Source organism: Apaloderma vittatum, unplaced genomic scaffold (assembly GCF_000703405.1).
Source record: "Apaloderma vittatum isolate BGI_N311 unplaced genomic scaffold, ASM70340v1 scaffold40981, whole genome shotgun sequence".
NCBI lineage: Eukaryota > Metazoa > Chordata > Aves > Trogoniformes > Trogonidae > Apaloderma > Apaloderma vittatum.
Window position 1 is genome coordinate 4512 of NW_009700527.1, and position 61127 is coordinate 65638.

At 39.1% G+C, this 61127-nt stretch overlaps 1 protein-coding gene across 1 annotated transcript; it reads left to right on the forward strand.

The window, feature by feature from the left end:
* The first annotated feature begins 36322 nt into the window (after positions 1-36322).
* Positions 36323-60138, forward strand: RGS17 (regulator of G-protein signaling 17). The gene is made up of 3 exons (XM_009878766.1): positions 36323-36464; positions 57998-58087; positions 59892-60138. The coding sequence occupies exons 1-3, from the start codon at positions 36346-36348 to the stop codon at positions 60136-60138; spliced, it is 456 nt and encodes a 151-aa protein (XP_009877068.1). The 5' UTR covers positions 36323-36345.
* Positions 60139-61127: the final 989 nt, after the last annotated feature.

A 61127-nucleotide genomic window follows, 5' to 3' on the forward strand; every position in this document is an offset into this window, starting at 1 on the left:
GTACTACTGCCTGGCTAGGATCACTACAGACACTGATCTCCTGAAAGCCTAAATTACAGGGAAGTGTATAATAAATTTTTAATACCATGGTTTATCATTTATGTAATGAGAGCAGCCTTCTGAAGTAAGGAATTTCTTAGCCATTCCACTTGTTATGACAGCACTGCAGGCAGCACATGCTCTCCAGTATTCCCATTGCACCAGACCATTGGGTGGTGTAGATGCTGCTTTCTCAGTGATTTGCATTGTAGGAATCTCAAGAACAGTGAGTAATAACTTCCTGTACAATGGCTTCACAAGTAGCCTTGTTTTAATGAATGTAAGTGGGAAGTGTCATCCTAATTACTTAGTGTCCAAAAAGTAATTTTATTTCCAAGTCTTGTTATCTTCAGAAATTACAAAGTCCTAAAATATTAATTAGATACTTCATAGCTTTCAAGATGGGTGTGGGAAAAGAGGAGTGAGGTGTTTAAGTTCTTTTTTATCATTCAGATAGAATGATTTAAAATATATATCCAAAAAATATTTTGATGCTTAAGTCTAAACAAGTTTGTTGGAGTGCAGTTGTCATATAATGGTCTGATAACCTAACCAATTCGTCTTTGATATATCTGATAATCTGGTAACCAAAGTTTAATTTGTAGGATTTTTTCACTGCCGTATGTATTATATGTGTTCAAAGATTTTTTATAAACACTGACTACCCTCACAATGTAAAACCCTACAATGCTGATAATAAAAATAAACAGTCTCAGCTGTATGATGAGGATCATGCTCACCAGAATAGATAAGGATGTTTTCAAATGCTGTGTCTGATTATTTGATGTGTAAAATCAAGTTGTATAGCTACCACAGAAAAATTAAGGAAGTACTCATCTAGCAAGGATCTTGAAAAGAGTAGAAGGAATATCTCTACCCAGTGAAAGCAGCAACTTCTTAAATTATAAAAGTGGCAACTGTGAGCTGATGGCTCACTTAGGACTGGACATTGGTCAATGATTCAATATACAATGATTCACTGTACAGAAATCTGACTATTTCTGATTTGTCCTGAGTTCTCTCTGCAGAAGAACCATCCTGTATCAAGTATCTGTCTTAAAGTCTATTCAAATTGCGGTGTAAAATAGAGGTATCTGGCAAAGGCTGGACACCCAAAAAATCAAGTTAAAGCAACACTGATGATCCCTGTGCAAGAAAATTACCTGATGACACCTCTGCTATCTGTATCTTGCACCCTGTAGTATAGACTGCTGAGAAACCAAGAATCCACTTCTGACATCTTCCTACTTTTAAGCTAAACGGGTCCTGAGGGCATCTGCCATGAAATATGTTTCATACTCCATCAACCTTTGTCTTATGTCCTCTTAAACCATCTTCAATTGATCGATAACCCTCTTCGTCTACAGACATCACAAGTGTTGTTTCAATGTCAGCCAGTGAAAACTACAGAAGTAACGTGGCTTTCACATGGCTGTCTAAGATTTCAGTTTTATGTAGCCAAAGCAGTACAGCTCTTTTGGGCGCAGAATTGCACTGGGCACTTCATTTACTTGGCATGATTCTCAGTTCTTGTTAAGAGTCCCAGGTTATGTCTCTGTAAAATAACAAAAGCCTCAGCTTGTGCACCAGAACTTGATTGTCTACACATTAAGTCATTAGACTGGTCCCAGGCCTGGCTGGAAAGTTACCACCATTCTCAATAAAATGCTTGTATGAGGCTGCCCTGTTATCCAGAGCAGGTCATTCTAATTATACAAACATAACTAGATTGGCCATTTGGCCTGAGAGCCAGAGAACAAGCTCTGGAATTGGTTAGCTTTCCAATACAGACACATCACATCTCTTCAGGATATAGTCTTGTGGCCTGCATCCTTTCTTTTTAGGTGTATGACATTAGATTCTGGATCCACGTTTGCTGTGATTTACTTACCAATGGATCCAGATCAACTTAAGCCATCGATTTGTCCCTCTTAGCTTATATTGTTCCCTTGGTATTTACCTGCTACAAACAATAGCATTATTGATTTTTATGGTTCCTTTTCTTTCATTCACAACAGAGGGGAGGATTGTCAAGTTTTATAGAAGAATGTGTTCCTGAAGGATCCAGTTAGAAACACACTTGCTTAATAATTGTTCCCCATATTTTATTTCAGATCAATATATATCAAGTTTTAATACATTTAATGTTTATTGTGTCTATCACATTTATTCTACAGTCACTATGTTGTGTGTACTAACAGAAGTCTATATATATTAATAGTATAGCCATCAACTTTAGCCATCAAATTGGTAATCTTATATAAAATATTAATATAACTATCTCATATCGATCTCATATATAGTTTTAATTTTTTATTTAGCATAACTCATAGTGAATGGCTTTAATTATACTGAGTTCATTCATGTTTATTACTGTTAATATTCTGTCAAATCTGTGGTTTGAAGTGAGTGTGATTTGTGTTCAAGATTCATTTCTTCTATACATAACAGGAGAGAGAATTATTGGAGCATATTCAGCAAGAAAGTAAAACGTTTAGGAAAAAGGAGTGGCTCATATCTCTGTGTGCATGATATAATATGAAAATTATGTACCTCATGTGACTTCTACTGAGCATTTTTCTTGGACAGCCATATATCACTGTGGCAAATACCATGACGTGGTTTCATACAATGTGTAAAAGCAGGTGACATTTCGGGAAGTTAGAAGAAAACAGAAAATCAAGAAAGTTCAAAACAGTTAAAGGGGAGGGACTGTCCTTTAAATTATTATTGTCTTGAAATCTAGACAATTTTGTAAGCACAGAACAAATATAGAACACATTATGAAAATGCTGTTACTACCTTTCCAGATTTCTGATTGAGACCTAGTAAGTGTTTTAAGATAATTGTCTTACCATGCCATCTTTTCTACAAGCTGACTGCTCAACCAACCACATCACCTTTGCAGGCTGGGACAACAGCACTATTTCACAGAAAAGAAATACAGATAGATATCAATTAAGCGATTACAGGATCACACAGTAAAATAGTGGCAGATACAGAAATTAAATAAAAGGAGCAAAATTCAAAATTCTTACTGTTCTCAAGGGCCAAAATTTAACATTAAAAATCTTGTTCCTGTGGCTTCCCTTTTAACAAATAGTCATATACAAAACATTAGAGAGAGCTTAAGATCCAGAAAATCTCCAGATATAGAAAATATCTAGGACAAAAATAGGAATTCGCAGTTGAATCAGAAGTCAGTGTTTCTGATCAGATATGCTTAAACATTCTGAAGATGACCAGAGCAAAACCTGTCCAATATAATTACACTGTTCCTTGAATATGTAACACTGATAGCAATATGAAAAGTATTAGTTGTAGCCATTTAGAAAAAAAATCTTCCGTAAGCAAAAGACTTCAAAACCATGAAAACTTGGGATGGTTTAACAATGTAGCCCTACATTTTAAAAAGCAGAAGAAAATGGAAGCATATAGCATAGATACATACATTCTGCATGTATCTCCTAACACCAGTTCTTTAAAACAATCTGGGATTGACAGGCATTTTCCCATTAACTTGAATGGACTTCTGTGGCAGAAACTATTCTTACATGCAATGCTAGCCATGAGTCGTATTTCAGATGTGTGATTGCAAGGCTCTGTGTAGGCTCTGTTAGGTAGAAATTGTTCTTCTGGACAGCGAGATCATACGCGACAAGGGGACTGAGACACCCTGACTTTGCACCCTATACTGTGAGGTACTAGCTGGAATCACCTCAAGCAAGTATTTTATATTTTAAACCCAAGTTGAGTATTCTTCATGCAACAGACTGTTTTTCTTTTTTCTTCCCCTTTTTTTTTTTTCCCTCTGCGTTAAACCCCTGACTATGTAGGTGAGAGACTGTTTTAAATTGTGCCACAGTCCTTTCACCTAGGGTACAGGGTGTATCCAGCAGAGTGCCAAGCAAATCAACTGCTGCTGAATCAGGCTGGCAGTGTGTGCTCAGCAGCTCCCTGGATCAGACATTAGTACGGCCAATACCAGAGGTGGATTATTATTAGTTTTAGGAAGATCAAAAAATAAGAACATAGCCTGGAGGGAAGACCCTGGCTAACTGCATCCCAGTCTCTGACTATTTCCAGCAACCAGTTCTTACCTTGCCTTCTTTTTTTTTTGGATCAAGGTAATACTAGAAGCAGGAAGGGGTTCTTTGGTTGCTGGTTTTTGTCGTTTTTTTAACAACTCTTCTAACTCAAGGGCTTTTCTAGAGCTCCTGTTGAAAACCTTTCTCTCATTTCCAGCCACATTTATTGAAAGACAGCTTATTCCCCATTTGCTCTTGTGCAGTCATCCATACTAAATTGGTCTCCCTTCCTTCCATTTGTCCACTGGACACATTCATCTCTCTGCCCTTTAAGTATTTGTCCCAGCAATGCTCTTTAGATCAAAGCAGACATCAGAAGATGGGGGGACCTCTCAGAATGCAAAATCTTTGTATCTTGTGAAGAAAGGGGGCTCAAATGCTATTGCAGCAGCACTCCTTCGAATCACAGAACCCTTCCTCCAGCCCTCTCCCTTCATAACTTCAACTGTGGAGCTCTCTGCAGTAGGAATGCAGTGGGCTGTATCACCATTCCATGTGTATCCTCTCACCCACGTTTGTGTAAAGGGGAGTCCTTGCTAAAGAGTATTCAAGGTGCAGCCAACACCTGAAGAAGTCTTCGAAGTGTGCTTCTTGAGTTTCAGTGCTGTGATGCAGTGTGGTTCTTGCTGCGATTAGTGGTGGCAAAACACGACATTATATGTGTAACAAAGTTCACCCATGTGACCTTGAAGGAGGGGGGCTAAAAGTGCTTTTTTTGCTCTCTATCACCAAAATACATTTTCATGCTGATTGGGATAAATGAAAACTTCAGTATCAGTATAATTGCTCTTCTCAGACAAAATGGCTTTTTCAGGAAACTCTAAGTTACTTATAAGTGCTTCTCTATCTTGCCATCTTTTAGGACTAGATAAATAAGCAAAATATTAGTGTAGACCCTTAGATAGTCTAGAAAAGCGGGGTTCCAGCAATAACAACTGTGTGATGCAAATGCTTTGGTTCACCTACATGGGATTGCACAGGACAAACAAAAATGTCATAGCTTTGAATTGGCTTCAGAAGAAAAGTCAAATCACAAGAGAAAATTAGACATTTGTCAAGGAAATGAAGAATCAGGGCCACTGGGAGGAACTGGCTGATGACTGTTCTCAGAGTTCAGTTCTATTACAAACTAGGTATTGTTGACCCACTTGCAGACTTGAACGGGAACGGATCCTGCTGTTTTATGAGGGTTTCGCACTCACATCTAGAAAGTTGTCTTTAGACCCAGGAAGGGATTTGAACTAACAACAAGCATACCATATCCTTAATTCCACTTGCTACTGTCCTACCTGTTACTGTGCTCTGAGAAAAATACTCAGCCCTATCTCAGGACAGGAACCTCATTAGGAAATCAAATTTGGCTGCACCCAAACTTATGGTGGCTGAACAATGATCAAACTTCTGATGTGATCAGCAGACAGCTATGATGCCCCCAAAATGCAATTACATGACATCAGATTATTTTTTATATATTTTTAAAAGTGGATTGTTCAAACAAACATAAAACCATTCAGAAGCCATTTGAATTTGGCTTCCAGACTGTTTCAGATTTTGAACGCCTTGTCACTGCTTCTGAATGATGTATAATGGAAAATATAAAGGTCAGTGATATAGTACATTGAAAACGTTTCCATCCACATCTCCTTCCTAAGATGTTGGATGAGTGACATACAGATAGGCAATGTGTGTCACGAGTATTAATGGCATGTGTCAGAAAATAGTTCACTGATTAGAAAAAGCAGCTACCCTGAGGTTGTAGGTATGCATACACCATTTGTTAAAGGCCAGTCCAGAGCTCAGACACTTCCGACGAATGTCTGGGGACAACAGAGCTGGTCTGGGTGCCTGAGTGACAAGCACTTACCTTCTGAGTCTCCAGTGGATGGTTACTCCATCAGGCACTCCACAGCCTCCCTGGCCCTGATGCTACCATGATGCCCCATGCAGGCACAAGACATCTTGACATCTTGTTCACAAGACAGAGAAGTGGCTGGACCATGGGAATTTGCCATGCTTCCATGCTTAGCAGCTGGTGAGGACCTGTGGTTTTTTTTTGTTCCGTTGTACACCAAGGTTCTCAAAAGCTGACAGGAAGTTTCCACAGCACGTGTTTATTCTTGCTAGGACTCTAAACTAGTCTGCATCTTCCCAGAATCAAAATTTTCAGATGTGGATTTAGATGGAATATTGTTGGCAAGAATATCTAACCTTTGTCAGTCTTCCTCCAGAAGTCATCGGTCGTAGCATGATTACAGTAATTAATGCTGTAAGTTAGGGTGAAGCCAGAGGTAGAAAATCAATAATTGCAAGGCAAAACTCCTTCCTGTGTTTCCATATAATGGAACGATGAACATTAACCCTAGCAGAAAAATCTGCAAAATCTTACTTTGCGACCAAACATGCAAGCAGTTCAATTTAATTCCGACTAGTTCTTTCCACAGAACTGCAAAAAATTGCCTTGCAGGAGGAAGTGCTTGAGTCAGCTCCACAGAGAACAGAAGTTTATCCTATTCACTAACTGGGAAGGATCTTCTATTGAGATGCTAAATATTGTTTCATTGCCTTCCATAAGGTCTAAAGAACTTTTTATGACACATTTGTATTCATTGTGAGCCTTTTGCCCCTGGCTCTCCAGCTGTTTCCTTGTTTACATCCTGAGGCAAGAACTACTGAACTTTGGGAGCAGGAAGACTGAATTAGTGGCAGGGATGGTCTACAGAAAATTTTAAAGAGTGTGTATATCTCAGAATTGGTTATTCAGATCTCCTGTGAAAAGGAACAAATCCGAAGAGGTGAAGTATTAACAAGCACCTTTGAAGTGCGAAAGGGCAAGAAATGGGCGTAATAGACATCAAGATTGTAATGGTGGATAGCAATGAAGGGTACTGAAGTGAGAACATAACTCTGGGTGCTAGTTAGTGAAGAAAAAAGGAAGTTAGTGAAAAAAGTTGATACAGTGATACAGTCTTGGAAGTATGGAATAGAAGAGTAGTGCACTGGAAAGTAAAGGTCAGGAGGCTTTTGCTATGGAAGAGGGATTTTAGAGAAAAATTAACAATAGGGCTTTTCAACAGCTGAGATGATAAATGAAGAAGAGAGGAGTCAACGGTGACTGAAGTTTAAAAGGCTTGGAACAAAGCAATTTGAAAGATTATGGTATAGAACAGAAGACATTTTCTGTATATCAAATACATTTCAGTTTTCAATGCATTATCAAGGAGAAAAAAGACACTGACTGGTGCGTGAGAGGCTGAGAAGAGGAAGATCTCAGCAACAATAAACTGACTACATGAGTGCCAGTGTAGACATAAGCCAGTAAGGACATGCGTTGTGGTAAAAAGAAATCCAGCATTAAAGAGTTAGAAAAAAAAGCAGGAGATGCTGGAGAATTTTATAGTAAGGTCTGAGAGGAATGGAAGAAATGTATTACAACCAATTACTCAAGCTAGGATGACAGTAGCTGCTGCATGCACCTCGGCCCCAATCTGCTACAGAGATTAGGCATCCAAGCTAGAACTTAGTTGGCTTTCAGTTCTCTGTGTCTAAGATCCCGCAATATCCCATTCCCCTCACACTTCTAGGTACCCAAATTTCCCCAGTCAAGTGGCTTGAGTGCCTATTACTCATGTTTGGAACTGCTTCCAGCTAGCTAAGTCAAAACTAGCTTTCATGAGGACATGTTTTCTGCCTGAGATCCCAGAAGAGCTCAGTCCAGGAGACATGCTGAGAGTGTGCTTCTTATTTCCTAAAAGAGCTGAGCTCATCACAAAACACAAGGCACTAGCGAACTGTCATTTCAAAACACAGCCGGAGAAGGAGGCTGGTCAAAAGTGAGTTTTGGGGTTGTTTCATCCCTCCTGCCCCCACCAAAACTGTTGCCATTTTCTCCATGTTTCATTTATGAAAAAAAAGCAGAAGGGACAACTCTGGCCAGGATATGAGACACCTGGGTTCATCCCTGAGGGATTTGAGACCTTCCCTTCCACATCACAGCAAGCCTACACTAATTACCAGTTTTGTGTCCTGAAGATATTCAAAGGGAGAAATAGTCTCTACTATTGCCAGTGACACCATGCTGCTTCACAAAAAAACCTACCCAAAACCCTGTCAAACAAAGAGCAATTAGCCAGAGAGGCAGCAAAGTACACACCACTACACTGTTCACCTGGGAGTAGGAACACCTTGATTTCTGCCCTGTTCTAAGAACTAATGAGTGTGAGAGCCACATTATTTAATCTTTGCAATATTGAATAAAAGCAAGAAAGCACATCCACTGTTTCATTTTTCAAAACATATCCTAATCCTTAATGTGTTTTTAAAAGGGATGACTCAGGGTCCTAAATCTAGGAGAAGATGATTACTGCAAATCGCAGTCATTCAGCAGTTCAGACTAGGTTTCTCAGTCCCACGAAGGGACAGGGCAAGACACTCCCAGGAGTCCTCCACTCCTGATTGTGCAGCAGCTTAAGCTGCCAGAACTAGAGCCAAGAACTGCTGCTCCTCCTCTGTCCCTGCTATATGTAAGTGACCACAGGGAATCAATGCAGAGCATTAATCCATCAGATAACTAATCATTTGTTTCTACAGAGGGAGCTTTCTGCCACAACACCTACTTGGGTTACAACATGGTAGAAACACATCACCAAGAAGCAGGAGTCAAAGGACCAGTGGCTTGGACTTAAGTTGACCAAAGAGGCCAAGAAGCTTCATACTTGGGGTGTTGCCATTGGGAATTAATTCTGAGGTGTCCCATCCTGTCCAGGCTTTACAGGTGCTCAGGTACTTTCCACAGGGCTATTCCTTTCCAGGAGGCAAAAAACCCCCACCCCACCAAACCCTTTAAAAGCAAATGGGTCATTATCTCTTTGCAGCCAGAGTTGTCTGGTCTGACTCCTGCAAGCCAGCTGGGTGGGGCCAGCCCCACAGTACAGTAGAAGCAGAAGAGCATCAGGCTGGCTTTCTCATTTCCTCATCTTGCTAACAGTGCCCATATGAATTGTGCGATTTTTTTTCTTCTGTTGTTCTACTTTTAACTTTTGGTCTCCAGTTTTAACTTTTGGGGCTACGCTTGTGTTTAATGGTTTTTGTTACTTTACAAAAATGCGATTATATGCAGTAGGACTAAGATATAATAAATAACTGAATCAAATCAAAAAAGGTGGTTCAACTTATGAACTGTTGTTCAAACAAAAGGAAAAATATGATTAGGGAGCACACTAAAACCAACAAAGTCGGGGTGCCTACCTGGGACAAAGAATAAACCTACAGTAAATATTGCATGCAAAGAATAGCCTAAGAAGTTGTCTTCAAAGAACTGCAATTATTATTAAGTTAATGTTCAACCTGACGAGACATCCTAATAGGTATTTAGCTTTGCATAGAAGTTCTGCAGTTTTATGGTTCTCCTAAACCCATAAGTATTAAAGCCATTTCTCCTCTACCCCACAGTTTTTCTCTCTTTTCTTTTTTTTCTATTTATACTAAAATCCAGTCTCCTAAAACTTCATCTGGGTGAAGATACTCAGCAAACATGGATGAAGAGTATAATGAAGCAGACTTTTTCTAAATATTTCTTCTGATACAGCATTTGATCTGAGCACAGATGAACACTTCTGGGAGTTGTGTCAGACAATTTTAAATTGTTGCTTTTGGAAAAGAGACCATTTGGGTTTACTCTTTTAAATGCCATGGGGACATCAAATAAGACTGTAAGGAAATTAATTCCAGGGCTCAGGACCCATGCTAATGGAGGCAGAACGTGCATAGATTTAGGAAACCCCATTTAATGTTTCTGAATTATCTGTCAGGCCCTGCTCCAGACACCTGTGGAAAAGACAAGAGACTGTATGTTCCCCTAGTCCATGGAATTATTAGTATGACATGAGTCTCATATGGGAGATGAAACCCATTGTTTAAAACTGATTGTAGGGCTGAAACAAGTAATGCACACTGCCTTTGGTAATTCCAGACAGGGCTCCCTTAATGCAGACAGGTCCATTACTGTGGCCCCGCACAGCATTTTGAAGGAATGCAAATAGCAACTTTTTACAAGCTAGATTTTTTCTCTCCTTATCTACATTTCTTTTGTATCTCTCATTATCATCTTGTCCAAGTGCCTTAGAATCATAAAAATCTATGTCTTAAGCCCAAGCTCGACTGTTTGACTGCCTAGTCAAACAGAAGAGACTTCTTTCTGCTCATCCAGTAGCCAATCACTTATTCTTCCACCTGGAGTTAGAAACCAAGGTTGAAATTTATGATGAGCAGAAGAGGAATTTACTCGCATCTCTTGCATCCCCTAGCTTTGTATCTGCTCAGTTACATCCCCTTTGATGTGACCTCCACACAAGTGAGCAGTCTGGAGGCACTCAATTCAAAACTGGAAAGATCTTAAATTGTAGATATGTTCATAAGCAACAGTTTAGTCAGGCTTCTTAAATTTTAGGATCCATCTCAGCTACTGGATCATCTTTCCAGTTTGATGACTATCTCTGATCAGTTGGGTATGGTGTCTGACTTGGACACAAGCGGAACTTCCTGTATTAACTATTTATTAAATTGGTGAATGACTGTTGTAGTAGTAAGTTTAAAGCTCATGTTCTTCAGTGGACTCTGAACACTTAGTCTTAAAATGCCTCTGGCTCGTCTACTGACACACTGCCAGACGTGAATCATAGCAAGATTGTCTGCTGCCTTCTATATAGAGTTGGGCACACTGAGAAAGTGTCAGCTCCATCCCCAGGTTTTCTAATTAGTTAAGGTAAACATTAACTCTTTACTGCTAGTTTGTTTTTTTGTTTTATTCCTGAAAGCAATGTCTTGCTTATACACTGTCAGACTTTAGGATATGAGGGAACAGTGAAGATGAACCCCAAAAAGACAAATCAAATAAAGAATCAGTGTGGTGTGTTAGAGGAATACAGTGGCTTACTGTAGAGTAACACTGTTGAAACCAAAGTGCAATGAGAGAGAGGATTTTATGTTAAATTAAACTTTAATTATTAAGATTGCACCTGGAGCACAGAACTAATTTCTGCACTTAAAAAGCATGCAGATCTCTTTCTGTGAGACTTACAGACTGACCAGCACTTTTAAGCCTCCCATGAAAGTGACAGAAATATACGGAAACAGGAATAAATGAGTAAATGGGGAAGCAACACTTCTATCCATTGCTGCAATAACTTAGATGGAAAAGGACACACCATTAAAAGAGAAAGGGTGATAAAAGCATATCACTAGACCGCTAAGTTTGTCTTGTACTTTGCTGTAAAAGCTAGGGGTCATCAGGCTGAGTGTTCTGAAAGCTTCTCCATTCAGCAGGACTCAAAAAAACAATTCCTACATTTTGTTATGAGTCAAGCTAGCAAGATGTTTTTAATGGGCTTTCAGGCTTGATTTTGGAAATATCATAGTGTCACTTATGGTAAAACTAGAACAAATAATAGCATCTGTCTTGAACATAGCCATCTGAGCCCCATTACACCATAGCAATGCCATTAGAAGCAAACTGGTTTTCCTGTCCTGTCTATTAAGTTATTTTCCAAAGCGATAGCATTCTTACCAGGAAAATTTGCCAAGCATGTCTAAGGAATGATTAACTGTTTATGTATTACTTCAGTTTCTCTGTCTAGTGCAGTTTCTGATTTTTTTTAGTTTTTTCTGAGTATCACATCAAAAAAGTAATTTATTGCCCCCATTTGATAAAAATAGTCTCTGTGTCTGAAGGAGGCTAATGTTTAGTTTGCATCTAGGTTAGTATAATGGTAATTGAGAGATTATAGATTAGTTACTACAGATTTAGAGAAATTCATCTTTTCAAGATGCTGTGTTCTTGACAGATTTGGAGTTGGGTTTTGGTGTGGTTTTTTTTAACGCATTGTCCTGTTACCTTTCCCAAAGCAAGCGTACCAAAATAAACCATGTAAACTGCAAGTGTCCTCAGAGGGTGATTAGTATCAGCTGTCACTGAAGAAAATGTTTGAGCGAGCAACGGTGCATGCAATTTAGCATGGGATGAAAAAGTTTGAATCACTTTCATACTGTTTTGGTGACAGAATCTGACTTGGTGCTGGAGACCAAAGTATTATTCTTTTAACTGTAGCTTAACCTCTGTAAATTCCCTTGAACTTACGGACTTGCAGAGCTAAGCTAGTAGAAAGGCATAGCTACGGCATGAAACCAGGCTGAGATTATCCCTGAAATCTGAGGTCAGTCTGTTAAAATGACATGGCTTCTGAGGCTCACTGACTCAAATTGCAGTTTCCTGACATGATAGAGCATAAACCATCTTTCTTTTTGCTATCTGGCTATGAACCACCTCTAGAGCCCTATGATAGATACCTTTGTGGCTGAAGCATAAGCACTCGCTAAATAACAGTGAAGCAGCGTGAGGGAGGATGGAGCACAGTGAAAGGGAGCAGAAAAAATGAGACAGCTGACAGAACTGCCTTTGTAAAGGAAAACAAGGTGAGCACCTGCAGAATGCTGCATCATGGCATATGTCATCCACCTGAGCAAGGAGTAAAGAGTAAACTGTACTCTGCATTTGCCCAGGAGTAATCCTGACTCATTTAGGAAACATAGTGTATCCAGGCTATTGCTTGGCTTTTGATAGAAATAGTCACTTTGCTTCTGCTTGTTCTATAGCAATTTGACAGCCCAGTTCTCCACATCAAGCCTCTTGACTATCAAGCAAATAAGGCAAGAATATGAGTCCTGTTCCATTCCCGTGTTTTTTATAGGAGTAAAAAGTGCAAGGGCTATCCATTCTGTGTTAAGAGCTTTGTCCTTCATTCCTTTTGTCATGAAAAGCGGAGAGGAGAGGAGAGGAGAGGAGAGGAGAGGAGAGGAGAGGCCAAACAAATAGTAGCGATTTAACTGTATATAATATGAAATATATACAATTTAAGTGGGATCATCTGAGGGATTCAGGAAAATCTTGTGCTCTGAATCCTCACTCAGTAGTTTCCTGTATAACTCTGAAAAAAAGAGGAGAGGAGAGGAGAGGAGAGGAGAGGAGAGGCCAAACAAATAGTAGCGCTTTAACTGTATATAATATGAAATATATACAATTTAAGTGGGATCATCTGAGGGATTCAGGAAAATCTTGTGCTCTGAATCCTCACTCAGTAGTTTCCTGTATAACTCTGAAAAAAACCCCACCAAGCCCTCTTGCACTTGCTTTTATGTTTATATGACCAGTTATAGGAAACCAAAACTCATCTTCCTTTCAGGGCTATTTGGGAATCCAGTTCATACCTCAGGCACTTGGAGGCTGATGGAAATTCTATTCAAGTGCATAAAGATGCTTTCTTACCAAACAAAATGTGGCTTTACATTAGCTGAGAGAGAATTAAACCAGAAATACATCTAGGCAGCCTTATTGGGTCACTGGTTAAAATTATTACTCTTTGGTGTACTCTACAGCTGCTCTTTAAATTATGTCCCTTCTTCAACAGCTCATGTAAAGCTTATTGCTCACTATTCACTTGCTCATTTTAAAATGCCATTTTATATAGCTTTTCCAGTATAAGAGTAAAGGGATGGTAAATGGTGACTAATAATTCCTAGATGTATTTATGATTCAACATCCCTAGAAAGCAGCTATGCAAATAACAGATACCTGTCTTGTGAAAGAGGTACCACGGAAATTTCTGAGTCTTCGAAGCAGAACTTTTGAGGCATCAGTCACTGTGTGTCACTCAGTTTTGTATCTCTGACACATACAGTTGTGGAAATCTTCCAGACAGTTCATGTGCTGAGGTGCAATCAGGACTCAATACCGTATTATAATATTCAATAAACCTAATTGTGGCCACTTAATCACTGTAGGCATGGACAGGAGTAATTATATGACAGCTTATTGTTCTCACATACAGAATTTATTTTTGCACAGGTTTACCTTAAACTTCAGATATTGTAATTATCATTATGATAATATGATAATCACCATATTATCATATTATCATATTATCATATTATATGTCTCTGCATACTCCTTGACTATATGACACTACTTGACTGAGCAAAGCTCTAGCTTTTCTTCTGCATTATGCCCAGAGGATCCCATTCCTTCAGTTCAATCATCTACTTGTCTACTACTGTACTCAAAAAGGGATGAGCTAATTCGGAGAGGTACCCTAGATGTTTGTAAAAGAAGAGATGAAATTATCAAAATTTAGAAATGTTAGATTTTTCTTCCCATTATGAGATACTTAAAATAACCAACTTGCTCCTAGCTATTGTGTGTTTGCTTTAGAGGAAAAGGTACAACCCACTGCCTTTGTACAAACTATTGCCATTCAAATGTAATTGTTTTAAGTGGAAAAGCTTTGTCAACCTGAAAGGCTTTTGTTAGTATTTATTTTAAGTTAAATACATAATGTGTTATGAAGGAGCACTCTTTTCTGCTGTAAAATAACCAGGTATGCCATACTTAATCAGTAGCAATCAGTCAAATACAACCAAATTTAAACTATTTGTTCACATCATAAAAAGCAAGCAAACATGGTCTGGGTGCAAGAAGAACTCACAATGTATTCTCTAAATATTAGTTTGTTTTTTTCTCAACTAACTATTTACAAATTCTATAACTTGAGCTCTGATTTCTCCTCTGAATTGTTTTCCCATTTTTAGTCATACCACAGCATTTTTCTCTATTCATGTAGAAACACTCAAGGTTCTTTCAACATAACTGCTTGAAAACAGGACAATTGGATTCCAGAGGAGAATACAACTTTTAAGTCTAGAAGATTAGTGGTTTATAGGCAAGTGGAAAATTGATATTATCATAAAAGGATTGTATTCTACTTTTAACTTGCTGGGGTCTCTAGGAATGAGTTGACATGGAGTCCTAAAGAGTTGCAGTCTAGAGGTAGAGACAGAAAGATGTGCCCTCTCCCATGAGCATCTCTAACATTTTCCAAAAAGTTCCTTCCCTGAACAGTGAAAAAAAAGAAAAGTCTCTCAAATATAATAACCTTTCCTAAACAGAAAATATAGGAATTTGGTTGGATTAGTTAAAACACTGAGGTTTTGGAATTATTTTATTTCAATTCCCAATATAAATTGACTCATTTCAAACCAAGGGTTTCTTTAAATGAAAAATTGGCCTCCATCAACACAAAGCAAAGCAAAACAAAGCAAAAAAACCAAACAAATCAAATCAAAACAAAAACCAAACCCACAACCACTTCAGCAAGATACTTTGGCAACTTCCAAACTGTCTCTAAAAGAAGGTTTTTTTAAGAGGACATCTGTCCAGAAAAAGTTACTTCAGCAGTCAATTTTGGTTTTGACAAACATAGACTTTTTTAATTAATGTTTAATTGAAAAATTTCTGACTAAGCCTATTCTAGATTGACATGGGAATTGGCAGTTGGGCACTGCGCAGAAGAAATACCATATTTGTACAGCCCAAAAAAGAATAACAAGCTGGGGAGTAAGGGCATAAAATTAAGGTGATGTTATATAAGGCAGCTTCTTTCCCAGAAGAATCTCATAGTGAGCAGAAAGCGTTACTGATTTTGTTTGCTGTGACAGCAAGGGAAACTAGCGTGGCCAAATTGGGATTGCTTCACGCCCTGGCTCTGGAAAGCATCTGTACTTATTAATATGTCCTCTGCAGGACGTAGCAGTAGTGTGTCAACATGCACAGTGCCAGTAGTTAAAAAGTTGAAATTTCACAGGAAATGTGCATAATCGGTATCACATTTTGATGAAAAAATGATTAAAATCTAGATTTCCCTTTACTCCATGAAACAGCCTTTGTGGAAGTGATGACCACTGAACAGCTTATGCTCTGCTAATTACTATGTATGGGCACACAGTTGCAGAGCTTGATGTTCCTTTTGAAAAACCTTAACAGACTTATTACTTTGCCAATTACATATTAGCCCTGTTTATAAAGCATCTCCACACTTTTAGGCTAAATTTTGAAGGAAAAGAAAAGAGGTGGTCTTTGCTGCTGCTGCACATCCCACCACCCTTGTTACTGCTGCTCCTACTACAGCTGCTTCACTAGCAGAAGAGGTGGTAAGGTGCCCTGAGACAGCAGGTGGTACTTCCAGCAGGAGCTGTACCCATGGAGGTGGAAAAAGTGCAATGCTAAGAGCAGTATCAAAAGAGTTGGGTACATGTAGGATGAGTGGGAATTTCTGCACTCCTAGGAAGGGGAAATGAGATGATAGAGGTATTTCAAAACCTTTTTATTCCTCTGAATCAAATCCCTTTCTTAACGTTTTTAAAAATTATTATTATTATTATTGTTTTCTGCTAGAGCACCACGGGACAATAGACATTACAGTCTCCCTGTGCAATTCTAGCTTTCTAGTCACAGCCATTTTTGGTGCAGATATAATTAATCTTTTCTTCATGTACTTGAGGATGCATTGGGATACTCTCCAAGTCTCATCTTCAGCAGACACCTTTGTTCGCTTTGGAGGGATTTATTCGCTGCTACAAATCGCTCACTTTGAACATCCTAATTGATATGTTTCAAGAGAGTTTGCATAAGTGATGTTTGGAAGCTGTGGCAAATAATTTTTCGTTTAGAAGGAAACAAACTCTCCTCGAGAAGGAATGCACCATATATAATTCTGGACCAGAACTGACAAAATTGACAGAGAACCCCTTAGATACCTAATTCATTAAAGGAGCCAGTCTTCAGTGGGAATTTTAAGGAATGATAAAAAAAAAGAAGATACTCGGGTTTTTAGCGTAGTGGCAAAAGTTCTTTTTTCAACCATAACAATAAAAATAGTCTCCCTTGCACAGGCCTTGCTGACATTAAAGCCCTAGACATTCCGATAGGACAACATATCATGGTCTTAGCCTCAACAGGTAAACACAGTAACAGTACAATACAGTAACACTGTGTGTTACTCCTCCTTTCCTGAGGACAGAAAGAAGACATGAGTGTCACTGTTACATAAATCCTTTTAACACCCATACATTGATTAAAAATCTTCTTTACCTCATCCTGTTTGCACATGTGCCAGTAGAAATGAGGAAGGAAAGGGGAAGAAAGGACACGGAGAGTGTAGTGGCCACAGATTACTTGACCCAGCTCCAGTTTGATTAACTTCAGCCTACCAAAAGTCTCTCCGAAATGGAGACTGTGATCTTGAACTGCTGAATGAGAAGTAGGTAGGCACAGAGAAGGAGTCTTTAGAAATGCCAGAGTGGCTCACATTCTGGGTTTGTGCAAGAAAACCCAGGCTCAGAGACACCTCTGCAAAGGAAGAACACCTGCCATAGAGTCAACACAGTAGTTGCATTTAGCACTGAACAGGGCGATCCGGATTTAGCCTTTTGTTACTCTAAGTGGCAATTCATGAATACAAATAATAGTTGCAATATAGGCAATTAAAATAATAAGTGATGTGAGTGGGAAAGGATTCTTCTGGATTAATTGGAATTTGAAAAGACCACAAAGCCGATAGAAGTGCCAATGGATTTTTTCAGCCCCACTTCTGTCTCAAAAATGGAAATTAACTTGGGCAAAAATGAGAATATTAATCCAATGGAAATTTGTATTATTTAAATACTTGTGTTTAGCTCAAATGATCAAAATAACCCTGCAAAACTTCTAAATTTTGATTTAGAAATACCAAAGTGTCATTTGAACAACTCCAGTTAAGGTATTTCAGGCATTAATTGCAGAATAGCACCTCTCCATTGCATTGAAATCTTCTCTTTCCACCATTTCCCTTGATACACTTCCATTAATGGGACTTCAGTGATACATTATGGGATTTAGACAATGAGGGGAAAACATAGCATCATAGGAGATAAATCTAGCGAACATTCCCAGCGTGTGGGAAGCTGATGAATCAGTGGAAGAAACAGCCTAATGCTGAACTGAACAAATCTGAAAGAGGTCGGGGGGATTCCCCCAACCAGAAACATAGAACATAAACAGCAAAATATTTCTACCACTACCACACCCCTAGAAATCTGTAAAGTTGTTTTCTGGCAGTCGCAGGGAAACTCTGATTAGTCCTTGCTAGAAGTAGGTTAAATGTTGTTTGATAATTTGCAGCAAGGCACAGTGCAGAATCTTTTGCATTTTTATAGCTATGTAACTTGAAAATATCTCTGAAAAGGTTTTTTTACTCTCTGCTATTATCAGCATTTAATTTGAGTCTGTTTTTCCGGGAAAAAAAGTGCAATCATAGCTGTGAATATTGTTGAGTAATTCACAAATGTTTCAAGATAGGGAAGGTTATTTGGAAGTTTTATTTATGGATACCTGGTGACTTCTCAAGAGCCTGAACAAGAGTGGCCAGCTACATCACCTGCATAATTTTTCATAAGTCATTTCTTGGTTCAGCTGAAGTGTGTTAGAGGATATGGTATCAATGGAGTACATGTCTTCTAGATTCTCATCACTTTCATTGACTACATTCAGTCTATCTGTAGTGACTAATCAACTTTTTATTTGAAAAAAATTACCTGGCAACATGCCTTTAACCACTTCCTGTTTGTGTGTCATTAAAACACACAAGCCTTTACATGGGAGGGAAGGGTGGCAGATGTATTTACATACAAACAGAAAAGACAAATCTCCCTCATGTTGCCACGTTCCTTCTGCAGTAATAATTGCTTATGGAGATACCTCAGCCTGTATTGGGGGACCTGATGCTTGCAGTTCCCTCTGCAGAACAGCATCCGTAGGCAGGCTGGGGCCAGGGCTGGAGCAATGCATGGCTTGGGGGAGAGATGTCATGTAATGGCCTGTCAAGGGACACTGACCGCAGCCAAGCACAGGTTTTTAGGAGTCAAAGTAGTAATGGAAACTGCTGCCTCAGCTTTAACGGGAGAAAGGAGCAGATCATCCTCTACTGAGAGCTAAAGCTCTGGAAATGGGGAAGTTACGGGGCTAATGGAGAAGTTTCAGACACCTCTTCATTTTGGCAGATGTTGGTACTATCTGAAAAACAAGCATTCATGTTTCTGAAAGTAGATGGTACTGAAGAATCTGTTCATTTTTGTTATTTTTGCTAACTCAAGTAGAGGTGGTAACAACCAGGCTAGGTTCAAAGTATGAGCAATGCACAAAAATGAGGCCCAGAAACAATGTGGTTTTAAACAAGTTATTACATGGAAGTAAAAATGAAGTTAATGACTGGTCTAGCTTTCAAAGGTAATTTTGGGAAGGTGAGTTCAGATCCAAACTAGATTGCAACTGCAATTTCAAGCAAAGACCTTGGCCTACTGAAAGATCTGGAATTAACTCCTAGCAGTAAGTTTATTGATGGACAAAGGAAGTGCCCTGCCTGAAGTGAATGATAAATGGGACTTTGATACTGTGGAAAATAAGGACAAACTTAAAACACATTTAAAATTAGACCTGAAGTAGGACGGCATACAGAACTCCAAGTCTACCACAGGCATCACCCTGCAGATAACACAAGTATGGCTGCCCTGTGTGAAAAAATTGAAGGAACTGTGTTGGAATATGCCCATAGAAGGATTCTGCAAACCTGAGGAAAGTCGATGAACAGAAGAATGCTTCCTAACAGTCCAAGACAGCCCTGGAATAAAAGATGACTGGATTATTAACTGCAAATATATGCAATGCTCAGTTATCCAATATTGAATGCTGATGCACAGGTTTGTATAGTGCTGGAAGTGCTGACAGTATTCCAGAAAGATAGTAAGAGGTAACCACGAATGACTTTTCCCCCGCTAGAGGACAGCTAAATAACAACTGGAAAAGATAACACTTCAATGCTGATGAGGAAAAGCATTCCTCTTAGGGCTAATATCTGTTACGTCTTTTCTTCTTCTCCGCAAGCTGTCCTCCTTTCAGAAGAGACTTCAGGTGGCCTCCAGTGGAATTGTAGTCCAGAGACCTCTGCCCCTGTGTGCTCTGCGGGTGCCACGGGTACCTGCCACGTCAGCCTCATGTTCCACATCTGCGAGCACTTCTCTGTAGCACAAGGCAATTCTTCTCCATCAGCTGTCTCCAAGTATTACTCAGTAACTGTGCTGGGATTTTTTTATTCTTCTTGTCTGTAATGTGGAATGAAGGCACTTTGAGAGAAGTTTACTAGAACTAGCAAGGACTGGCAGACTGGCATTAGGCACGCCAACTTGTGTCAAGTGTGCTGGCAAGATCTGCTGAGTTTTGCTTTCTCAGTTGTGCATTCACTGCATGTGCCAGAATTTTGCAAGAGGCACAAGCCAAATATAAAACATAACATGAAAGCATCGTTTAGTTTGAGAGCTCTTGAAACAAAACAGTGGTCTCTTTCATGGACGAATATTGTGTTTAATGTCCCCGTGTGAAGACTCTGTTCTTAGTTTCACTGCACTTAGTTGCAATGTGAATATTGAGTGGTGATTCAAGTACCAACAAAGAAACATACAGGAGATCTCTGAGGCTGCATACTTGTGTTATATATTGATCTTTGGCCTCAAAGGATAAGGATTTGTTTAGCCGTAGCAAGTATAATTTGTGCTTCATGAAAGAGCTAGAATGTTAGAGGAATCTCTGATCTACATCATGCTGCCTTAGAAACCACCTGCATGAAATAAACTTCCATCTAATACTTTAAACACATATAGGTTTGCAGTAAATAAAATTAATTCCGAGCAGTTTTCCATGATTTATTAATTTTTTTAAGATTCTGTCTCCAAAGAAGAGATTCTGTCTACTTAAGAAGGTTTTAAGAGTACAAATGTGCAGAGATGTTCAACTTCTTCAGGGTGAGCGCTTGATCTGCACTGTCCTTCAAATTAGAGAGGTTTTTGAGAGTTGGTTCAGTGGACAAAGCACAGTACAACCACTGGATGTTTTTGAAAGTCCTGTCATACAGAACATGTGTTTGTTGTGAGAAGAAAGATATCTTGGTCTATGACAACCTCTGCTTGCAACTAGTACTATGCCCTAATTTCCAGTTTACTCACTCAAAAATGCTGCATTATTCTTTTATTGTAATGGGTTTTGGAAGAAAAGATACTGTAAATAACTAGTGTAGAGGTTTTAAAGCAACTGTTTCAATATTTATTTCTAATAACATATAAGTATTATAGAAGGGTATAGTACTATTATACTCTATAGAATAGTATACCTTTTGCCTCAATAGAAGCATTAAGGCAAATAAAAACAGGACATAAATATTTTGACCTGAAATGGGAGATCAGTAAGGCCCTTTATCTGGAAAATTTTGAATTTTTGTGTCTTATGGGACTAAACAGAAAAGTCTAAAGAAACCTTCTTTCTATTTGTTGCCATTTTAAAAGAGAAACTGAATTCATTTCAGTCATATTTTCCAGTTTTATTGCATAACTTTTTTCCTCTTCCCAAAGCATATGATGAAGCTGCACAACTGGCAGGAGTGGATCTAGTACACAATACTCCTAGTACACAAAATAAAACTGGTCTGGCTTTGTTTTGCTGAATATAGCTGGGCTAGACAGCGAGTGCTACTCTTCTCCTTCCACACCATTCCTCAAGATCACCCTTCACCCTTTGCCTCAATGACTGGTGACAGTTCCTGGATCACAGGTGTGGCTGGATGAATGGGAATTTATTATTCACTGGTGCGCTATTCCAGGCCATACTGCTCAAACTTCTTCATATTCATCTGGTTTCTGACTTTTCATTTCGGTTTCCTAAGTTGATGATGTCTGTGAGACCTTGCTGTATCTGCCTGTCTGTCCTTCTCCACTACCTCCGTGTATGTCATCCAGTTTCAACCAAATGATGGGTTAAAGACAATCTCAAAGACAAAAAATTACCCCAAGTGCATAGAAAAAAACCCAGCAGCCAAGTGAAGGAAAGAGGTCCTACTAAATCTCGTGTGGAGAGATTTGATCTGTAAGCTTGACCTTTTCTGACCAACACAGACTTCATATAAATCCCTGCTGCTGGAAGAGTTGCTGTGACAGCTCGCTGAGACGGTCCTCAGAGAGAAGGACATGTGTGAGAACTCAGTACAATTTGGCCGTGTACCCAAGCTCGTTCCCAAGCTTCCTTTGTTACCCATCCTCTTAACAGATCTCACGGCAAATTCCTACTTTCAAAGATAATTTGGGACAGAAGTCAATGCCCAAGTCACAGTACAGCTGAATGGCTGGAAGAGGGCAAATTGTGGGGAAGATGGAGCTTTGAAGAGCTGGCTGGGCCAGCTGTGCTGTGCCCAAAGTTCAGTTTAATCCTGTAACATACAGTCAACAGGCTTCCCAGAGCTCTTGTACAGTTCTTTCAAATTAAAACATCACCTTGGCCTTTTATCATTATAGACATAATTTTGTAGAATTCAGCAAAACTACCTATTTCACTGGCTAGAGGAAATATAGCTCTTTATGCAAAGCTCTCACTTATTTTTTAACATTATGAAATACTGGCTAAAGGGATGCTGATGAACTTCCCCTGTGGATCCTATAGCTTGTCTGGCAGTAAACAAGGAGATGAAGACAGGCTGCACTGCCAGTGAGCAGAGCTTTTGTAGGAAGAAGGGTGATAGACCAGACATTCACATCAAGCTTCACTCAGCAATCTGTGAAGACAGTGTTCCATGAAGCCTGTCTCATCTGCTGTGGATTTATTTATCTAAATTTAATCGGTTCACTCTATCCCATTGCATACTCAAGTGGAAGAGCTGCTTTGATGCCTTGCTACACTACAGTAGCATAGTTGGTGGCTGTAAATCTGTGGTAATGCTCAGTGTAAGTGTAGGGAGCTCATAAATGTGCAGATTTGACTAGAAGCAACACTTTCATGCAAAAATTTGCATGTTTCCAGAGATTTTAAAGGTTGAGTTTTCACGGGATGTTTTCAGTTCCTTAAGTCTCAGCCATAGATATTTTGATATTGGTACAATAAATAGACTTGGATTATGAAAAATCATGAAATTTATATTATGGGAGAGTAGTTTCAAGTACCATTCTTTAAACTTTATAAAAATAAACCTTTTATGTAAGATTCTTTGTAATTCACTCATAAGTGTTCTTCAAAAGATTTTTTTTGCATTTGGACGCCTTTCATTCTTTTCTGGGCAGCAAATAATTTTTCCCCCTTTTTTCTTTGTATGATCGTATACTTGAAGCAGTATGAGCTTAGGGAAGGCTTTTTTCAAAGCTTAAGAGGAGAAAAAGAATTGCAAATTAAATTCTGGAATATTACTTACTATTGGTGCTTGCCTTCCAAAGTAAAATAACCTATCCCAGGAGGAAAAGTGGTGTATTCTTTCTGCACAATTTTGTATTTAGAGTTTGTAGAAATGCTAGAAGATTTAACTCACATGCTTGGTGGGGCTAAAGAGGAAAAACAAAACAACAGAGAAAACCTGATATATTGTTTTTAATATATGTTTTTCATAGTGCAATAACTGTGAGATAGTGCAAGAAGACATAATTTATTCTTATCTGTTAGTGAATATGAAAGAATACATGCATAGTTTGCTATAAAAATTTGCTTACTGGGATGGTTTGTGATCTGTATTTTTAAAACTGACACAGCAGAAAAAGACCATAGCAGGAGAAAGGAGAGGAGAAGAAATCATAATTAGTTTTGTTTTCTTTCTCTGAACCTGCATGCATCCTTTCCAACACATGACCTGCTCACTAGCTTTAGGGACACCTCACACTAGTTTCAAAACCTCTCAAGCCCTTTGCTTCAGTGCGGTCTTTGGGATTGCCTGTGAACTTGGAGATACCACTTTGACTGTTGGGTTTTTTTCTGTATAATTTAGACAGTTATGGCTTTCTTTTGCTGCACGCTTGCATCACAGCTCTGTGTTTAAGGGAGAGAGACTGTGCTACAGGTGTCCATATCTGACATTATAAAGTACCACCAACCACGTAAGTTTGTTGTAGTTGGAAAGTTACCTGTGAGTAGGTCTGGAGAAACTTGTTCTTCCAGGCAAGCTAATAAATAAGGCAAGATACTACTGAGGATTCGGCAGCTGAGGTAGATGCTTGGGTGGTGAGGAACACAAAGGGAGCTGCAGCTTTCTACATGGGAATCTTTCCAGCAATGGAAGGGATAAAACAAGGACAAGGGAAAGGAAAGAAAACCTGTTTTCTCTCGCTAAAAAGAGCAAGTTGTAGAAAGTTCTTGTAATAGCAAGGGGATTTAACTTGAAAGTCTGGAGTTTTTTATTTTTTTCCAAAATCCTTTTTTATTTCCTGTGCTGCCTACTGGCTTTGACAGATGAGTTGTAACGCAGCAGCATTAAACACACATTTGCCTGCCACGTTGCTCTGTGGGTTGCCCGTTTCACTGACAGACGTCTTGGCCTGGGAGAGGCGATGACCTCGGGAGTGGAAAGGAAAGGAGGCCATGGAAAGGGAGCTGAACTAAACACCGGTTTAGATCACGGGGAGGCAGATGGTCAAATCAAAGTCTGCCACTGTGCCGTCGGCTGAGTGCGTCCTGTACCGCTGCACTGGCTTGTTGCAGGTGAATGCAAAACAAAGCTTGAAGAGCACAGTGGTGTCATTTTTAAAACTCTGTGATGCTTTCTCTGCTACCAGGGAATCTTAGAAGAAAACGGCTCCAGGGTCTAGACCGTGGCTTCCATTGCCCAGAGATGTGTTAGGCATGGGGCACACCTCGATTTTTACATGAGATCTAGGTAGAATGTTTGTATTTTTAGTCAAAATATGTGTTGCTGAATTGTTTCCTTTGCTAAAATATATATGTAGTTCAATGTACCCAGAAACTGAAAGCTCTGCACCTATTCTTCTGTAATTCAAAAAAGCCTCCCATTAAATTTTGAAGCTTTTCAAGCCATATAGCTTGTCACCTCTCTGAAACCCTAAGGTAAATCCTTGTCTTCTTTTCTCCCTATTTGTTTGTTTTCTTCCCATATTACCATTGTTGTCAGTTGCCTCTTTAATTTAATGAGAATTTTTCCTGGTAACTTGCTGAATAGCAGGAAGGGATAAAAGAGCCCTTGATAGCCCCTCCCAATGACTCTCCTGTGCTTGTGGCTGTGATCAGCAGCTCCCAACTTTCTTCACACTGGTGAAGCCTCAGTCAGGTCTCAAAAGCAGCAGTGAGGGACGCAGAACCTAGGGAGGGGAGAGCACCAGTTGGAGGGATGTGATGAAGCCTTGAGGAAGCCTGTGGCCACGGTTCTCATCACAGCCCCTCCATAAACCATTCTCCTGCTAAAGAAAAGGGCCACGCTCATATTAGAAGTGGGGACCTCTGATGAGACACAGCATGAAGGACATGAAGCTCAGTAGTAGCAGATGGAAAACTAAGAGTTGCTGCATGGGATGTGTGACTAACAGGTATACAAACCAGCATGTAATGCAGAATAAGCAAGTTCGGTGAAAGAGTCGGACCAGCAGAAATGCGGGATCTCAGACAACAAACCTCCAAGCATGGGAACAATAGCTGCTTGTGGAAAAGAGATGAGAAAATGAAGGTAAAGCTTTGTTGTGATGTGGGGAAGAGAAACAGGAGATGGAAAGAGACTAAGACATTGATGTGTGCCCGAAACACAGAAACAGCAGATGCTGAGTAACAGGAAAGAAAAAAAAAAAAAAGAGGTTTACTTCATCTTAACTTTTTTTGAACTTAATATCTGTGAGCACAAAAGGAACAGACTTACACAAAAAGAAGACTGAAAGAGAACTTACGAGAATCTTGGTAATTTCGGAAGTTTCTCAAGATTCTTTAAAATCGCCCAACTTCGGGAACATTTGATTACAATTTGTAGCAAAGATCTGTGTGGGGGTAGTAGATTTCATCCTAAAGCTACAGTCTAAAATGTTCACAGCAGCAGAAGCATACAGGGAATAATTACTATATCTGCCTAAAGTGAAAATTAATGATCTAGATAGCCTTGATAAGAACACAGCAATTAAATAGAAAGACTTATTAAGGAAATTGCAGACAAACCTAGAAGTAGTCAACCACAAGACTGTTTGCTTTTTATTATATGAATGTTAGACTACATCTCAAAACTGAGTTGACAGATACTGGAAGATACCTAGGTGAAAACTATGATTACAAGTCTGTTCTTTTCAAATACTTGATGCACTATGCTTTTACCATATGCAACAATATTACTGCACCCATGGTGTAACACCAGTCCTGGTGCGAATGAGCACAAATTAACTTTACTTGGAAAACAATGGAAAGATCTTGTCAGCAGTAAAGATAATCAAGAGATTGGCAGAGGATAAAGAAGGAATGAAAAGAGATCCCTCCTATGTCATGCTGAATCATCCCTTGTACCTCTTCAGGTGCTAGTCATAACCCTGCACAAACTCTTAGGTAAAGACCTGCCTGTTAGGGTCAAACACAGAGAGAATGCTTAACATGACACAGATATCATTATAGGAACGCTAAGAAATAAAAGTGCCATAAATCTGAACCTGTTCTGCTGGTAAGCAGATGGCAACCCACAGCATAGGCAACAAACCAAAATCCCAAGCTGCCAAGGGCTGCAGGTCACTTAAAGCAGCCACAGACTCCGTGTGAGGGCGGAGGGGAGGAAACCAAAGACAGCTGTGGAGTAGTAGCAGAAAGTGTTATACACTGACATACAAATCCCAGGAAAAGCACTGAAAACCCTCAGTTAACAGCCAAGGAAGAAGCCAGGAGTGATAAGATAAATGTGTTCTCTGGAGATACCAGCAAGGTGAATGAGCAGAGAAATAGCAAGGTGGAAATGAGAACCTTGCCAAGAGCACAGTGCACTAGAGAGAGTTAGGGATTTAAACTAACTGCTGTCAGTCCAAATGCCAGCATGGTGGGAAAGAGCACATCGTTTGCACTGAATAGACACTGGTCTCATCTCCCTTCCTCAGACCAGCAAGCTTTAACACTAACTAGAAGAGCAGAAACATGCGAAGCTTGCTCTGATTTTAACAGAAATACCATAGCTTGTGGGAAGGAAGTGGAGAATTATTCCCAGTGGGTATGTGCCCAGCCTGACCATCTGTCAAAGGTAAATATTCCTTTAGTTCTTCGGACATGAAGTTCTTTGACATTGTAATGTGAACAGAGCGTGGCTCCTGGACAGTCCCTGTTCCTGCCTTTCTTACTGGAAGCAGCTTGGGTTTAGATCAAGCCTATCCACCTGTGGTGCTTGGATTAACCCCCTCCTGCTATTCCAAGCCATCCAAAAAGACCCTAAGACTGTTTCTACCTCATGTCACCTTCCACTCCTTGCCCTCTCAGTTTTACCATGTTAACCAGTTACCTTCTCCCTGCCACACTAATATCTTGGGTTTGTTTATTATATTTCCTTTTATTCTCTTTTTACTTTTGAGAGTGGCTAAGGAACAGAGGACTGGAACAGACAGAGATTCTGTCAGAGGATACCTCAGAAGTCAGCTAGTGAAACCAAAATCAGCATGATGACCAAATATCTGGTTACTTCAGAAAGCCTATATTAAGGAAGCATTCTGAGGATACTTCTGTTCAGATTTACAGCTTCTGTTTCCAGAAGGAATTTGAAAAAAATAAAGTGCCTTTGACGTAGAGGATGCAAGTCTTCATTTTACAATGAAGAATGTAGATTCTGTCACTTTAAAGACAAGAACCATGTCCAAATTGGTTACAGAGAAGCTGTTCTTACACTGAAAAAATTTTCCTAATGCTTCCCTTTTTCAGCCTATAGTAGAGGGTGCACCGTGAACAAAAGTTGTGCGCATTTGATGAAAATTTGCAGGACGGTCTTACATGTAGAAAAAGTAGTTCACCAACATTAAAGCTTGTTTGATACTTGAATTGAACTTGTAAATCTTTTTAGCCTATGTTACCTACAAATTTTTGTGCTAGCCCTATGGTTTTTTTTTTAATTTCTGCAGAAATTTGTATAGAATCCGTGCAGTTCACATAACCCACAAATGACAGCTGGCTTTTTACAAAGAGAAATGCTTTTGAGCACAGGGAACCGTATTTAGAAATTACAGCACTAATGCATTCAGTAAAGCTCTCTGAGTTCTCAAGAGTCTTCTTAGTGTCCTCTTTATGGGGAATGCTGTGGACTTGAACAAACACTTCTTTGCAGCAATATGTCAAGATCTGTATTTCCCCCCGTGAGGAAAGTATCTTTTCAGCTGCATGTGTCAAAGTCAGCTGCAGCCGTGCTAGACAATGAAGAGGTGGATGATGTAGTGTAAAATGGGATTCGCAGATGTTTTTCAAACATATAAAAATAAAAACAATATGCTTTAAAAAGATAAAAGGTTTCCTGATGAGATTTACATTTTGCTTTTTATAAAATGTTCCTGAAGACTGTAGAGTGCTCTTAATCATAATTTTAGTACAGCTCCTTAAAAACCACATGCAGGCATCTCGAACTTTTCAATAATGCATTACTGTCAGGCTTAATGTTTTGTTACTGAGCTGTAATGTCTGATTTAGAAGTACAAATGCATATCTACTTGATGATGCACAGATTTAAGTAGGGCTTCCCCTGGATACTAAGTTCACCATGAAATAATAAAAAGAGATCTCGGACATCCTTTATGAGCACAGAAGCTGTCTGGCACAGTCATAAAAAGAATATTGCTGTACACAAGTCAAAGATTTTATAATATTCAGCCAGATCTCACAGTTTCCATATAAATGAACATTCACGGTGCAGTGTTCTATCCTAATAAAACATTTAATGTCTGAACACTTTCTGCAAATATCCACGCAATTTCTTTTTCTTCCTACTCCATCAATGGACGGAACATCCACCTTGTGACCTGCTCAGGACTTGTTCTGAAAGACTTTAGAAACAGTCAAAACAACTCCAGAGCAGAAAACCTGTCAGGAGAAAGATGTCTGTCTGGTAGAGGTCTACATGTCTTGAAACTCTTTGCTGAATTGTAGGAACTGATAGAAGAGCAAGATGTTTTGCTGTAGAGACTTAAGTCCAGTTCCACATCAAAAAAAAATCAAAAAAAAATCAGCAGATGCAATAACCTGAGGCAAAAAGTATTAAAAAGCTACATTTTAAAAGTTACTACCAAAAGTTGGTTTGCCATTTATACAAGAATGGCAGAATGGAGGCTGTGATGTGTCTTGCGTACTTCAAGCTGTGTAAGAGAAATAAATTCCCTCCATGGTTCTGCCACCTTGATAATCAATATGGGACCATCAAAGTTAAAAGCAATGGTTCATACAGCTTGATGTAGGCAGACCAGGGTTTTAAAATTAACAGCTATAATACGTGCATGCCCTTTATTGGCTCAACTCAGCACATAGAACACAGAATATGTGCGCTGGCCTGTATATACAAACACATGGGTCAACTCCTGTTTTGATTTAGACCTTCTTATTCTTCACAGATTTTTAGAACTTAGATGTGGTGCAAAATAGCGGTTTTGAAGAACCCAGAAAAGCAATTCTGTTAAAATTTGGAGTTATAATTCAAATTCTGAGAAGTCTACTCTTAACCAGAATAATTTTTAGAAATTGCCTTTTGCATGGATCTTTCCTTCCAAAACTCAAATTCTTAAAAATGCAATCATTTCAAACTTTCCATACTGCTGCAAGTAATCAATGTGTTCCATGTAGGCTGTATTTAAATCAATTAAGGTTCCATTGTTGCCAGTATCTTCTAATTGTTCTGTAATAGACTACATATTCATTGAAATAACTAAATGGAGCCCAAGGTAACTCAATTACACTCTTCTTCTGGTAGACTTATTCTTCTTTATTACTTTACGTGAATTTATTTGTGAAATACTATATGGCTTTCAGGACTCAGTGGCAAAAGAGAGAATGTACCCATGTCAAAGTTTCTCTTGGGCAGAGCGACTAGTATGAATGCCATTGCTCTATGAAGAATGGTCAGTAGCACTTAAGAGGGTGGCTCTGTTGTCTTGATTTCACTACTCACTCAGCATTTCGAGGGGTGTATGGAAATCTTTATAGCTTGGAGACATCTGATAAAATCTCTTGGTCTCTCTTCATTTAGACACTCCTCTGGATGAATGAAGACAGCACAAATTAAAGATCAGTATTCTCTTAGGGCTGTCTTCACAATGCAAGAGCAGCACATGCATCGGTGAGATTATTTATCTGGCAGGTGCAACCAGGGTGTTCTGGTACACTAGTAAGTTTGTCCTTAAAACAACTATGGCTTTAAAACAGCTAGCATATCACAGATAATTAGAAGTAACATAGTATGGCATTCTCAGAGGGTTTTTACTTAGTGTTTGGAGTTAAAAAGATGTCTTAAAAATTCCGTAAGGCACTCCTCTGAAAAAAAATAGTTGCCTGTCACTCTGCCATTGCCAGTTATAGGAAACTAAAACGCAAGCAACCAGTCAAAATTCTGTAAAGATCACTCAAATAACGCTCAAACAACTCGTAAAATAATCAAGGAAGTGTTAATGGAACTCTGATGTTGAGACTTTCTAAATATGTGGAAGAACTAAAATAATGATAGAAGTCTTGAATCCACGGTATACAAATCCTTCCTCAGTGTATGTTTATTTCTTAAAATGAAGCCTAAATAGTGTCTTGAATGGATAGTGTTGAATGGATACCCTAATGCTCAGACCCTGAAGGCTTTCAACATCCCTGAACTTAAAAACTATTCTTGTTAGGAATCCGTGTTCCAAATGAGTGCTGCTTAAGGCAGTGAAAGCATAAAGTGTGGTTAAGAGATCAACAGACTCACATCTGTGGCTGGTATAAGCTGGTATGAGATTTGAATTTATGTGAGCTACACAGTTAAGGTTTTGGTCCTTTATTGTCAAAGATGAAGGAAGCAAAGCAATGCAGAAGAGCTGATGTGATAGATCACCCCTCAAAAAAAGTATTTTAAGGGCTAAGTTTCTTGCCTGCAAAGTAAATCACCCTCGATACCCTATTGACTGCTCCTTTCTGATGTAAGGTGATCCTTCTTGCGTATTGCAGAATTTGAAAAAGACAGATTGCCCTAGCTGATTCTGCTCCAATTCTGTCCTGAAAGCTACACTATTATGTGTCCTACCTGCAACAAAAGACAAAATGCTATTTCCCTGCTAAATAAAAACCATGGTGTGTGTTTATCTGCACCCTTTTATGATATCTCTCTTCAAAACAGCCATTAGGGAATGGCTCCAGAAGACACAATAAAAAAAATCTCAATCCCTAATAGAGTTTCAAGATGTTTCTATGACTTCCTAGCACATGAGCTTCTCTGGGGAATGCCCTCTCAATTCTGAGAGGAGGACGGAAATGCTTACAGGAGGGTCATGTGTAATGTGAAGCTCCAAAATGAGCAGAGAGGACTGGATCTGGATGTCCCAAAAGTTCAGATAATTTGTGGCCATAAAACAGAGGCCACAGGGGAAGGGGAAAAAAAAAAGAAAAAGGCAAGCTTGCTCTTGCTTCATCAGAGGATAGGCATCAATAGAACCACTTAAGTGCCAAGTCCAACACCTTGTGAGTTTCTGAGAAAAACACTCTTAAAACCTTGACACAAGTACTGCAGGATGTGGAGAGTCAGGGAGGTGTAACTATTCATAAATTACCTTATTTTCATCTTCTAGATGCACTCTGTGGAATTTGAAATTACTGTAGTCAGTATTCAATAGGGCTTCCCAGGTATAAATGTAATAAACCAAATGATTCTTCCATCAGTTATTCCTTTTTGAGCTCTTCTCCCAAGATACTGCTCTGTGCACAAAGGGGATTTCTGTAGTAATTACCCCAGAGTACCCAGTGGAATAAGTGTTAATTAACACTGTCTAAATGTAGAAATAGATCCCTGTGCCCTCAGTTCCAAAACTGACAGGAAGCCTTGCTCCAGATTTTGAAGAGTTTTTTAGTCTTCATATTCTTCTAACACTGCAAGATTGAAGATAACACACAGGGTTGCACAGACTTTCTTGCTCTGTGGGTTATATGAACTACCTGTCTCACAACTTGTATAATAACCAGTGGCTGTACCCTTGGGTTCCTTTCCTCAGCTGCAGAGTAGGGGCAGCAGATGTTCTGCAAAATGAAATGCTCCATGATTATGGGATTGATTAGAGGGCCAGAACACCTACCCACCTCCAAGAGAATGAGTCAGCCAGGCAAACTAGTATCCTATTCCTATCAGCACAAATGGAAATCAAAACACTGTTAGTAAACTGTGCCACCAAACGGAGGCAAAGAACCAGAAGTAAAACTGGCAGAAGAAACATACCTGTGTTGTGATGGTCTGAGGGTTCATATAGAGTACCAAGGAGAAAAACTCTTTCATTGGACAAAGGTCCGCCTTCGCCACCTGGTATTCTTGCCATGCTAGAGGATCTACGGAAGAATGAGAATGCTGAAAAATCTAAAAGGCAAACTGAGATCTTAGAGACAGTATGTGTAATTTGTACCACTGTCCTAGAAGGTCTGCTCAGTATCAGTTCACAATATTCCACTCTTTCACAGTTATGTACTAACTGTCACACTTAATTACAGAAAAATAATTCATCTCATCAGGCTGACTTGCTGAATTACAGACTCTAAATTTCTTTTTCGGGCCTTGGACCAAGACATCAAATATAAACCCTCTGTCTACAGTTCAGTCTCTAAATATAGCCAAGAATTAAGATATTACTGCTTCTGCATCCTAAATAATCTAATGGAATCAATTACGGTTTTGCGTAGATGACATCTGGTATTTGCAAATACAACATGAAATATGAAATCCAACCAAAATAAGAATGAAAGTGAAGTTTCCACCCATCCTACTTCACCCTCAGTAAACATATTATTGTTTTGCATCATGGGGTGGATTTTTCATATTTCTTATAGGCTTCAGCTTAGACGTTCTCTGAGAGAATGCCACAGAAGCGGAAGAAAAGGGCTGATAATTTTGATTTCAGCCAGTGGTTAAGCCAGATGAGTGAACATCGTTCATGCACTCACTGAGAACACTGTCACACTGCTTGGATTTTCAGCCTTGTCGTTTTATTGATCAGCGTGCCAGTCATGCCACGCTAAATTACAGTTTGCATTGTCAGATACAGCAAGGTTCAGAGTGAACACCAACATCAGCTGTGGAAAGGATGGAGTCTGAAATGGATTAAATACAGCCCTGTCCCACTGTGCCAGTAAGATCTTTGCCCATTATATTTGGAAGCTAAAGATAGTTCCACTACACAGTATTAATGTTATCAACCCCTTTCAAAATTTACCCTCTTGCAGCACTTTCCTGGCAATATAATTAATGTTTTTTCCTCAAGTAGCCAAACATACCATATTAGGGCTAGAATGCAAACTATCCTTGGATAGTTATATATACTGGATTTTGGGGAGGTTGCTTTTTTTTTTTTACTTTTTTTGGTTTTTTTCAAATACAGCCTAAATGGATAAATATAACTCTATCTGCAGTCAAGTACTGTCCTCTTCCTCCTCCAGACTGCGTGGTCAGGAAGGGGATAGGTGACGTCCCTCCCCATACTCCAGTGCAGAGTCAGAGCACAGCAAAACAAACAGTCCCACTCTAAAGATTCACCAGCATGTGGGCTCTGAACAGGCTTGGAGGAATCCGTGCCTCCTGAAATGCTCTACAGTGAAGACCCATGTTTCCTCACAGCTCCTGTTGGTACCATGTACTGCCACAATTTCAGACCTCCAAAACAGTTGCCGTGGCAGTCCGTATCAAAAGGTGAACACTGGAGAATTTTCAGTGGTAGAAGTTGCTGGGCAGGGTTGAGGATGTGAACCATTCCTGTGAAACCATGCTTCTGACTCTGCCCACCAGACATGATGCGTGTTCTCTTTTGGGAATTACAGTCACAGATTTTACCTGTCTGCAGCTGCACAACTCCCACCCATTTCACCATCACTTCCTGACAGCACAAGTAGGGACAGAAGGGAGTGGTTCCCACGCTTCCCTTGCCTGCCTTGTGTTCCGTTTCCTCCCTTGATCTGGCCCAAGTGCTCACATCTTCACAAGGTGAGCAAGACTGGGACTCGAATCAAGTTAAAACTAATTGATTTTATTTTTCCTTGGATTAATTTTGAATCATGCCTTGGATTAATTTTAAATCATGCCTACTCTTTTATCCAATTCACAAGTAGCTGCACAAATGCTGCTGCCAGCACAGAGAAGGGGACAGCTCAGGTGAGGGACTGGTTGTGAACTGTGCAGGTGAAAAAGGAGAGACGCATTTATTTCAGTGGCAGCAGCAGCTTGTGCTGTGTTAAAAGCTATTGTGAAACTACAGCAAAGTCACCAGGTGTCATCATCATGTCTGAATGGATATATTTAGCTAAAAATGTGTGAGAAATTCATGACTTCAGGTACACAGGTGGAATGCATGGGATGGTTTCATTCCAAGATTACAGCCCTGCAAATACCTAAAACTGGGTAATTTCACTGGTTTCTGAAATGAATAAATTTTGTGGTTTTACACAAATGTTTCTACAATCTCTATCTTCAAATACCTAAATATGGGTAATTTCACTGGTTTCTGAAATTAATAAGTTTTGTGGGTTTATACCAGTGTTTCTAGAATCTCTATCTTGCATACAAGAAACAAATGTTCCCTGTGAAAATACCTGGCTTTAATTCTCTTAACCATAGTCATTGCACTTGGAAGCAAGCAGCATTCACAGCATGACACAGCTATCTATGAAATAATTTAACTGCAGCATGCACAGTCAGCACAAGTTCAGCACTGTCATCTGGGGAAAGTGACCTCCATACTGTCACTATCTAAACTACATGTTACGCTGCAACAATTTTCCTTTCCTTCCTATCATAAAAATTTGGGCAGTTTTTCAGTTATGTGGAAGTATCCCTTGTATTTACATTTTATTAAAAAAAAAGTTGTGGTTTTTTTTAGTATGTCATGTTAATCTTCAAGAGTTCAGAAAGTATAAACCGTAAGAAATAATATCAATAGCATAAGCAAGTGCCCTCACCACAGGTAGTTAAATGGTTCTTTATTGTTCAGTTTGACCAGACACTTCAGAAATTACTTGATTCTACTCAGTGACAGTGTTCATGGAAAGGTCAGCAATGCAAGAAGCTGAAATAATCACTAACCATGAATTTTTTAGCAGGAGTTTGAGTTCTGAAACTTAGTATCCTTGCTATGTGTTGTTGTGCATAAACTGTCTGTAAGGATGCTATTATGGAAGAAAAGCTTCGGGAGTTATAGTGCCTGTGTAAATGCAAACTCTCACAGCTGCTGCTTGAATGCGCGTAGATGGAGCAGCACATCTTTTGGTTTTCTGTGCATGATGTATGCAGGTGGCAAATCACCCAGAGCCTGCCTTTCCCCAGCACAGCCCTGGGGCTGTGGAGCTCAGTGCATGCTACTCACACCAGGCCATCCTCTACCCACTTCTGTTTTAAACTGGGTTCTTCCCCACAATAATTTGGTTGTACTAAATTTATTCTGATTTTTGTATGCTTGTAAATAGCCATGACTCTGGGAAACTTGTTGTTCAAAGATGTTAACCATTAGACATCGAAACCCTGCTAAATATGATCCTGACACTGAAACCTTCCTAAATAACATAACTCAGCAATAAATGTCTTAATATCTTTTGAAAACTGAGCAATGCATGGAATATTACTTCCAGCTGCATATTGCAAGTCACTGGAAAGAAAAATATCTTGGCCTAACGAAACCTAGGAAAGACTGGCAACGAGCAAGAGAAAATCTTCTGTGACCAGAAAATAGTCCCAACTTTGGAGAAGTATTTTGGAAATACATATTTATTATTCATTTTATTTTCAGGGAATGTCCCAGTTATGACACTTAAAATAGCCTTGGCTCTTAACAGACAGCAATTAGTTCCCATGATGTGATATAACATCACCACTTAGGACAATTTCATTGGTCCTGCATTGACCAGAGAAGTCAGAAAGTAAAAAAAGATCCATTTCTAGTCAATGTTTAAAGTGAATAATCATCCCACTGTATTTTTAGTACAATGGAAAGACCTGTGATAGTCATATGGTAAGGAACAACTCAGTCTCTACCAAGTGCTACACAAGCTGTGTCGCTTGCTGTTCAGAAGGGTAATAAACAGTCCTTTTAGTCTGGCCAAAGCGATAAGAATAGATGTGACTGGACGGCACAGTAGCGTAAGCGTGTCACTAAAATGGGGTCTTCTGGAAACTGTTTTTAACACAATAGAACTATTACGTGGCCAGCACAGTTGATGGCCACATGCTTTTGTTGCTACGAGCCATGAGAATCAGTAGAATCAGGGACTGATGTAGAAATGTGAATGTACTTTTTGACGGTGTGTAGTAATTCTGTCCATCTCTTGTGTCTGTGTTCTTGTAGCCACTTGGGCACTGAAGTAGCTGACATGAGAAAGAGGCAGCAGTCACAAAATGAAGGAACATCAGCTGTGTCCCAAGCACCTGGAAACCAAAGGCCCAACAACACATGTTGCTTTTGTTGGTGCTGTTGCTGCAGCTGTTCATGGTATGTCCTGTAGTATGTTTGGTTCCATGTCCACCACAGGTAAATTATGAGAATGGAAAGTGCCAAGCACTGGGAACATGCAGACTTCTGGGAGAGGATTGCTGCCAAGAGGCACAATTTAACATTTCACTTAAAAAAATGATTAAACAATTCCCTGATTCTGTTAGACATCTTGCAAGGGGCAAGAGGAGAAAATAGTAAATTCAAGCTATATTTACCATACTTAAACCATAACTAAAGGAGGAAATTTCAGTTGTACAACTAGTATGTGTGAATAAGAGACTTGATACATCAAATATTTTATAATTTGCGTTCAAAACATACTTTTTTTCCTGCTTATACTTTTTATATTGCAGTTCCCTGAATCCAGGAGTGTAAAATGGAGATGGTTATAAATGTCAATATATGGTGACCTGTTTTACTACTTAGTTGTTGAATGATATATGTTCTGTAAATTTGAAAACACAGATCTTGAATTCCACTTTATCTTTTAACTGGTGTGGTGTAATTTTAGTGGAAAAAGGCTCAAAAACTGTGGCTGCTTGTCTCTTCCTAAACAAAGAGTTCACTTGGAAAATCAAATAATTAAAGCCAGTTTCAGAAATAGCTGTAAATTCTCAGTGTCTTGAGATGCATCAGGTCTTTATTTCTTATTTTCATGAAAACAGTTAGCATTGAAATATTAAGTAGTTGACATGCAGTACTGTTCAGAGCCTGTGCATCCTGTTATGTACACAGTTCAGTCTTTCTGGAGTGACCGTTCCTCTGTGTATCTGTGTCATTTTCACTTGAATCAACCATCTGGCCCCAATCTAAAATCTAAGGCTATTTGGCTCCCATACATTTAAAAATACATACCAGCATGTATGCACCATGTGTCAAATAGGACAGCTTTTTCCAAGATGCCACATCCTGGAGGCAGTACCAGGGTGGACATGCCTTGGCTATTACTTCCAGTTTCACCTGGAGGCAGAGGAGATTTGGAGCGAGGATGAGCAAGAGCTCAAGCCCTACGACGTTACTTTGCAATGTGCTAAATCCATACAGTGAAGAGGTGGAAGTCCAATTAAATGGGAAGGAAAGGGAGGATGTTTTGTCACTGTTACCTCTGCTTTGTGACAAGGGCACAATGTAAGATTAGCTACACTGTTACAGACCAGAGGTCCATTTAGCTCAGTATCCTGTTTCAGGAAGTGGCCTGTAGCGGATGCCACAAAGAAAGGATGAAACAATTGGACATACACCTTCTCATCCTACCCTCACAGCTCCGGGCAATCTGCAGTTTAGAGACTTCCTGGCCCAGAAGTTACTTCTGTGTGTTTTATAGCCCTTTATGAAATTTTCTTTCATTAATTTATCAAACTATTTTCCGAAGTGACTTCCTGAACTCATCTAAACTTTTGGCATCCAGGGTATCCTGTAGCAATAAATCCTATAACAGACCTGTGTACTCTGAACTAATACTCTCCTTTATTTGTTTTAACCTACCAGCTGTTAATTTCATTTGATGCCTCCTTATTGTTACGATTGTGAAGAACAGAGAATAGTTGTTCCCAGGATAACCAAGATTTCATAGAGCTCTCCCGTATTCCCCGTCAGTTGTCTTTGCTTCCATAGACTTCTCTGTCTTAAACTCTGTGATACAGAAACTTCCCCAGACCATGGTTTACCATCACCTCTCTTCTCACCTACCTTGTGTCTCTCTATGTACCTTTCCTATTCTACTATCTCCCGTCTGAGATGTGTGACTGTTGCCGTAGTCAAGACATGGGTGCACCATGTTTTGTGTTTCCTCTTGTTTTTTTATTATTAATTCCTAGCACTCTGCTTGCCTTTTAACAACACCTGAAATTATATTTTCATAAAATTATCACCCATGACTGCAACATCTCTTCACCGAATGGAAATAAAGCCCATGTGCATGTACAGCTAGGGTTGGCTTTTGCCTTGCATACTGGAACATGAGTGGTCATAAAAGTATCAGTCTAATTTCTAAAACCTAAAGACAACTGATTTTATTTTTTAAGCATGCTATAGCTCAAGAAGTCTTATTCTACAACTACACTCTATTTTGAAGCTTTCATGAGTTTTGTGACCTTTGAAGTGCCTCTGCTCCTTACAGTGTGATACCATTGAACAGCTTATGCATATTAGATCTAAATGAGACTAATTATTGCTTTAAAATGTAGGATGTCCCCTCTGCTATTTTAGCAATTGGTTTTGCTCTTAATAACTTGTCCTTTGGGGTTTTTGGAGGGGTTGAGGCGTTGGGTTTTTTTGGTAAAGTAGGTTAGACTGATCCTGTCAGTTTAAGCTAGTTTGCAGGATTAAGTCAAAGAATGGGTCAAAGGGGATAGTGATATCACTTGCATATTCAAAAATCAAAAAGGCAGAACAGAGGGACAAAACTTTGAAAAAGGCAAAATGAAATATTTCAGAATCTCAGTTAAAATGAAGTAACTAGTTTGGATGCCAAATTTTTTTTGTAAATTTGAACTATCCAGGTAGAGTACAGATTATTGTTTTTGTCTCAGTTGTGCACCTTAAAAAACTACAAGAATAATTTTTTTTAAAAGTATCAAACTTCACTAGTGACTAATTATATAGGAGACTCTAGGTGGGTAATTCTCTAGGGTAGTTCTCTGTAATAGGAAAGCTTAATCAATCACTGTAACAGGTTCTCTGGACCTAGAGTGATTACATGCTTTCCCTAGTTCCACAGGTCTTTGTATCTGAGTAACATGAATTTCTCAAGAGATATCTGTCTGGAAGTTTTGTTGGATTCATTAACAGCGATAACAATGTTTGAACTGTCAATTTTAAGATTAGGAGACTTTATTCTGCTTTTCCACCGGCCTATGTGACTGAGGACAGCTCTTACAACACTAACCTCTTGGTGCCTCAACTTCCTCACCATTCATAGAAATTGGAGGGGGAGGTGGAAGGTGTGGTGGAGTATGTGCAGCTTTTAGTAAGAAACTTTCACTTTTATCTGTTTGAAGAGTTAGTTCAATAGTTCATATATCGAAACAAGTTATTAGAATTCTAAAAATGTCTTTTGTGAATCATGTGATGTTTGTTTTCTTCCGTTCTACCCTGTGTTAAAATCAGAATAGGCATTAAGTCCTCTGTTTGCATAACAGCATAGGCAAATATTCACACCTTTGTTTGGGGAAGTAGTACCTTGCCTAACTGAGACTTGTTAACAACAAGAAATATAAAAATTGTTCAGTACATCTTATTCCAAACTTTTTTTTTCTCTAATATTTCCTTCTTAAAGGTAAAAAGTATTTGGAGTAGTAGGGGGCCAGTTAGCTCAGTCAGCTGAGCGTGGTGCTAACAATGCCAAGGTTGCGGGTTCAATTCCCGTTTGGTCCCCATGTGTTACCTGGAGAGGTGGTGTCCTTGGCGACAAGGAGGCTGGATTAAAGTGATCTCTAAGGTCCCTTCCAGCCTAGGACATTCTATGATTCTCCATTATTCTTGGGATAACCCTGGTAGACAGCTCAGCCCCATGCAGCTGCTCACTCCTGCCCAGTGGGATGGAGAAAAGAATTAGAACAGTGAAAGTGAGAAAATTCATGGGTTAAGATAAAGAGATTTTAATAGATAAAGCAAAGCTGTGTGCACAAGCAAACCAAAACAATTTATTCACTGTTTCACATTGGCAGGCAGGTGTTCAGCCATCTCCAGGAGAGCAGGGCTCCATTACACATTATGGGGACTTGCGAAGACATGCTACAAGTCTGAACCTCTCTTCTTCCTCCTTTTCCTCTTCAAGGTTTTGTTGCTGAGCACAACATCATATGGTGTAGGGTATCCATTTGGTCATTTGGGGTCAACTGTCCCAGCTGTGTCCTCCCAACCTCTTGTGCAGCCCCAACCTCCTCACTGACAGGACAGAGTGAAAAACAGAGAAATCCTTGACACTGTTCAGCAACAGCTAAAACACTGATGTGTTATCAACACTATTTTGGACACAAATCCAAAACACAGCACCATATGGGCTGCTATGAAGAAAATTAACTCCATCCCAGCCAGATCTGGTACATCTATTGATACTGATAATTATCAGGATAGTAAATAGCTGAGTTTACAAGGATAAAGCAGAGCTCTTTAGCAAGTTTTGCTCAGATTGGAATAGGTGGAAATAAACAAGCTACTTAAGTTGGCCATTTTATTATAAAAGGTATGGTCAGGATGTTACCCAGCTAGCTTAATCCCTAGTGCCTGAGCATCAGTAGTGAAGGAAACAGTCCTCCTCAGTGGAGAAATTAAAGTGCTTCTGAAGTTCTTAACAGGAAAAGCTTGTCCACTTAGTGCAGAGACAGATGATATATGCCTCAAAAGATCTTCTGTAGGCATTCCACTGACCAGATATAAGCCTTTAGGCACTTCCTTCAGGAAGACTGCCTCACTAAAGCATCTAACAGATAAGTATCAGTCAGGTACATAAGGTGCAGGACAGAACCTCACCATGTGTCTTGAGCTTTCACAAAACACCATCCCCATAGAGGACAGAAGAAAAGACTTACTTACTAGGGGTAATTTCAATGACTCGGGTAGCCAGAGAGTTGAATGATTTGCAGTAAAACTCCTAACATAGCAGTCCATGATTTCCTCAATCACACTTTCTCCAGAGAGCTGTGCGTTTAGTATTTAGTGCAATGGCTTTATAGTCTTAAGCTCAGCTTGGCAAGGTAAGGGTAGAAGCATGCTATTTCACATCACCAACTTTATATAGCAATCGATTCCTTCAGCTTCCTGAGTGGACATGAAGCCAATCATTCCATTGAAAACATTTGTAAATCACATCCTTCAAAAAAGCTCTGAAGACGCTAGCACCGGCAGGTTGGCTATTCTGCCAGTTTCATTTTGTGTCCTCTTCTGTCTCCCATCCAGAGCAGGAGTCATATCTTTTTTATCCTCTCTTCCTTCCATAAGGTGCTCAGTGAATTTTCAAGCTGTGGTATGCTCTGATGCCTGATAATCTCTCTCCTTATACCATGCACAGAAGGCTCAGAAGGCATCTAACAACTGCCCTGCACCATGGGAGTCTGGGGGACATGCAGAGGCTTCCAGGGGATAAGTGAAAATGATCACACGACTTCACTTGGTTCTATAGCTGAACTCAAGTGTGTGAGCAGGAAGGTCTTTACCTTAACAGGAACCATTAAAATAACTGCTGAAGACTCCTGTGGAAGAGGGAAAAGGACTCATATGTCCAGCAGCTCTGGGCAGTGCCCTGTACAACAGCTCTGCCTGCCACTTGATTTCTTGTGACCCTTCCATGACTAGTTTCCCACACCCAAGAGATGCCAGGGAAGATAGGGTATTTGCCAGCTTGGCACTAAACAAGAGTTGGTCTTGGCAAGAAACCTCTCTCCTCCAGTTCTTGTAACTTGCCTATGACTGCTTCGAGTTACGTCTGAAACTTCTTCCTGATGACCTTGCTACACAAATATTTTTCTTTATTAAAGGGAACATTTTCCTTGCATGGGTTTAGCAGTTGACTTGGGCCTACATGAAGATATATCTGTCACTTGTGCAATGAATATGGGATGACAGATACAGTACTAGGGACTGTAAATTATATTAATATTTTTCTCTATGAGGTTCAGCTTTTTGCTCCCCCTGACAGAGAGTGTGAAAATGAAAAAAATTCCCTCTTTGAGATGAATAAATTTTTTCTGACATATTCACTGTTAGCTTCCCGTTGAGAAATTGTGTCTAAGCTTTGCATGTCTCTACAAAAGTCATAGTCATGGCTGCTTTAGTTTATTTAACTATGGTAGAAAGTTTGGTGGAGAGGGAAGCAAAGAAATGGTGGATACAAAAAAACAACTTAATGCAACAAATTATAGCCACATGTTCTGAAATATGTAGAAAGCAAAATCCATATTCTGATTGCCATACCTGTCTGTAGCAGAACTTCGATACTAGGAGTAGACTAGAGGTGGGCTGGTACAAAAAGGGTCACCTAGGCTCCAAGATCTTGTTAAAGTTTTCAGCAAGAAAATAAAATCTTTACCTTTGCAAAAAGCACTCATTTTGAAAAACATTTATGTCTTTCAATTCTTTCTTTTTTACAAGCCTAATTTTTTAATTCTCTTCCTCCCTGAACACATACGACAACACGTCTGAAACAGATGTACTCAACCCTCTGCATTTGCCTTCTCAAAGCATCATACCTGAAAAAAGCAGATATGGAAAAGTGAATCAAAAAGTACTGTACTCTAGTGCACAATACAGAAGTGCAGGCTACAGTATGTTACTGAAATTCAAGGTGATATTTTAAAATATATTTAATGGGAAAAGATGTGCCATTCTGAGGCTTTTTATCCTTTGAAACACCACAAGGCTTCCTTACATTTTTATCATTTGCAGAGGTCAAAGATGAAAACATTCCCTCTCCTTCCTGAAGAATATTTTATTCTGAGGGATAGTAGGCTTAGCTAGCATGGGGACTCATGCTTTATGCATCGATGGGACAGTATCATCTGCAATGGGCAACACTGGTGCTTTCTTAGGAAAGGAGCACCAGTTCTTCTGACAGGTAGAATTTAAAGCTGGATAAAATCATTATGTGACGTGTCACACAAGGTACTGAATGTGATATTCTAGAATATTAGTCTTAAATCACCTTGCCTTTAGGTCCACATATCCTCAGTGCTGAGGCCATGAGAGAAAGCTGCCTGGCAGACATTCTGTTGTCACTGGAATGCACCATGGGGTGAGTGTGGGGTAAGGATTTAAATCAGAAATAGGCCTCTCAAGGTTCCCTAAGCTACTTCTCAGCATTTGGAAAAACAAGCAGAAGATACTCTAAAAATAAATAGCTTGTCAAGTATTTTTTCATACTTTGGTAAGTTATGTTAACAGTACTTATAATACCCAAGTAAAGCATTTCTTTTCCCTCTAAAGAAAATGAGATGATCTCCAAAGTTAAAAGAAAACAGAGAGGAAAAGCATGTCTTCCTAATAGATCTGATATTTAATAGGCTCACTCCTCTTTATAATTCAGACAGGGCAAGTGATTTTGCTGGAGTTTTATGGATGCTTAGGTCCATGGAGTAGGCTGGTGGCTCTTTGCATGCTTGTTTACACAAATCTCCCAGGGCATCACAATCTGACTTGTCAACCTTTGGGCTTGCTCCCTTCTGCGATGCTACACCACATTGTCAGCGTCAGCCTAATAATTCCTGAAAGTCTGCTCTCTCCTTGAGCCAGAACACAAATATGCCTCCAATGTGATTCAATACATGGCTTATCCTAGGGTGCCAGAGGTGGTGAGCAAAGGCAGCTTGACCACTTGCTGCAGCTCCCTGTGAAGTATGTGTGAAATGCTACTGTTCAAAAGAAGGGACCACATTTCTTCTACATGAATGATGCCACAAGGTGCAAAGTTATGCTAGATGAGGTCTCAGGTATACTAACTGTGCCAAATTACTTCTCCATAATTTTTCCTGCCTCTACTTCGAAAGAGAAAAATGCTAATGCAGGAAATCAAAATGTTACTGGAAAACCAAAAAGGACTATAGAAATGAAATTTCCCAAACCCAAAATTTAATGTAAAAACAACTAAAGGAAGCTTCAAGTTAACCTGTTAAATCTCATGAGAGCCTGTCTTGGTCACTGTGGAGCCCTGTTCTAAATTAATCAGATACATCTCATCTGCCTTCATCAAAAAGCAGCCCAGAAATCCCTATTTCCAAGCTAATTCATCACCTTTTACCTCCCTCCTTTCTCCTTCTCAGTCCCCTGCCACCTACCTCCAGAGCCCTATGGAAACAGAGTCTTGCACAGCCTCGGAGCAGGGGCAGGACCTGTGAGCCACCAGCTCCCACAGTAGCAACTACTTTCCACAAGTCATTTGCCATGTAGAGGCAGCTTTGGTGCAGGTCATTGCTTTCTGGGACGTGCAAAGTAGATAAAAATCATACAGCTCTGTGGGAGAAAGCTGTGAGCTACACACTGCATTTATTTTCGCAAGTGTCCGCAAAGCAGTAGTCACCAAAGCACAGCTGGCCTACCATGAAATCATGGTGGAAGCACAAAGATACACAATTCACTACACAGAAGATCAGCATATATAAATATTTTTAAATTAATTTTCAACCAAGAACTCTGTTTTGAAAAAACCTTTAACACTGTAAACTGAGTCTAACTCCATGTAAACTGACAAATGTTTCTCTTTTCAAAGGTATGAGGTAAACTTGTTCATCCCCATAATAAAATAGAGGCCTGATGTGAGGAGTGGAGTTTCTTATGTAGCTGATTTGCTAATTTTCCTCACAAGACAGAGACAGAATCCTCATTAACATCGAAACCAGCCCTCAGCTCTCTGGGTCAACCTTTCCTGGAATCGGGATTTTATGCTTAATATTTTAAACTTTAAAAGTTTATTTCATTTTGAGGAAGAGATGGAGGCTTATATATTTACTGACATTTTTACCATCTGTGATAATATAAGCAGGTTAGAGAATAGGTAGAACATAAACATAATATATTAGCAATTTTTTATAAATGCTTCTGAAGCATCACAAACCAAATGCATAGATTTCTATGTGTATAATACGAGTAAGATAAGGAACCCTCATCAGTGTGACTGCAGAAAATAGTCCTATTGCAATCAAATGATTCTGTAAAGAAAATTGGAATGCAAAAAAGAAAGATAATCAGAACTGCAACTCTCCTAAATTGAAGAATAAATACATGCTCAGAGGGGATTTGGGATTACACAAGGCTCATTCAAATTCAGCAGTGCATAAGATGCTGACAGTAGCTCCTTAGGAGGAGATAGCAGACTAAATCTAGTTAACTTTAGAAAATTATCTTTATTGTGCCCTGGCACGGCACACAGAGTGTATTCGGGGACAGCTGCTCCTGAGGAGGCTAGAGGGGGAGAAAGCAATGGCAGAATCACCTCCAGTGGGGTAGAGCAGCTTGATGTCTCCTCAGAGGCTGTTTAGGAGATGGATTGCTTCAGAGCATCAGCATCTTGGCTCTCCCTTGCCGCTCATGCCCGTTTCCCACCTGCCTGTGCCAAAATGCTATTCAGCTTGCTGTCTGCAGAACAGTGGCTGAAGGAACATTGGTAATGTCATGACAGATTTTCTGTCACCAGCGCACAGCTTGACTGTTGCTGTGGAAAAAAAAAAAAAGCCAAAAAACCGAGCACACTGAGGATGTCTGAGCCAAGTTTACACTGTGATTTTCAGCTGTTAGGAGTTTGGAGCCTTTCAAATCTTCTCTGATAGAGTTTGGGCTGTGTTTGGGGGATTTTTTTGGTTTCCTTATTGCAAATTTGACAATTATGTATTTACACAAAGATGCATTAACTCCAGAGTCTGTGGAAAACCACAGAAATGGAGAAGTATGTGAAAGGTCAAAATGGGTCTGAGATCAAAATATAAGCTGAAGTAAGTAAAGTATTTCAATAGATGGTGTCATTTTAACTGTACCAAGGCAGCCTTACAAATCCTCCAAATCTTACTTACTATGGAATATAATAAAAACTCAAGCATTTAACATGCAGAAACAACAAAAATATCTTTTCCAAACTAAGTACATTGGCTGTGTTGGTACCAGTAAATTAAGTAGTGCCAGGGTCTAATATGGGTTTGAGCAATCAGTCATACAGTTAAATTGTTAGCAAGTGTTAACTCCCTGGCCAGCACTAAAGTGCTGTCTTGGGTAATGGCTTGTTGCAGGTGCAGAAACCCTGTTTTGGGTATGGGCTTCATGGGCTGAGGCTATGTGGTGCCAGTCAGCCTCATGGCTGGAGAACTCTCCCAGCCCTTTTTATCTACAAGAATAAATGCAGTCTGTAGTTTCAAGCCAAAAAGGGGGGGGGCCGGGGGGGGGGGGGGGGGAATTAGACTACTTAAATCTGTTAGAAGCAAAATTTCCATCTTACAAAGAATTATATTTTAACCATGTATCATTCCAAATCGGTTTAAAATGTCAGTTAAAACAGGAATAAATGTCTAGCACTTTCAGGAGAAAAAACAATGAGAAAGTGTATCATGGATTTGAGTCTGCACCCCTAGTAGATAAGACTTATAAGGTGGAGATCCTTTCACTAAAAAAGTGGGTCAGACATTCATTATGTGAGGCAGAAAGGCAAAAGAGATGCGAATGTTGTCTAGTCACCCTTAATAATTCCACAGCACATGTATTTGTCTAGATGGCAGCTCTGGCTCTTCTGAAGTAGCTGATACCAACAGATGCTGAGCACCCACTATGGAGCAATGGAAGCCTTCAGTTCCTGTTGGCACCCATGTTGAAAGTGCTTCCCAGCTCAGCGCCTTGTCTAACAGAAAGCCTGGAAACCAGCAGTTAACATCCAGCAGAACAGATGCCCATAATATACACAGACTGACATGTCAGTTCTCAATCCTGCTTGTTAGCTGGGCAGATGTTAAGTGGAAGACCTGCATGTTATTTGATTGTTATGCGGATAAGCATAAACTACTTTGGTCCAGGCTAATTTTGTAAAATGCAGTGTTCATAAACATCATCATAGGAATCATATTTTACAAATATATAAAGCTCTCTTTAATTAAGATTTTACAATACCTTGTGAAAATAAAAAATGTAAATTTAGTATGAATGTTCCCAGGCATCTCTTCCCATATGGAAACTACAACTAAATCTATGGGGTCAAAGAAATGACCCTAATCAGGCTCAATTTTTTACTGTTGCTGATATTTTAATCTCTGCAAACCAATAATAATTAAAAAAAACACTAAAAAAAGTGAGACTAGGCCCATTTGTCAGAATTAATTTAGACCATTAAGGTTGGAGGGCTTTTATTCATCCAGTTATCCTTTCAAAGAATAGAATTTCTATTTCTTTGAAAACTAGACAACTGCCACTTTTAATTATCTCAAATATATGAAGGAATTGCTTGCAAAGTAGCTGTAGCCAGGAGTAAGGACACTGTGGATTGTCTAATAGTTAGACGTATCCATTGTACGAGATGGACTATGAATGGCAGTATTATTCTGAAGTAAGGAAAGAATGAAGCTGACAGCCAGACTAGTGATCTTTTGGATGACCTGACAAGAGAAATACACCCTTGACTTGAATCTTGCCTAAAGCAGAAACCAGCTCTACGATAATGAAACAAAGATAGAGTAACTCCATTAGGAATCACTGGCAAGTAAACTTTGGCAAGCCATGGAGTTCTTACCTATACAGAAATTACACTCCACAACTGAGAACAAAAATCTCAAAAATTTATCCTAGAAAGGACTAAGAGTTTCCAAAAGTTGTGAAAGCTTCTGGTGTGGCTATAATTTTGTAAAAGTAATATAATCTCTTCAAAGTAAAATCCATCAGAAAGCACATTTTCTCACAGAGTTTCAGAAAAACAAAATATATCTGACAGAATAGGAATGTCAGATTGCTTTAAATCACTAGTTCTTTCCCTTCTTGCACAGTTACAACTTTTGTTTAGTGCTAGTCTAAGTTTGAGGGAGATACTGTCTTCTATTTCAGAAGTTCAAGTACAGTGCACACTGGTAATTTCCATCTGCTTTTGGATGCCTGCTGAGCTGCAGTATCTGTAGCCAACTAGTTTAAATCAGTCACACAAGAACAGAGGAGGAACACACAAGAACAGAGGAGGAAAGCAAGTTCAGCAAGGATGTCTATTAAAAGGACCAGTCTCCTCTCACATACCTTTTTGGCCTGCATTGACCTTGAGAGCATTTCCCTCCTTCATCCTGAAGTGTAAATATTATTATATTTTTTAGGTAGCTTCCAAAAATATTTTTCAGTCACAGTCTTTCTTTAAACATAATTGTAGTAAATGCGTTGGTTGTGGCACTGATGAGGCCACCCCTGGAGCACTGTGTCCAGCTTTGGGCTCCTCAGTACAGGAGACCTGGAAAGAGTCTAACAAAGGACAAGGATGATGAAGGGACTGGAGCATCTCTTCTAGAAGGAGAGGCTGAAAGAGCTGAGTCTGTTTAGCCTGGAGAAGGCTCAGGGGGTTCTTATCAAAGTGTATAAATACCTGAAAGGAGAGTGTAAAGAGGACAGATCCAGGCTCTTTTCCGTGGTGTTCAGTGGTTGGACCAAAACTGAAACAGGAGGTTCCCTCTGAACATCAGGAAACATTTTTTTACTGTGAAAGTGTCGCAGCACTGGTACAGGTTGCCCAGAGAACCTGTGGAGTTTCCATCCTTGGAGATAGTCAAAACCTGTCTGGACATGGTCCTCAGCAGCCTGCTCTACGTGGCCCTGCTAGATCAGGGGAGTAGAAAAGACGACCTCCAGAGCTCTGTCCCTGCCAACCTCAACCGTTTTGTAACACTGTGTTCAACTTGGCAAAGACTAAACTCAGATCTTAAATATTTGCGAAACATTTCTGGATATATTTGTGAGTTTTAGAGGAGAACATAGCTTTTGTCAGGGGTTTTCCAACCAGCTAGTTTTTCCACTACCAAACCGCTTCTAAACATTTTCTAAAAGAAGAAAGAATCAGTATAAAAATTACATCATTACACATTGCAGATAGCAATCTGTGATGGAAGATGTATTGACACACGTATTTTTGATCCTGGAGGGCTTTGCTTTCAAATTCTTCATAGGATCTAAAAGGAAAATGCAGAGTTTGGACAAATTTTAAAGCTTATCTGCCAAATGTATACTGAATTCAACTTTTATGGAAAAAACAGCAACGGAATATAACTCGTGGCTTTAAAAAGAGACTGTTAGTCTGACTGTCCCTCATGAATAGAAAAGGTTCCCAGATTTTAGGTCTCTTCCATTTTAAATCGTTAAATTTACAGGAAAGGGAATAGAGTGGAACACTTCAGATTTGCTAAAATCTTTTTAGGTTACTTGCTTACTGAGCGTATCCCTCTATGACTTACTTTGGCTTAGCATTCATATTTCAGTAAGGATGATCTACCTTCGTAGTGCCATGTGGGATACAGTTTAATAACCTTATATAATGATCTTACATAAACTCAAAAATCTTGGCCAAGACTTCCCATTAACAAAGAGATGATTATACTCTTAAGCACTAGATCACTTGGGTTCAATTCTGCTTTTACTCAAGCTGAGGGGTAGCACACCATAAGTAAGACTATTGGGACAGAGCTAAATGTCTTAACTGACTAAACCTTAATAGCCAGAGATGCTCCAGATATCTTAAACCTTAATTTCCAACAATCTCCTGTTTCTTTTATGGTTTATAGTTAAATCTGTAATGACTTTGACCAATTAATTACACTGAATCCAGCACATTATTAAGAAAGCACTGTAACAGAAAAGCAGTAAGAAATTCAGCCTGTTCTCCCCCACCTTCAAAGTACGGCAGAAACATACAATCTCAGATGAATTAAGAAGTTTCTTACTTTTCTTGGGGAAGTTCACAACTCTGAACAACAATGAGTTGGCCTTCGATCATACGCCTTTGACCAAAAGAATTCACAGACCTTAGTCCAGGTTTTCACAAAGAAGCAAGGCAGGACCCTGTTCATCGGTATATTTTAAGTGGATTTCCTTCTGAGCTCTCAAGTTATCTCACAGGGCTAAAAGCTATTCCTTTACACAGAGACGTCTAAATAGCAGTGCATGAGCAGTGCTATGGAACAAGGACAAGAGAATTGTCAGTGATTCCTTCAGTCACCCCTGGATTGCTGCTACAGCGTATCAGAAATTTAGCAGTGGAAAGGCCAAGATACCTGTTTGCAGGCATGGGGCGTTCAGATCACATCTCTTTATTCTTGTGTCCACACACACTCTACAGCCATACCGTCAATGCCACCCTTTTAGAATATCTCAAGACTGGTTTAGGGGAGCAAAGGTACTTCAAAATAACCACCGTTCTTAGTATAAATGTGATTCTGAGTGAAAGGTTGGGCTGCTAACTGTTTGTAGGACTCTGAGAGATGAGGTTCTTATAAATTCCATGTATCGTGAAGTTAAGTTATAGCTGCTGGATATCCTGATGAACGTTTTTTTAATTAGAAAATCTTTTTTTTTGTAATCAGAAAGCATAGTGAGAGAAAATCTACTATGACAGAACATAACTTTTTTAAAGACCTTTTTAAAGCTAGGCTCTATTTCATTTAAATCTATTATTTGATTACATTAACTAGAATTTCTTACAACAGACTAGTTAGAATAGCTGTTACTAACAATGAATGAAATCAAGACAACTGATGATACAATTTTAAAATGTAATTATAATTCTTTTTAGAATCATAAGCATATATTATGGAATTTCATTAATCTTAAACTTTTCCACAAACACTATTTCATGGAAAATCCAATTCAGAAGTAAATTATCTTTAACTGTTAAATCTGTGCAGAACACAAACTCAGTTCTAGTCAGCTGCATTCTCTCTAAAACCCCAGTGGAAGTGCCTATGAAGGAGCTTCAGCACCCACCATGGGTAGCAATAATCAGACCAGAAAATTTCCACCTCGAGCTATGCCTTGGCCCACAGGATTTATGGTATGCAGAAAGGTGCATATGGGAGCAAGAAGTCTGCCTGCATTTACTATTACTGGATCCTGAGCAGACACTAAGCTTTTCAGTTGAAAGCACATTCACAGCACACACAAGTGCCCAACCGTCTGTTACAGACTGTTTTTCAGCTGTATGTTCTTCAAACAGAGACATGGAAAAAAGGGACAAAATTTGAAGTACACCACACTACAACATAGCAAACTGAATCAGGGGGGAAAATGCCACCAGGGAACACTGGAAAGGAAGAAACTAAATGTTTTCTAGCCATTGGAAGAGATAAAGCATCCATTATTATAATTTGGTTTACTTTTATTTCACTTTTTGTGACGAGTGAGGAAAAAAGCATCAGTTACCAATGTGGGTTTTATGGTTACAGGTCAAAATGATGGGACTGCAGTGTAAGCTGAACAAAAGGCTGGAAGGTTTGTAACTCCACATTCCTTCTCCCATCTGAAGCTCTGAAATATTGGAAGGTTTTTAGCTGTAATATAAAAATCTCCAGGATGCTTACCTTGCAAATATTTGCATTATTTAAAAATAAATAAATTTTTTAAATTGTTTGGGGTTTTTTTCTTACATGAGGTATGTCTTGCAGAATCAGACCTCACGTTTGTAAATTCTCCTTGCAAATGCAAATTATTTTCACTTTAAAACAGCTGAGTTCAAGCTGGACTCTATGCTTGATTGTTTTTTTCTTTTAAAAATAATTTGGATTATACATGTCTCGTGTACCATCTTTTCACCTAAGGCAAATGTAACTCTGGCACTCAGGAAACTTTGCACTACAGGTACCTGGAGTTTTTGAAAGGAGTTTATAGGCTCAGCGAACACTGCCAAGTAGGCTCATTATAGCCTTATGTTCATTGTTGGCTTTTCCCCAACAGACTGCTGTCCTGTGTCAGTCTTCTAAAAACAACCTGTATCATTTAGTTTGAAGCACAAGACAACTCATATTTTATTCAGAGAAGGATGTAGCTATTTTTCACTAAAATTCTAACTAGTTTTCAGTATAAAATTTTACATCCCACATTACTGAATTCAGTGAAGATCTGTAAATCTTATCTCATTAAAGAACTAGGATGGACACTAATTAAAAAAACCCCAACTTTTATTTTTGGATCTGTTTCTTCTTTGGAACAAAAATTATGTTCTGCTGACTGAGTTAGACCAGATTCTGATCAATTTAAGTAAATGGCTCTAAAGGCCCTTGACCATCCCCTTCAAAGCTTCTTGCAGACAACAATTCAAACATATGGAATCACCAACTTGGCAATTTTTACCGTTTTATGACTTTCTGTGGATGAACTTCGCATCACTTACCCTGGCTTTGCCAACCTCCAGGAGTTCACACAAGTCTCCACTCTAGAATTCATTTAGTGCCACTAATTTGGCTGAAGTTTGTTCTTCACTTCTGTGCTTTGCATATACTGGTATTACTACAGCAGTCTAAGTGATTTAGTCTCTCTTGCTATTTTTTATGGAAAGAAATTCTCAGAGGTCAGAGAGACAACAACATATGGCTTTGATGGCTGATGCATCTTCTTTCTCTCTAATATGACCTGAAGGATATAATGCAAATTTATCTGACTCTATGAAAATATCTAGTGCAAGGCATCACTTCTTCATAAAAATCATAACTCTAGCTCTAGTTTCTGTCAGAGTAATTATTCTGGACATTAGTCACTTATGATAACAAAAAGTGAATTCTTTTCCTAACTTTGATAGAAGCAGGTTTTTATGCTTTACTCATCTTATAAAAAAGAAATAATAAAACTTTACCCTTGGATAATTTTGTTCATATTTCATTCTCATGGATGTCTACATTTGTGCGATCAAAATGGAGACAGAAGTTAGCATTACTGACTAGAATCTAAGTAATTTTTGAGATTAAAACAGCTATATTGTTCTTTATGAATGGGTCATGATAATTTTGCAGTGATTTTTCATTATTATTGCTCTGCAGAGTACAGCAAAATCATTATTCTCCCCTGTTCATAAACAAACACAGCCTTGAGTAGTTTTTGCTGCCATCAGGCTTAAATATTCCAGCTGTCAGAAAAACAAGGTGTCAGAAAAGAATTTTATCTTTGGTTTCATAAAAGAAATGCCAGTATAGTGGTCTGTTGCATTATCATACAGCATTTGGGGACCACATCCATCGCTGACTTTTACCAGAGCCTGCCTCAGCATGTGGGAGTGAACTTGTGAACAGAGCTCTGCAAACAAGTGATTTTTCAGAGAAAAAAAAAACCACAATATTGAAATGGTCTGGTCAGACTGAACCACAATCAAAAATGAGAAAGATACTGGCACGCACTTTTTCTGTATTAAAATCAGGGGAAATATGTTTCTGTTCATATAACATGTTTTAAGCCAGACACTTGAATCAGACAGTTTAGAGGCAGACAGGGGCACAACCACTTTGTATTGAAGAATTAAGGCATCTACCCAGCTGGTGAAAGATCTAGGGCTGGTGTCCATGTTTTGAGAGTTTTCAAAACCACCTTCCCTTCTGTCATGGTTTAACCCCAGCCGGCACTTAAGGCCCACGCAGCCGCTCGCTCTCTCCCCCTGGTGGGATGGGGGAGAGAATGGCAAAGATAAAAGTGAGGAAGCTTCAGGGTTGAGATCAGACAGTTTAACAGGTAAAGCAAAAGCCACGCATGCATGCAAAGAAAACTAAGGAATTCATTCACCACCTCCTCCTCATCTTCACGGCAGCACAGAAACCACCACTCCGGCAAGAGGCTTTAATGGTCACATCTTCAATGCCAGACATCGTTACAAAATATTGTGATGATATACTGCATAGAATGCACATAACTGAGAAAATACCTGAGCACATAGTAACTGGTGTTAGCCATGCACAGGTATAATATTAATCTTAGCACCTGTCACAATGGCAGAGTTTTCTTGCCATAGCCATAACAATAATTTCACTGATCCACCAGATTTAGGCTACTGGTACATGAAATTCTGACCCTCAGGAAGCAAGATTATTTGTTTGCTGGATATATGGAGAATGAACGATCACATCCAAGCTCTAAATTATTTTAATTTCCTAATGGCAGTAGAAGGTAAGTGCAGCAGTAGGGACGCTAAGCAACTTTAAAAAAAGGCTAAAGCCACCAGCTGGAAACACCTGGAAAAAGTCAGTGAGATTTTTGCTTATAAATTAGCTCAACTTGCTTGATGATTTTATCTAATTGGCTTGGCTTTTTTACCTTACCATGCACCAGTGGCCTGATTTAGCTAAGTAATACTGATTTAGCTAAGTAATTACTCAACAGAAAAGTTATTAATTGCTAGACATGAATATTAATAGCCGAATAATAGTACCTAAATAAAGATCGGTTTTCTGAATCCCAGCAGTTCCTCCAAAAACACATCAGCCAGGGACCTGGACTAGTGTAACCTTATATTTGGTAATTTATTCAGTTTGTATACTTCTTCATGTAGTTCCTGGTCATTAACATTTTTACTTATAAAGTCTGTGAAGTTGAAAAATAGAACTGCACTCACTCCAAACAGAAATTACTCATAATAGTACTGTTGCAGTAGTTAGTAGAAGACAGGAACCCAAGATATATTTGAAAGGTACATCGAGTTCAGGCCACTAGGGTTTACTGAAGTACTTTTTACCATACCCTTCAGACCAATAAAATAAGTATAAAAGTGGACTGAACAAACTTCCATAGGGACAGAAAACAAACCAGTGCTTGTGCTTTCCACCTAAACTCTGGTTTTAGACACCTCAAACTTTCTGTTTTCAAGACATTAGTACTTTTTGTTGTGCTTTTATCGTGGGTAATTTACATCTCTAAATTTTAAAGAAATCTGCTGGATGTACTCCAACTAATAAATAATAATGGCACCATATGTGGTAATTTATATCAGATGTCTCTCTAGAACACCTCTTTCATTTAGCTACTTTTTGTTAAGGTGTATCAGTAATTTCCTCTTCTTAAAGCCTTAACAAAGAAAGATCATTTTGTTAATCTTTATCCTGTTACTTTTACTGTGTTTAGTTTTACACTATACAGCATAATTCCTCTGACATAAGCAGCTAGCTTCCATGCTGGAATAACATAAGAAGGAGAGCAGCTCCAGGTATGCAGGGTGGCTTTGCTGCTGAGGGCTCCTCGAACTCGACAGAGAAATGTGAACATATAGAGTATTCTCAACTGAAGATAGCAACACAGCAAATAGCAATGTAGTGTTGTCATTTTGAGATAAAAAGTAGCAGTCTGTTATTGTGATCAGAGTTATTTAAAGGCTGCTTTCAAATTAGTGTTGCAGTCACAAATGTGTAAATATTTAGTTTCTTTTTTTAAGCGAACTTGAACCAGTTCCTTGAGTAAAAACAGAACATGTCTGAATTTAATATACTTCTGTATAAAAATTATGGTTTCTTTCACAGGAAAAACATATCAAAAGTAATGTATCTGATGGAACTCCAGCCTTGACAAGTGTAGATAAATAAAAGTAGAAATGCAGTGCTAGTGTTTGTCACTGGAAACACAATGCAGAATTTAGGCAAGGATGTATTACAAATTTAGCACTGTTTTAAATACAATACCCAAACTTGAGAAATTGTTCCAGCTAAGTGTAACACCTTTTTTCTTTAGAGTCTTCCCTGTTTTGCAAGTCAACTAACTTCAGCCATTGAACTCCAGCTATGAATGGTGAGATGAAGGAATTAGGGCTAAGTGTGTCCCTCATGTTCTCAGTCTGGTATCGATACTAGAAAACTGCACACTACATTCTGGGCCCACTATCTGGACTTTCTACTGAAATGCAGTCTTGCAGAAAATCAAAAAGCATAGGGCCTATCTGTTACTCCTTTAATAAAAAAGAGCAACGAAGTCAGTGTGGTTTTCTTGTCGATTTTCCTATTTCTCTTTCTTATTCATCTCTCACTACTTGTATTCCACCATAATCAGCCCATGATGGTTTTCCTAAGTTTCGCAGAGATTTTGCATGAGCAAAGCAAACAGTATGTGATCCAAAACATCAAATTGAATTCAGTGTAGACTAAGTGCTCTCAGATGAGTCACGTTCTACTTCCAGTAAGAGTCTGCATCCAAACCTCAGATGTCTACCACCCAACGAGTAAATAATCTCAGTGCAGTTTAGCTGCTGCACATGTGATGGAGGAAAGAATACGGGCAGGTTCATTCTCTTTTGGATGAACTCAGGTAACCCCTCTTACATTCCCAACCTACACAAGCTGTTTTCTCCTTACATGGTGTTACTCCTCCGTGGAACCAAAGGGCACTCAGTTCTCTGCACGCAGCAGAGAAGACAAATGCTGCTTTACCTACAGACTGCAAAGGAGGGAGGGAGGGGGGGGAGAGAGAGAGGCTTTGTGCCTTCCTTGCTTCCCCCTCACCCCAACTTTGTGCTCCAGCCACATGCGAGGTGACCCTAAGCAGTTACATGTGTGGACTTAAAGATTACAAGACAGAAAGCGGATGGTCCCTTTTCTTTTCTCCTCCTGCATACGGAACTCCCACTGGCTTTCCTGGGTGCTCCCTCTGTAGACTGACGAGCCACAGGTCAGAGGAGACAGAAGGGCTTTTTACCTGCCAACCCCAGAGTTCAGGATGTGTTGTTTCTCCTGCAGCAGTTGATGACAGCCTAACACCTTAGCAGCACTGGAGCTGCATTCCTACGCTGTAAAAGGGGAAGCAGGACCAAGGGCCTGAACTAAGGTCTTGGCAGGTAAGTGAAGGAGCAACCAGTATCAAACAGCTTTGTTTGAAAGTGTATGTCTTTGTAATGTTTAAGTCTTAATATGTGCTCTGCTTTACCTGGGAGCATAAACTTCCAGTTTTCAGACGAATATTTCAGATCACCTATTAACTCTGCCAAATGCTCGAAAAAAAATTAAGAAACTCCTAAATGCAGAGGGGCTAGAAAGAAAGGTTATTTGTGCTAAAAATGTCTCAAAGCTGGGATTTCCTTTTAGAGCCGAGCAGAAATTACTCAGATTAGTGGGGGAGGGAGAAGCTTTATGTTACCAACATATTTCTGTTTACCACCTCTTAGGAAGACTGAGAGCATCATTGCATGGTGGATACTCAGTATTCAAAATAAGAGCTCTTTTGGGATTGGGAGGGAGGATTATTTGCTTGGTTGCTTGCTTTCTCTCAATTGGACACCTCATAAAGGGAAATCTCCATCTCCTTCCTACTTTCTACTTTCTAAGCATAATCACTGGAATCAGGTTTCCAATATGAATATTTATGTCACTAAAATGTGTTTTGTTTCAGTAGTTATCAGGAATTATGGTTTTGCTGGCAATATCATGTTCCAGAACATCCATAGAGAGTACACACAGAGGAAGTCACTACCACTAAAGTAAATGTGATTAAAAAGACATTTACAAAAAAAAAAAAGTGATGCTAGACGAAAAAAAAATTTAAAAACACCCATACATAAAGGAAGTCTTTCTTTTCCTTGCTTGTGGTAATATGATGGTAATGGATATCCTTCTGCTGAGAGGCCAGTAAGTTTTACTTTTTTAAATGAAAAACAAATTTAGGTCAGAGGTTGAAATCGTAAGGAGCTGCCACATGCTAAGTTCTGTATCTAAGCCATCTACTGCCACCATATCCTAGAGAGAAAAAAGGAATGTTGATAAAGAATGAACAACTATCTGGAATTGGTAGGGCCCCAAAGCCTCATCAATGTCCAATTAAGATATTCTTAACCCCCACACACACCTTTATTGTTACTAATATTCTCAATTTACAAAGTGAAATCACTCCAAAAGGGATCTCTAAGTTTGTTTCTGTCTTTCAGTGGATAAACTGTGAGCTTGTGAAAAACTGCACATGCTAACAGCAACTCTTAAATAATATTCATCAGAAACAAGGGGAAAAATCATTATCAAAAAATTCTCTCCAAAATTTTAAGGGCAAAAGTGAAAAATGACACTTTACATAGCCTTATGTCTTTAAAAGTTTGCATTGCTATAGTCATTGTTTTAAATTAACTTCCTCTAGACAAAATAAAGTGTTGTACTACATTGCAGCCTCACTGTTAGGAATGAAGATAGAGGAGACAATGCAGGAAGGCCAACACATACAACCAAAATGGAGAGTATCCAAGTCATAGAAGAATGGTAAGTCAATCAAGCTGTTGACCAGTAAATGATTTTGATTTGCCTATAAATAACATAAAGAATTTCTTGTTTTTTATACTTCAAGAATGTCCTTTTAATTACTTTTTCTCAAAAAAAAACTATATGAAAGGAAACAGTCTGTCCTGGCAATGAAATTTGTGGGGAAGAACTGTGGGAAGAAATGAGAGGTGTATGGATGGTTCCATAGAGTTATGGGTCTCTATAAGAAGCCTCTGCTACCTGCAGTCATTTTCTTCTGTTTATCCAGACAAGAAAAATTATCGGGCATAAGTGTACTTCACAGTCATATCTTTAACATGGCTGCCTTTTGTAAAACAGGGCGGACTATGGTTTTACTGGAGTTAATCAAGGGAACACATACCTTGAAAAATGGGCTAACATGCACTGAAAGTCAGAGCTTCTATTTCTGTATAAAGCTTGGGCCTGCATTTATTCTCTTGGGAAAAATGTTAACCTGTCCTTCAGATCTCTAATCCCATAAAAAGTAAATAGAAACTTAAATTAAATTAAGATGATATGATTGATGGTAAAAGCAACCCAAACAACTCATTGTCTTCTTTATGAGAGGAAAATGTCGGAAATTGTCACAAAATACTGTAGTGAAGAGAGCTTCCCAATAGTGAGCAAGGGTGCACAGGTTGCTTGTCAGCTCCATCCACCTCAGCAGGTTCTTTTGACTCTCGCCAGAGGGAGTACAAATCTGTATGTTCATACTTTTTGGTTCAGAATGCAATTATTTTGCTCAAGTATAAATGTTACACACTTACTCATTTATTAGATCTTCTGGACTGCGAAAACGCTGTCACAAATAACTTCCCACCATCCAGTCTGCCTTGCATGCAGAGCAGGAGCTGATGGACTTGAAGAGAAATAATATAGACAAATGTCCGTATTACAGTTAGTAAAACTCTTGTGTTGGATCCTGTCAGGAAGGGTAGGGTGAGTGCTTAGAATTAAGTCTGAAACTATATTTAATTGTTAAGTAACTTGGAAGTATTACCTTCTCAAGCTATTAATTGTTACATTAATGGATTAGTGACACAAGATAGTCTTCTGATCACTTATCCAGTGCATCCACTGTTACAAGCCACTAATAGTTTCCTTCAGAAAATGTGAATAAGGACTTTTTCCCATTTGTTCTCTCTCCAGTTTTGCCAGCAACATCCATCACATCTCGTGCCAATAGATCATCATTCAGGTCAATAGCACCAAACAGAGGGAAGCTTAGCAACCCTTAGGTACAAGCACAGAGAAATATGCTAATTTAAAAGCTCTCTGAATTACTATTTTGTTGGTCCTCATTAGTATGCTCTTGGCTGCCAAGAGTCTTTTGTTTTTCTTGTCTTTCCTGAACCAAATTTAGTGGGAGCCAGTGAGTGGCCAAACACCATCAGAAGCAGGCAGGGACATCAGGTGTCATCTAAACCACTCATGAAAGAGAGTCTATTGCCAGCTCCCCTTAAATCACATCTTTTACTGCAGAGACAGGAATTCAAAGCTGTTGTGGGATTTTGTATTTGAGTCTGACGGCTTACACCACCAGTAGAAAACTTGTAGAAAGCCAAGTGCATGTCTCATAACATTAAACACATTTAGTGGGCTATTAAGAAAATGAATGCACAAGTGAAGGGTGAACAGAATTCCCCTGTCACTGCTGAAGCTTTATCGCTTCCAGTTTTCACTGTAGTCTAAAGCGAAATTGAAAGGAGATTTTTTGGATGAATGTATGAAAACACTCTTACAAAAATAGAAGCATATTTATAATGATACTTTGCTTTTGCAGCCAAAACCCTACTGCAGATGAAATTTTGTCTTGGGCTCAGAATTTTGACAAGATGATGAAAACACCAGCTGGGAGGAACCTTTTCAGAGAGTTTCTTCGAACAGAGTATAGTGAGGAGAACCTGCTTTTCTGGCTTGCGTGTGAAGATCTAAAGAAGGAGCAGAATAAGAAAGTTATTGAAGAAAAAGCAAGACTTATATATGAAGATTACATTTCTATACTCTCACCAAAAGAGGTAAAGCTGTAAATGTTAAATCTGCATTTTCTGTTATTCCAGAGCAGAAATGTTAAACCCTGGATTGCCATATGGGGATCTGAAAGTCTGCCTGATCTGTCAGATGAAAGCCTTACCATGGACATTTAATCAGGAAAGGAAGGGACAGAAAAAGTAGAGACACTGGTACTGGGCCATTTAGCATCACTGGCCACAACACATCAAAGTCCTTTATAAGGACTCAGGAAACTGCAGGAAGAGAAGGCTGAGAAATAGATACGCTTCTTTAGTAATGCTACATGCCTACCAGAGAGAGGAAGTAAGTAATGCAAATGGCTTTCTGGAGAAAAGGCACTAAACCTAAGGAATTTAAATCGGAGTAATTATAGATTTATCTTCTGCAACAGCTGTCTGGGAGAAAATTCAAATTTGCACTGGTTATTCCTATGTGAGAGTCCAGGAATGGAGACCACATATTTTCTCTAATGAGAGATATGATAATATCTAGAATATTATAAGATTTTCTTCAACCCTTTAACTGAAACAGACAATTTCTGAAATGCTCTTCACCTGAAGTAAAGAAAAAGCATGCCCTATCAAACCATGGTTTAGAATGGAGAGATATGTAAATCTATAGGCACTTTAGAAGAGTCTTTCTTAGGCCACGTCATGTACCTTTCGCTCCTTTGCCTTGTCTCTGTGCATTGCATCTGACTTTCTACTCAATGGCATTATGATAATTTATGTTCACCGTGGACCTCACTTTCTACATTTTAGTTCTGCACTGCATTCAGTAATAATTTGCAACTTCATTCATATGAATGAAGCCAACAGTAATTTACAGCTCCATTATCTTCTCCTGTGCCATAGCATATACTTTTTGTTTGGAGTGAGATAACTACCAGTGCAGCAAGTTAATAATGAGTTTTTCATAATAGATAATATTTTAATAATATATATTTTCATTATGATATTATGTGATGTGACATATAATTGATATGATATTATATGATATGATATAT

Coding starts and splice junctions, on each gene's coding strand:
- RGS17 (XM_009878766.1), top strand. CDS start 36,346: ATGAGAAAGAGGCAGCAGTCACAAAATGAAGGAACATCAGCTGTGTCC. Junction 36,465..57,997: donor TGTTGCTGCAGCTGTTCATG/GTATGTCCTGTA, acceptor ACTACATTGCAG/CCTCACTGTTAGGAATGAAG. Junction 58,088..59,891: donor ATCCAAGTCATAGAAGAATG/GTAAGTCAATCA, acceptor TTGCTTTTGCAG/CCAAAACCCTACTGCAGATG.